This window comes from Varanus komodoensis, unplaced genomic scaffold, assembly GCF_004798865.1.
Source record: "Varanus komodoensis strain SLA01 unplaced genomic scaffold, ASM479886v1 scaffold2, whole genome shotgun sequence".
Classification (NCBI taxonomy): domain Eukaryota; kingdom Metazoa; phylum Chordata; class Lepidosauria; order Squamata; family Varanidae; genus Varanus; species Varanus komodoensis.
The window spans coordinates 67615621-67686578 of NW_025335568.1; the positions used below are offsets into that span (position 1 = coordinate 67615621).

General features: G+C 43.2%; 2 protein-coding genes across 2 annotated transcripts in view; one reads left to right on the forward strand and one right to left on the reverse strand.

The window, feature by feature from the left end:
- Positions 1-8476, forward strand: part of VRK2 (VRK serine/threonine kinase 2) — a 58698-nt gene extending 50222 nt beyond the window's left edge. The window contains exon 10 of the mRNA XM_044429484.1: positions 8305-8476. Coding sequence (XP_044285419.1) covers positions 8305-8342 — 38 coding nt within the window. The 3' untranslated portion in view covers positions 8343-8476. The remainder of the gene's footprint in view (positions 1-8304) is intronic.
- Positions 8477-10029: 1553 nt separating this feature from the next.
- Positions 10030-60681, reverse strand: FANCL (FA complementation group L). Its single transcript, XM_044429483.1, has 14 exons — positions 60586-60681; positions 56742-56800; positions 53459-53519; positions 49190-49246; positions 46139-46236; positions 43769-43865; positions 29300-29368; positions 16996-17146; positions 14486-14569; positions 13525-13570; positions 13366-13447; positions 11871-11987; positions 10998-11069; positions 10030-10256 (listed from the first exon to the last, which is right to left on the reverse strand). The coding sequence occupies exons 1-14, from the start codon at positions 60679-60681 to the stop codon at positions 10224-10226; spliced, it is 1122 nt and encodes a 373-aa protein (XP_044285418.1). The 3' UTR covers positions 10030-10223.
- Between the last annotated feature and the right edge of the window lie 10277 nt (positions 60682-70958).

A 70958-nucleotide genomic window follows, 5' to 3' on the forward strand; every position in this document is an offset into this window, starting at 1 on the left:
TTGCCTTTCAGGCCCTGGGATTCGCATTAATTCCATCACACATTGGGATTCCGTACAGCAAGCAGACTCACAAATCAGGATTCTTAGCCCATCCTACTGAAGTGCAGCATCTGTTTGAAAAGCAGAAATGGACATTTTAGAAAGGAACTTGCGAGTAACAAAAATAACCATGTAGAACCGGGGGTTGTGTCTCCTATAAACTCCTGCTCCATATTCATATCGGTGTCTGAAAAACCTCACCTACGTTACTTTGTAGGGCTTCTTGTTGATTCTGAAGGAATATCAACAATTACGGGGTACCCACCAGCCGTGCATAACCAAGCGGAATACCTGAGTCTGAAGGCTCTGAGAGAGAGAAAATAGTGAAAATGGCGCCATTTGCTGCTTCGGGGAAAATACAGAAAGGTTTCCCCGAATCAGGAACTGCCACCATGGGGAGAAGGCTCAGGGCTGAGACATGTTTTTGGTGGAGCTTCTATTGGGATTAATACTGTAAAGGCACATTTGGACAGGAGCAGTGCCCAAAATGTTCAGTTCCAAGCAGGAGCTTGCATGGCTTCTGTGGGTCACTTTGAGCTGAGGCCAAACTAAACCTGAGGTAGGAAATCTGTGACTCCACTGAGGCAGGCCTTCCTGTGAATTTTGGAAAGGTTGGAAGCAGCCACTGGGGTCAGAGTAAAAGGCAGGAGAATTTTGATCAGGACTCCAGCATTAGGCTTTTTTTAAAGCTGCTTGCAATGCTCTTTTCCTGATTTGTTGCGGAAAGAATCTGCCCTGGGGCCAAACGCATATGGCTGCGCATTACCTTCATCCCTTGTCATATATAGTTAGGTTACTGCAGCATATTGGATGTGGGGATGCCTTCGAAGGTGAGCTGGACTTTTCAGCTGGGTCAAAACGTGGTCAGTCATCACAAGGTTTCTAGGTAACATTCATGGTACAGGGACTTCCTCACTTTTACGTTTCAGGTGCCACATCGTCGTCTTAATTATATGGTATGGTTAAATTCTGAGTATGTTCATCTCACCATTTAAAATTTTCTTTATTATATTTCTGTCCTGCCGTTTTCGCTGCCAAGGAACTGGCTGAGAACCCAGACCGCCTGAGTCCCAGTCCTGTGCTCTTAACCACGACACCACACTGGCTTTTTATGTATTTTGTCTCATTTGATATTTTGTTTTACTTCCGTTTTACGATTTTAGTTTTAATTTCCTGTTTGTAGGAGTTTTTCCTTCCTTGTTTATCCATTTTGGTTTGCTTTAAGCTGGAAGTGTGGCTGCCGTCTTCTTAATTAGCAGCTCAGCCTTTCCTGATTTATCTGCCGCATCTCTGGATGTGTACAGTGAGAACAACATGTAGGCACAGAGCAAATCCCAATAAGACAGATTATGAGAGGGCGATAAACAGCAGAGAGGCTGCGTCTGACTCAAATTATCAGCTTGTGAACTGCAACACTTAGTACGAATTGCAAGCTTTTGTTTCTCTGTTCTTTCCTAAAGACATAAGCCCTCTGTGGTCAGCACTGTCCTGAATTCTCAGTCCTGGGCTGCCATGTCTGTGCCCCTTGTCTTTTTGAAAGCTGCACACTTCACACTTTGGATTTTGCTTCTGGCAGCATCTGTAGGCAAACATACAAGTCTGCAGCACAGTGCGGACGAAACCTGCCCTGTGCTCTGGGTTATTCGCCCAGCTTAGACCTCTCACACGTGTCGATGCCATGCACACAGGCACCATGCACAACGGCAACAGCTGGTGCGGTTGTAGTGCCACGCTGCACCAACACTTTTACAGTCACCCGAAATGCTGAAAGGCGCAGTTCTGCACACGCTCATGAACCGAGTGATTTGGTTCGTGTCGCCTGCATTGCCTAAGTCAGCTGCTTATATGCACTACCATGAATTTTCACAAACGCCTTCCTTGAGGATGACGTAAATCCAAGTTCACTGCCACTGAGTTCCCGCTAGGCGTGTCCATGATCATTGGAATCCCATTGCCCCCACACAACAAGAAGGTACACAACATTCCCTGGTGCCACACCTTCCTTATGAGGCTTGGATTTGGACTCCGGGGAATCCAGAGTTGATGCCAGGAAGGTGAAGGATTGTGCTCTTAAAATGTTAAGACGAGACTGCATTCTCAGTGTGAGTTACCACAAGAATGTTTGGTAAAATGTACATGTCTTCGCATCTAAAAAAAAGGTTGGTGACTTGCTTATTCAAGGCTTCTAGTTGAACATGGAATATTCTTGGTCGGATCTTGCAGGCCTCTTCTTGTGTGTGAAGATGGGAAATTTCTGATCTCAATCATTCAAAACATTGTTTTACAGGCCAAATAGCTGCGTTTTTGAAAAATGCATATAATCTAGCATACAATGAAAAACCCAACTATGAAATTCTGAAGAAAATTCTCTTGAGTGGCCTGGAACACAATGGTGTACTGGATTTTACTGCTACTAAAAGCATTCCGAACAAGCATGCTGCCAAATACTGGAAAGTAAGTAATAGAAAGAGATGTCAAGGCGGGATGAATAGAATATAAATCCAAATCTAATATTTGGGGGTAGGGGAGTAACAACTGGGGCATAGAAGAATTCAAATAATCACATGGTTGCTTTCTTGTTTTGGGAGAACTGCTTGCTTGCTTGGTTTTTGCTTCTGTAAACAGTAAATTCACAGAAGCAAACCCCGTAAGCATGCGTAGAGAGAAGAATGGCCGGCTGGAGAATGCTGGAAGTCGCAAGCCTTTTTGCTGCCTAAATATGTATAGGAGTGCTTTCTTTTTTGGCGTGGTAAAATTAATTACGAGAAAGAAAAACCCCACCCCTGCTTAAAAATTAGACGAACGTCAGGGATAAGGTCATCCGTTAAGCTTTGGCAGTACGTAATTCCAACTCAGTTCAGTAGTTGAGGGTGTTTTCCCCATCTCCCAGTTTCTAGACATGAAAGTAGCTGATGACCTGAGCTGTTAGGTGCAGTTTTGCCTCAGAAGCAGCATCCCCAGTGCTTGTTTTCCTGAAAAGCAAGGATAAGGAATCCTCGCTTCCAGTTGCTTGCTTGCCACAGAGCAGGAAAGTTCTGTAGAGCCGTTTGCTTTTGGCATGAAGAGGAGTGCAGGTTGAGTTCCAAAATGGGACAGGCTTGAATGCCAGCTTTCTTACAGAGCAGGTTAGAAGCAGAGTTACCATCACTGGCGCAACTATTTAAATCTTTTCTTCCCTGCCTCTCACATGGTTCTTCTGTCCTGTTTTTGTTCTTGCTTTCCAAAGGCGGCTTCCTCACAATTCTTGGCTTTCAGTCAATGCCTACGAAGGAGGAAGTTTAACTCCGACAGCCAGAGTCCTCACTTTCTCCCTTCTGAGTCTACCAACAGACAGTTAATAAAAAAACCCCCTTTATTTTAATAAAATTGGACTGATGTGATTAGCAGCATTTACTGGACCCAATAGGAAACAGCAGTTGTGGTTGTCTTCTGCCATATGGATGCGCCTGAAGTCTTTGTGGATGCACATTCAATAAGGCAGGGTCAAGGCGTCATTCATTTTTAATATTCCTGGTGAACTTTGGACCATTGCAATCGTACACAAGCCAAAAAATGCGGGATGCAAACTAATGTGACTGATCGGCTGCGAGATGAATGACGATTCAAATCTCCATGCACAGATGGTTCTGATTTGCCGAATTTTGTAGCCGCCACAACTGAAGACATAAAATAGCCGCCTAGTCATAAATTAGCTCTTTGGAAGCCAAACCCTGGCACCAGAAGCTTTACAACCTTCAATTAGTAGCGAAAGAAGTATTTGAATGACTCTAGTATTGACATCTGTAGGTCTGCATAGTAATCATTCCTAATAGAAGAGAATCTCTGTTTGAGGGGCTTTTGCATGGCTAATTAACTACCAGTGAGAATATGTAATTTTTTCATGATCTCCCGATTGTCACCTTTCTCTCATGATACAATTACATTTTATTGTAGCGAGTGCCTTTGCAAACCCAATTGTCAGCACTATTTACGTTGTGCAGAAAAGCAGAACAAAAGTTCATGTTTAATAAAAAGCCACTGGATTTTGATCTTGGTAATTACCAAGACTTCTTTCCCCCAGTTTTATAGACTTTGGTATTTTTTAATCACTTTTACAACAAAGAAAAAAGCCATTTCTTTGAGAGTAGCTGCTTGCTGTTGTGGTCACCATTTAATCTATGCTAATTTGAGCGGCATCTTTGGTTTCTGCAATTTGTAGAGTTTTTCTAAAGTTAATTGAAATATGTAATTTTTTAAACAAAAAGCATCTGCGCTCACCATTTCTGGTTTTGACCAACTTGATACTTTTGTGCTCTAGAAAGCACAGATTTGGGAACAAAACATAGATGTCAAAGCCAGAACCACTGCTTTCATAAACCTTTCATAAGTTGGTTTATGGGTTGTATACTTTTTTCCCAGAGTTGCAAGACTGAAATGAGAATTCGAGTCAGCCCAAGTTCCCTGCACTGTGTTAGACAGCCATTTAGTAATTATTTACATAAACAGATGACGGCTGTGATCCAAAAAGCTACTTTAGGTGTTTTAGGAGCTTGGGCAAGCCCTGTGGGATTTCAACTTAGTTTTGAACTGCAGACTGCTCCCACATGCTTTATCGTAAACGGCGTTAGACATTTCCGTTGGTTGCACGCCAGAGCAGAGGCTGCAGGTACACAGAATTGCTGGAGCCTTGTAGGTGCCTAGTGAATTCTTCCCTTCAGGCACGTGGCCTCCCAGTGTCCTTTGACTGCTGCTTGTAAAGTGTCCCTTTGTTTCAAAGCAACTTGCCATGCAGTGCTTTGGAGGTGGGGAGGGGGCTGTGCAGATCAAGAGGAACAAGCCGGACCCTTTCCCTGCCGACCCTGAACTTGTAGAACACGCGTGGGCCCTGCCTTGCCACAGGCCTTCGGCTGTGCTCCCCCTTTCCTTGGTAGAGTAAAAGCCGGAGCTGGTGGTGAGGGACACCAGACTCTTAAGAGTATATTCCGTGCAGACATGATGTGCTGGCCACTGCCGTGCGCGCGCGCATGCACGCACCTGCATGCAGGTGCAACACAGTCTGTGTGCTTAAACGAGACTGGAAGCAGGCCTTCGTTGCTCTTCTTTGAGAGGCTGTGCTTAATCCAAAGGTCAGCCAGCAGAGAGCACCCCTCTTACAGAGCAACTAGAGGTGAGGACAGGGTGATAGGAGATGCGGCGAAACGAAGTTCTCAAGGCCAGGCTTCGCAGTTCCAGTGGATCAGGGGGCTGAGGGCTGAGGCTCCATTCACAGAAGGTCGTGCCACCCGAGTTTGGGTGATCCTCCCTCAGCCAGCGCTTGACTCATGGTGTAGTTTTCAGGCAGCTGGAGGGGCTGCTCTGAAATGGAAAGGCCAGCTCCTGCCAGTGGCATTTAAGGATTCCGGACAGGAACAAGTCATGTGGTTTTCCCTGAAAAATCTACTATGCTACTGGACAAGCTTCCCTTCCCATGCTCTCTCTTTCATCTTGAAGTGCCAGAGTGGTGCAGTTTAGAACCTATGTTGGATAGATTTGAGTGCACACAAGTGTGATCTATAGCAAAGGAAAAGCCCTGTTTAAATTCCATGAGCAAGGATTCCATTCCTTAGACAGAGGCAGAATTCTTCAGGTCAGGGAGGGAACTGTGCCGTTTCCAGATGCCCCACATCGAGTCCCCATCACCCTGCCTTTTTATGGGGACTTCAGATAGTCGCCTGTTAGCATGGAATCCATTCCCGCATTTCAAGAGATGAGCAGTTTTTGACTCGAGGGCTGTTCTAAAAACCAAAGCATGTGAACCACTGGTAAATAAAGAATAAAGACAGAGAAGTCAATCTTGTATGAAAAGCTTCAACTGCTTTCAAGTTTGAAAAACATTGTGCTTCACCCTCAATTCTGTAGCAATTGTGCAGGTGAAAATAGACTACCTACTCAGAATATAATGAAGGGGATAATCAGCAATTCAGAGATTCTGGAGCAGAAGTAGGATAAATTATCTTCCATACTGCCATGTGATCAGATATGCTGGGATTGTAATACAGATTAAGTTAGACCTGCCGACTGCCTTGTTTTCGTTGCATTTTGCAATATTGGTTGTTCCAAATTTGCAGCTTCATTTTGGGTAAATGGGAGAGACCACATGCTAATACATTGTTCTGATGTGCCGACTTCCTGTTCTGACTGCATTAGAGCACTAAGAAGTGGGGGGATGATTCACATTCAAAATGTACAGTAGAAAGGTAGTGAAAGATGTGATTATACTGGGCAAAGCTATTTAAAAAGTCATTTTGCCTGCTCGATGTTGAAAAGTCTGACATTTTGGTATTATGGGATTAATCTGCTGATAGAAGATGTGGTGATGGATACTCGCTTTCCCAAAGAGGTAAATTTGGAAACAAGGTTGTATTTTTTTCAGTGTCAAGTTCAAATGCACAGGTGTTTTGAGGAGAAATTTGACATTTTAAACTAGAATTAGCAGAACAGTCCTACAGGTTGGGGCAGGCTATTGTGATGTCAGAGCCTCTGAAGGATCCATAGCCTCGTCTCTGAGGAGGAAAAGGCAATTTTCCCCTCTTCTATTTAAGTATTTTCCCTCCTGTTGATGCCAGGTGCCGGCTCCAGGGCTGGCATAGCTCACTTCCTCCCACTGGGTGTGTTTGGGAATATTGCTGGTGTGTGTGTGTGGGGGGGTAAGAATCCATAGAATCCCTTGCCTCTCTTGCCCCTCCCACAGATGGCACGTGAACCATCTTCTTGCCTGTGGAAATTTCTGCCAGGCCGAGGCATTAAATAGGATGTCACTAGCCAAGGACAGACTGCCCCCGTCCCACATCCCACAAATCCTAGTGTCCATGCCCTTGCAACCCAAATTTACACACTAAACTTACTTTAGTTACATTTGCAGGTGTTACAGCTTGCAATTTTACCTTGATGTTTTTATAATTTAAGTGCCTGAGTGATGAAGACGCAGGATAAAGATGTTAGAAATTAAAAGAGGAGAGTCAGGCAAACTCATACAGCAAACATTCATCATCAATGACGATTCGCCAGCTGTGCTAACAGAACTTCCAGCTCAGAGGCGTTACGGCATGGGGCACCAGCCCCACATTGGCGCAGCAATGGGGGGAGCACCATGCTGACCCCTGCCAGAAGCAGAGCGCTGGACTAAGCAGGCCTTGGGCTGCTCCGGCAGGGCTCTGGACGGCAGCACTCGTTCGGTGTGGCTTGCCACCCGTGCCGACCGCAGCCTCCGAAGAAACGCCATTCCGCACCTTGAGATTTGCATAGCTGAGGCGAGTCCCTAGATCTCAGCAGACATAGGCCAGAGTAATTCAAGAAACAGGCCTCTGATTTAATAGCCTGGTGGTGCACTGGATTTCTTCTGAGTTAGAAGAAATAAACTCAGCATCCATCAACCAGGGTGGCAAAAAGGAGGGAAGGCTTAACCAATTCCCTACCACAACCCTTCGGCCCTACAGTGAGACAACACACTGGGACCATTGCAGCCTGTTGCAACGGACCTGTGTGTGTCAGCCTAGTGAAACTCATGGAGCAGCACAGGAGAACCCTTGCTTCAACAGGGCAGCTCACTGTCCACATCCCAGCCGCTATAATGGGCTGGTGAAAAAGCCCAACAGAAGTAGGATAGGAAGACGGGAATTGCGTTCGTCAGTGCATCTACACAGTTATTGATGTTGCAGAGTCCCAGGCATGGGGCAGGGAGGTAATTGTGCAGCTTCTTAGGGTGCCTGAGAATACGCCGATCGGCATGCTATGGGAAGGAGAGGAAATTGGTCACCCCATTTAGAGGGTTAGATCACTCACTAATGGAATAAGTAGTGATTATTTTCTCATTTCAGGCATTGACATTAATTAGAATCATCACAATAATAAAAAATTATTCAGATATAGCTAATAAGAATTTAATTGACAGAAACGTATTGGTTTCACATCCAGTAAAGGTTAATAACATTCATCTCAAATTCTTCAAGAATTCTTTAACAGTTTGTACAAGTAATGTTGCCTTAGGATAGCTCAACTGCATTATCCAAGTTGAAAGCTTGAGAAAACGGCTGCCCCATATAATTTGAATTCTTTGTAAATTTTGGCCCTTCCCGTGCCAAGTGCAGTCTTAGTGATGCTTTTGCTAGAAGCGGACCTCCTCCTCTTAAAGCATGGCCGTTCATTTCGAGGCTCCACTGAGGCCCCATTCAGTGGAACGGAGGCCGTGCAGCAGCAGCTGCTGCACTTGACGAGCGCCACTCAGGGGGACTTCGCTTGTGCATTCAGCAGGCCGGTTCCGCAAAGCCAGTGCCACAACACGATGAAGGTGCGAAGGAACACGGGGAAGCTGCCTATCGGAGAAAAGCCACTGTGGGAATAAGCAGCAGCCAAGGACGAGGCAAGCAAGTGCCGGCTGGACTGAACAAGCCTCGTTGGATTGAAGTGGTGGGTTTTTATTATTGTTGCTGCATTAAATAGTACTTGACTTGCTGCAACCTTTGCTTCTCTAGCTCTGCTTTTCCCCTCAAAAATATTAAGTGCAGATGAGGAACTTGAAAACAAATAATGGTTACCTTCTTTTAAATGTACGTTTTCCATGAGCAGGGAAGTTATGAGAGGAGGTGCCACGAAACAATTACTGCCTCTCCCGGCAATGCATTTTGAGAAGGTAGAAGCAATTGGGAGAACTTAACGTGTGCATTTGCATGAATACTGGAATCTGTTATCACACAGCCGCCTTCTCAGACTGTAACTGCTTCAGAACTGACTCGCTCTCCTGCAATTTAGAAACCAGGCTGCTTGCTCTCCCCTCCACAACTTCTCTAGATTATTTAACCAGACCCAATTTGCTTTGCCCACCCATTCCACCCATGTCCAGCCACATTTAAGTGCGTTGCTGTCTGCACTGGTTCGTTCATACCCGGCTGCAGCAATGCACACCAGAGAAGATTGGTGAACTGAAGAGGTGGCGTGCTTGCGGAATGCTTACCCTGGTTTGCAGAACCCTGACTTGCCAAGGAGTTTAGCCCCACTCCTCACATGCAGCATTTCTCACCGCGCTTGGGGGAGCGAAGAGCCTTTTTACGGAGCTGCTGCCAATCGTCCATAGGAAATAGACGGGGGAAGAAACCGGGCTGGGCACCAGTAAATGAGCACGGCAGCGGGTGTCAGGCTCACATGCGCCCTGCCACGGAAGGCCTCCCAGCCCTTTGTGGAGCATGCATACTTTCAAACGGCGTGGAGAAGACAAAAGCCCACTCCCCCGATCCAGCAAGAATAAAGGTTTGGAATCAAACTTCCCTACACAGAGGTGGCAGGGAGTACCCGCAGGGATTACATTTTTTTTTTTACTCTGCTTTAGTGCTCAAAATCAGCTGCTCTGTTCCTACTCTTGTCAGCCTGATTTGGTAACAGTGGTAAAAAGGCTCATTCTAGCGTACTGCAACTAGGCTGTGGGGAGGAGAGCAGGGCTGCGTTACTGATGTGCTTTTCAGGGAAAACAAAAAGACTGTCCTGCCACACGGAATTTTAGCTTAACTCTTAACGGAAAAATGAGTGAATGGCGGTGCAAGGCATACATTCTCTGGCCAAACCGTCTAGAGCATAGGACTGAACCTGGCCCTTCATCAAGTCTTTCGTACTCAAACAATAATGCCACCCAAGGGAAAACACACGCAGTGTACCCTTGGAACGCACACTCCCTTGCTTTACACTGAGGCATGCAAATATTCCAATATTCCCTGCAGACAAAAGTAATTCTAAGAAATTGCACAATCTTCTGTGTCCCATACTTCCTTGGCTATGCAATATGAGTTTTGTGAGGCAGAGCATAGGCTTAAATATTTGCTGTTATTCAAATTTCCAATAAAGGGTGGATATATTGTTTTCTCCTTCCTCAGGAAAAGAGAGAGCCACCACACAGGACATATTTCCACAATACCTTCCAGAAAATTGGAGAAAAATCTATAGAAAATGGAATTACATCTTCACCAATTTGTCAACCAGAACCTTTTCAAGCTTTGACTAGTTCTTCTGTATGCGGCACTTCTCAGCTTGTACTGCGTCAAGAACTGTACCAATATATTTTGGCTATTGCAGTCCTCTTCCTCTTAATATTGCTTTCTCTGTATTTCCTTTAAAAGGTCCTTCAATGTATGTTTCTAGATTGCAGATGTATGTAGATACATTTCTCCTGAAATTCCATTTCAGACTTTCTTCGACAGCTTCAATGTGATTTGCTGAAAATTTTTTCAAAGCAGGTTAATAAATTAAAAGTAGTAAATTCCTTGAATCTTGCTTACAACATTCTCCAGTGCATTTAATACAAAAACCCTGAATTTTCCCCTAATTCTTAGTTTACAAATTTGATTCCTCCTGCTTTCATATGCCAAAGCATGTCAGTGGCATTTGAAATATCCAAGTGTGTATACTGAAGTCTTTCAAAGAATGATGACACATATCAATTTTAGTTTGAAACACTGACTGAAACATTTATACACTCCAGGTATTTATTACACTTATAGATAGCATCTGCTACCCTGCCTGGGGCAACACACGGTAAATTTACTAAAACCTCACAAGATTAAAGACACAATACAAATTTGAGTCAGTCATTAAAACTGAAAAACAAAATACAGTTTTAGAGCTGGATGGAATAGACAGCTTTAGACCTGCTATAAAGGTGAATCAGAAAGGAGTTCCAAAATTCAGTAACTACCAAAACTGCCATTTCTCAAGAAGCCACCGGCCTTGAGATAAATAACAGAGGAACATGACCTGCCACAAGAGGACTTCTATATCACCCATATGTTCTGGGGAGACCAGTCAGTGGTTTCTCCAGCGGGCTCTGCAGATGTACTTCCTGGGTAGATGATCCGCCTAGGCTGCTTCCGCCTGAACCCAGATGGGAGGTGAGCAGGATCTGGTTCATACAAGAAAATCTAGAGTTGTTCCTGTGCAACTGCATGACTCTTTCTTACCTTGTTACAATACGGACATTCGCCAAAGATGACATTAAAACTTTGTCGACTAGAAGGGAGTCCACGGAGCCACTGTGGAAAAGTACAAGCTTTAATCATCCGCTGATTTTAAAGATCAGGAGTCCCAAAGTACAGATAAGCCCCATAAAGTAACCCCTAAAGAAACTAGGGTCACAGTTGAACCCATTCAAGGCCTGAAATCAAGAAGAAATTCGATGCAGCTGTTCCCATAACACAACAGCCCACCAAAAGCCAATCCAAGCCCCACCTCCTTAAGCCACATCTGAAAGGATGCGCTTCATGGGAAGAGTGTGAGCACAAATGATGCCTAAATCCATGTGAAGGCACCACCGGAACCCTTTTCGGGCAGTAGGAGCTGGGCTAAATTAAACCCATCAGAAGGGGAAGAGTGCGAGCTGTTTTGTGCTTTAAAAGGGCGTACAGTAAGTATGATTATGAAGACTTTTGTTGAAAGTTGGTATATAAATATATGAAATGAAATGGGCATTGTATTGCATGGCCTTTGGGATAGTGCAGGTTATAACTATGACAGAACTGGCCATTCTAGTCCTGGCTTTGCACAAATGGTTTCTCAGATAGTCTCCACTCTCTTTTTGGGCAGAAACACTGCAAGGATAGCTTTGCCCAATTTGTCCAGGGAGAGGAGGAATTCCCCGATAGGTTCTCACAGGCAGGGCTCGCTCAAGGCAGGAGTCATAGCGCTGCTTTCTTCTGCCTGTGTGTAGGCCTGGCTATGACATACCCTCCATCCATTCGCTTGTGAAAAACACTTTGTAATTATTCCGTTTTCAGTGACATAATCCATGTGTGGACAATCGTACACCTAGAGCGGTCCTGGACACTTGCGAGTACCTCATATAAACAAGCTTCATGGAAAGGCTGACCGCAGCGGGCGTCATCACAGACTTGGTTCGGAATGGCCCCGTCAAGGCGGTAAGCGTAGCAGATCCCACAATCCATAGAGAAGTCCTTAAAAATAACGAATGCATTCTGGTGATGACACAATGTTATCCTTCAGAAAAGTGAAGGACTGTCTCTTGTCCTCAGTGGCCCATCTCTGAAAGTCTCTGGCAACAGAACTGAGGTATGTAGCTACTAAGAAGATCCAGGTGGAGACCTTATTTCCACAGAAATTCTAGTATTTCAAAATTTTGTTGCATGGACACTTAGCCCAGATCTCCAGTTGTTTCATGTAGATGTTAAACAGCATGGGAGGGAGAATAAAGCCACGTAGAACCCCAGAGCACAGCTATCAAGGAACAAAGAAATAATCTTTGTACTGCTCCTAGGTTTTACTTCGGCTCTACTTGTATTTTATATTGTAGTTTTCAGTTTTTATGTTGTCATTTTATTGTATTTTATGGTTTTAATTATTATAAACTGCCCAGAGTTCTTCAGCTATTCAGTATAGATATGCAATTAATGAATAAATAAAATTGTGAGGAAGCAGAATCTTGGAATGTAAACTGAAACAAGCTTTCTGAAATTTTCTTATCTAGTCATAGTTTCAACTGGTCTCAATCTAGTGGCCATTTTGTGGGAAACAGGCCTTATTTGATCTGGACATTCTACAATTATAATGAAATATCACCAGAATATCAGTAATGTACTAGGGTAACATGTTCAGAATATTAATTAATAAATGAATTCACAGCAAACAGTAATTATACAATCATCCTAGCCACATTCTAAGTTATATTTAGCTTTTTTGCTATCTTCTAAGTCATGAGTCCTCAAACTACGGCCCGCAGGACGGATCCGGCCCGCCATGGCCATCCGGCCGGCCAGCACCGCTGTTTGCCGCCCATGCACGCGCTTGCTGCCCAGGTGGGGAGGTGGTGGCTCGCTCGCTTGGAGATGGTTTTGGACTCGCTGGGAGATCTCTAAGCGAGCCACCGCCGCGCGTGCCCGATGCCGCCTCGCGAGTGCCTGACGGCACCTCACTGGCCCGCGCCCCCAGGCACCCCCCCACTGGCATGTGGCGGTCACCGCAGCCTTTCAACTGGCCCCATATTCAAAAAGTTTGAAGACCCCTGTTCTAAGTGATGCCCATATTTCAAAATCACCTAGTGATACTAAGAAGAAACTGATCACATTCACATGATCAGATCACATTCACATGATCAGATATTCACTGATCATGAATATCTTTGAGCTGTCTTTACTGCAAATATTAACTACCACTATTCTTTTCCAGATTTTATCACAGAGTGGCCACTCTAGTCCAATATTTTTAATTTTGTTTCATTTCATTTCAATATTAACCAATAGCAAAAGCTTTCTGGATGGTTGACCATGGTTGAAAATATGGCACTCAAAATATGAACATAAAGAGGCAGGGACTTACAGATTTTTGAAGAGCTTCTCGAGATGGAAAATCAATTTCTAAAACTTCTTTCAAATTTTGTAACAAACTAATTTCTGGATCCCTGAAAAAAAAGGAAAATATTGTTGCTAATTTTCTAACAAAGGAATAAATTTACTAGCAAAGACCAAGCACACTTACCATAGGTGTATGTTACTGTTCAGCTTGATTTTCAAAGGATTTACCACTGTAAACAAGGATTATGTGTGTTAAAACTCTTCAAAAAACTTTATATATATTTGAAAAGAATGCAAGAAGAACAGTAAAAAATGAAAGAATGATTCAGCCTAGAAGTGCAGTGTTACACTAATGTTTTGAACTGGCTGCCCTGTTCAGCAGAGAACAACTTCCTTCAACAACTGGGAATTTATCTATTTTTCCAATCCTACCTAATTTTTTTAGCACATTGACTCAAAAGGCAGCAAGCTATGCAGAACTACACAGCTGCTCAAGCATGTAATGTCTGAGGTACTCACGGTGTTCAAAACTATGATATAGAAAAGTGAATGGACATGTTTGAGATGGCATAACAAGGCTAAAAAGGTGAACCCAAAGTGGATACTGGTCATTAGCATCCTTTTACATCTCCACAAACCTACATTTTATTTATTTATTTATTTATTTATTTATTTATTTATTTATTTATTTATTTATTTATTTATTTATTTATAACATTATTATGCCGCCCCCATCGCAACAAAGCCTCGGGGCGGCTCACAACAAAAACATACAAAATCATCTAGTATTTTGATTTTGTACATTTCTAGTATTTTCTTGGGGTTTGCTACAATGCCGTGAATTTCAACATGCAGGACACTGAAAAAAATGCACTGCACAAATGCATCTTTTGGATCAGTAAGCCATTATTAAGCACTGCAAACCCATCGTGTAATGCACTGCCTCTTGCAATTGCTTTCTCACTGCAAGCATTTGCAATTTCTAAAAATTTCCAAAAGCTAAGTTGATGTGCTTCTAGGTTGGCTGCTTGAAACAAGTACACCTGCTTCACTATAAAGTTAGCCTGCAGAAACATATAATGTAAGTGCAACAGAAAAGTCGTTATGATTGGCAGAATGGGAATTTAAAAAGGTTTAGTCCCTACCATGGTCAGCTCCAAGAAAGTAACACTCGGGAAGCATGGTCGGATGTCTGGGATCTACCTCTATATTAACTGAAACGTTGTTTCCTGAAACATACATGGATATAGACAGACAGATTTAAAAACAACAATGTCTTCATTCTGGACTTCACACATGGAAAATCATCTGCGATAATTATCTCAAGTTCAGGCTTTGAGTCCAGATTTCTGTGCCCATCATTTCTAAAAACAATACAACAATACCCTCTCCACTGCCAGTTTTTGCACTGACTACCTTAGAAGTCACAAACCCACCCATTTTTCTTGTTCTTCCATCCCACTTCTTAGTACTGACAAAATATTTTACACATGTAATTACTAATCGGGCTTGACATGCCTAGCTGACTCCTCGGCTAGTCAATGGAAACATTCTGAAGAAGGATCTTGTGGTCCCCATGGGATTTTTCAGCTCCCCAGATCTGCGATTGGAAAAGTGCACCAACCTCCAAACCAGAGATCCGCACTCAGATCCCAGTTCCTCCCACTTGCAGCCGCCACAGAAAGAACCATGCCATCTGCTTCTCCGAGGTGCTAGGACTGACCTCAAAGAAGAGGCAAAGGAGACACTCCAGGAGTCAGGGGAGGGGAGGAGACTTCCTGAAGATGCTCCAGCCTTCTTCCCTCTTGGTCCAAAGCACAGCAGGGTGAATTGGCAGGATGGAAGGAGCGGGGAGGTGAAGGTCACCTGTCAACTCCTATCCTCTGTAGGATATCCTTAATCCTCTGAGGTTGGGATTAACAATTATCTGTACAGGACTCCAATCTCAATCAACTGAAGTGCCTCTAAATCAGGGGTCTCAAACTCAACTTAACTGGGGGACGCTGGAAGTAGAGTCTGGGTGAGGCTGGGCCGCATCAAGTATTCCACCACCGCGGTGGTGGTGGGCCACTCATCCCGTGGCCGGCCCAGGTGCCGCCGGCGCTTTGAAGGCTGCAGGGCCCCTCCCCAGTGCCCTGCTCGTCCCGGCAATTGGCCCGCGGGCCATGAGTTTGAGACCCCTGCTCTAAATATTACAACAGACTTTTTAAAACGGTTAATTCAAGTCTTTACAAAAATCATGGATGCCAGGTGCCATCTTAGAAGAGACATTTCCTTCTGTGGAAGAGGAGTGTTTTTTCTTCTATGATATTGCCTGCTGTGACATCTATATGCATCCTCCAGAAAGAAACAGTTGAATCCAGAGAAATTCATGGTTCCTCTTTGTGGTCTCTGTGCATCACACACATAAGCATGGCTCCGTCCCCAACACTGATGTCAGAGTTCAAGTCATCACTCTCCAAGGGGATGATAGAGAGAGTCTCTTATTCCGACTTTTCCCAAGGCTTCAGCTCTCGCTATTTCATGTTTCCAAAATGAGATGGAGGAATCAGCCCAATCCTAGACCTCAGCAGCATCGACTGCTTATCACTCCAAGAAAGGTTAGGATGGCCACTTATCAGAACATTCTACCTCTCCTGCAAGAACAGGAGAAGAAGAATTGTTGTTCTTCAAAGGGTCATCAGTGCATGCTCAACAAGCTTCCCACTGGCCCAACTCAGTGTCAAACTGAAGACAACTAGCCCCACTCTGCAGGGGCCACAGGGGTGAGACTGGAGCAGTACAACACCTGGGACCTACAGGCAGTCTCAATGGAACGGAGGGAATGAGTGGGAGTTCCTCGCATGGATGCAGGAAACAGGCAGGGAGGGGCTCCCACCCAAACTAACGCTTAGCTTAGCTTTCCAACAACAGGCTCCACACAGCCGCAGAACCCACATGTGAGAGTGCACAGATGACCATGGAAAGAATGAGTTAGAGACTTTCAGACTGACTTCTTCCATTGCTTTCAGTGGGACTAAAGTGTGACTAAATTCTGGCTCCATCGCCTTGGTCCACATCAGCTGCAACCTTGGACCTTTGCAGATGGATTGGAAGATCTGCAGGACTGGGAGCCCTGCGCAAAGAGCGTTCTCCACGGTGTGGAGGATTCGAAGCCCATTCAGCTCACACTTGCCAATTCTTCCTTCAGTTTGGGCTGCGGCTGCAAGGGCCAGAGAGGAGGGGTGGGGCCAAAGCACAGCTCCTCATACCACCCAGCCTGAGAACACATGGAGGCGAATGCTTGAACAGGCTTTCTTCTTGAGTCAGTCCAGAGGATGCCTCTTTCCTTAATAAACAGTGTCTTATGCAAATTTAATCAACTGAGTGACAGCCCTGTTATTGAAATTTACACACACGGCAGCTGCCTTAGGGAATAATGTACGGGAGAGGGGGGGAAGGTGTCTGCCTCGAGGATCTTACTATCTAAATTGTGAAACATTTGATACTGCACTGTCCAAGAAACCATATGAAGATTTAATAGCAGATACCAGTGAGTCTGTTTAAAAGGATTTTTATATATCAAAACAAACCATTTCAAATGTTTTTCTCTTTTCTGTGCTTTTTATTTACATTAATCTGAAGCCAATAAGGGGTTGCTTTTTAAAATTCTCACCAATGGCAATTCTTCGCATTGTGGCGCTCCGTGTGGGTTTTTCTGGCTCAAGTACCCAGGTCTTCTCATCAATTTCATCTAGAGCATTCCAAAATTCCTTCAATGATTCTAATGCTGCCAAGAACTGACTGTGAATGCTTAATAAGGAGCTCTAAGAGAGAAGGAAAGTGTAACCAATTTCATAGATGGCAATTTACCAACAGAAATAGAGAATAGGTTTTTAATAACAGCCTGTTGCAACTTTTAAGTCTAGCATACATCTAAATGTAAAATATAGGGCAAAAGATTTTTTCTTTTTAGAAAACACTTTTTTCAATTTTGAATGGGCTACATAGATACTGTAATCTTTTTCACTATATAATTCATCTTTAAACACATTTAAATATATATTTATATATATTTTCAACACACAGTATTCCACAATGATTGGAAAAGCTAGACATGTATAAAACTATTTTAAATTCAAAACTGGTATTTTATATATATATTAACTTATTTTACTCTATTGCTCCCAACGTGGTAGTTTCCACCAGTGTCCAATTTTAAGTGAACAACCCTACAAAGACTGATAGCTGCTTATGAGATCATCCTCAGGTTTGCATTGCAACTCATTCCTACACAACATTGTGCATTAAACATTAGGGGCTCTGGAATACCAGGAAGTCTAGAAGAATGCTGCGATTAAAGGAGTTGCAAGGAAGTGGGGTTTATTCCTAACTAAAATGTGTGTTGGGAACCAAATGCTGACTCATGTTTCAAGAAGATGGGAAAGACTTGTGTGGTTATTCTCTATTTACATTTATCACGGCTTTTAAAACAGAGTCTCAGAGACCTCTGGCTCTCCTTTGGGGGGCCTAGCAGAGACATCTGATAAGGCCTTGTGTATCACCCAACTGTATAATCCAAGTTTTTTCTTCCAAATATGGAAATTTAGTTACATCTGAAGGTAGCAAGACATTTGGAATGGGGTATTTTTATGAAGCAAAGTTGTACAGTTCTAAATTCTGAAGTATTAAAAATCGACATTATACTTTCTGAGAGCAATAATAAATATGGGTCTTTTTACCAAGCTTCTTCATAATGCCAAAAGACACATATGAAGTTTTAGATGTTTTAAAAATTGCTTAGATGGCTTTTTTATTTTATATATAGAAAAAAATATTGAAGAGAGGAAGGGAAGCGCTTGAGAAAGAAAATGTTGGATTTTTTCCCCTACTGTTATTAAATTATATTAAAGTGAGAAAGCACTTAAGCAGAAAAGTGTGAATACTGCCAATCTCAAAATGTAACGCTTATTATCTTTAAAAGCATTTTGTTACTTTTATAATACCTGAAGTGATATAATAGTGTCAGTCACTTAACCAGATCTTAGAGCATAATATCTTCATCTTAAGTACTATTATTTCCAGTATTTTAATAATTTTCACACTGTCTTGGAATGTGATCTTTTGTGCTCTGATGACACTTAAATTAATAGCATAATTTTCTGGTACTTGCAACAGTTGCTTTCCATTTTGATTTTTCACATTTCCCTACATCACATACAGATAAATCCTCTAATAATCATTTTTATCTTTATCTTTAGGGAATTCAAAGGATTTTCAGTAGAAATAAAGAAACATCAAGGGATTAGAATCCACAGATACATTTTGAAATCCAATTAATTTTAATACTAATTGCAATTTTTCGATGATGTTCCTTAAAAGGTGGTCAAATCTTTTCTTAAAGTGATCTGCTCATCTGATCTTATTTGCATGCTTCATTGATGCTGCCAACCGACTTTCCATATGCATATCTGAATCTCTATCTTAAAATCAGCCACATTACTTTGTCATGCAAATCATAAGGAATTTATCACCCATTTTACACTTTAACCAGTTTATTTCTTAATACAAGGTTCTTAAGCAACTGGCATGGACTCCGACGGACCTGGTCAAGACATAAAAAGCCAGTCTGATGCTAGATTATTCCTCCACTCAGTGGGTGCCCGTGGTGATGTGCAAACTGTAGTACAAACCAGCACAGATAGTATTAAAAGTGAAAAGGAACAGAGTGGAGGCCAAATAACTGGAGAGACAGCTGCACCACTGCTGCTGTTCTGCGAATACTTGCAAGACAGTCTGTGAACCTCTGGAACCGTTAGGTTCTCCAGCAGTTTTCCTACGCACACAAGAACATTTCCATTTGCTTTTTCTTTTCCACAAAGCACTCAAGCAGAAGGCACAAAGCATCCTTTCATGAACAAAAGAAGGCCTCTGCACACAGAGTGCACCTTTAGTCCCTCTGCATGGTGCTCTGTAGCTGTATTGCTAATCTTGCAAACAAACCCAATGCATAAAAATAAAGGGAACCGGCTGGAATAAGTATTACTGTGATTCGAAAGCAACAACATCAAGTTGGAAAACGAAACACAAGCACGTGGAGATGACAACACCAAGTTTCAGCATTGCCTCCGACCCCTAACAGCAGTGCTCCTTCTCAAGGCTCCAGGCAACCCGGAGCAGAAGCACGGCAGCATTTTCGGGAGTTTGCAGGGAGGGGGTTTCTGGAGAGAGGAAAACGGGGAAGATGCCTGCTCTCTTCCCATACGGTATGGCAAGGCTTTTAACTTCACCATGTGCATCCCTTAATTGCCATCTCCAGGTCAGTATAAGCTTTTAGGGGTTCAAGCAGGCCAACTCTCTTCGCTCCCCGCTCCCATTCTTCAAGTGTCACCGCTGACCTTTCATCTGTGTTAGCCACCCTCACATGATTTGCTATTCTAATCATTTTATGTTTAATGTTTTCCTAGTCACATGCTCCCCAAATCTGGCACCAATTAGGATTCTTAAAATGCCATTTTGTATCTGAAGGATTTTTCACAGGTAACCTCATGTAGAGTGAATGCATTACCATAATCCAGTCCAGGTCTACTTGCTCCAGGAAAGGCGCAGCTGGCATGCCGGACAATCAGTATACAGACCCATATTTATTAAATGCATTTCTGTCCTGCTTTTCCAGCAATTATTGTCTCCCAAAGTGGCTCATACCAATAAAAAAGGGCCAGGCAGTGTCCTTAGGCTTAGGAATTATGATGACAGACACACACGGAAAGGGTGTGGATGAAAAAGAAGAGCGAGGAGAGAGCAGGCCAAGTTGGCGAGTTCTAAGCAGGCTAAATGCACTTCAGGTCAGTCTGGCCTTCCCTGGCTAGTCTTCTTGCCCTAATGAGGGCTCTTGCTCTTTGGCCAATGGATGGGGCTAGATGGATCCTTTCTGGTCCTCCTACAGCTCCAGGATAATGATCAAATGGAGCTGAATAGTAAGCTACAGTTTGGATGAAAGCATTTTGTCCTTATAGCAGCACTTCTGCCACGACAGTGCTTTAGATTTACACATCCAAGTGAAGGGCAGCCGTTGCTTAGGGTGGGGGGAACGGTTTGAGCTTCATTTTTTAGTCAAGCTATCTTGTCTGCAACTGTTGAAATCTGTGTAGCAGCAGGCTGGTAGAGAGACCATGCTTGGGAAATGCCCAGATTAACTTTAAAAACCAGCAGTCCCATTAAGCAGTGATGTTCACTGATACTTGGTAAGTGAGCCTCTCCATGGAGTGAGAAGCTTCTATGCATCGTAACCTCTGAAGACCAAGCAAGTAGCTAGGTGCAATTCATAGTGAGCAGCTGATCTTCATTTCTCACCCTGAAATAAGGACATAATCCAAATTGGGAGTTCCTCGCTTAAGGGGGGAAGGCCTGCATAGTCTGTTGAACTACCTTTAAGCTGGAAAGGTTCAGGGCTGTAGCTGGATGGGTGCCCACATGCGGAAGTGAAGCTTGGGCTTGGACACAACACTCTTAGAGGCCCCTTCCAACTCTACTTCTGTTCTAAACCTTCTCACACAACGACTTCTCTCCCCCAAAAAAGCAAGCACACACACAATCCTTTTCAGGAGTGGATGAGAGGGAAAGTTTACAACCTCCCTACCAGCACACAAGGATCCCAGTACATACTGGTGCCCAGGCGCTCCCTTTAAGGTTAAAAATATTTAACATAGCATCGAGTACAGTGCTCAATAGTTGCTGGGAAACAGGAGCCTTCATTAGGGACTTTGCATCGGTCCCATAATGTATGAAGCAGTTTTCAAGCATAAATGCAGCGTCAGCTCCCCCTGGCATGCCCTGGGACTGGCTCCCACCCTTGAAATACCTGGTACTGCTACAACACTTCCACTCTCCAGGCCTTAATTTGATTTCAGCGAGTGCCACCAGCCCAAGAATGCCCTCTGGACTTCCATCCCCAAACCCTATCATTTTATAGACATGCAAGAGATGGAGGCAGAGCGGTGCGTGGCTCCCAGAAGCAGGAATGGGAGCACGGTTCTTCCTTCCTTCCCTCCTGAAAAGCTGCTGGACAGTGTGGGGGCAAAAGTGTATTGCTGAAGGCTGTGAATGGGGCTCCAGCCTTTTTCTTCCCCACCCCTGTGATACTAAGAGCACGCCGCACCCTCATCTCGCCCTGGCCCCTGCTTGGTTCTGCTTGCAACCGTCTGCCTGACCACTTTGGTCTCCAAACCCGGCCGCCCGTGCGATCGTCAACGTGTCCCGCTTGCTTCCTCTGCAGCACAATTCCTCTGCACCCCTGCTGTGATGAGTCCTCTGCCCCACAGCTGCTTTCATGCCTCGTGCTGACACGCAGATGTCACATCTCCAGAGTGGAGGAGCTACCTTACTTTTTCAGCTGAGATAGCTGAGGGGCTTGTTTATTTTCGGTGATGCTTAAAAAAGCATCCTTGGCTGCTCCTCAAAGCCCATGCTTCTTCTTAGCACAGGCAGTTGCTTGAGGAAGCCCCCCTCCTTTGAGACCATTATGATTTGGAAGGGGGATTCAAGAAATTTCCCCCGTTCATGCCAACATTCAGTCTTCCAACTCCAGAGAATGGTTAAGAAAAGGCAAAAATGCCCTTTCTGACCACCCTCTGTGGGAGGGGAGTTTTCAGCATCAGGGCGGAATAAGGGAAGCTTAAATCCCCGGTCCCGAACTGCTGTCCTCTTGAAGTTGGAGGCTGGAGGGTGGCGGCACAGGCTTATCCAGAGGTAAGTCAAGAACTCATTCGGGCACTTGGCTCACAACAGGTTAAACGCGGTCACTGTCAAAGGGATCACTGGGCGGTGGGTGGGCGGAAGTGAGGAGCAGTCAGGTATTCCACTGCTCTCAAGTTTGCCTCGTGGTTTGTGCATGACAAATACGCTACCCTACACAATCTACCCCCGGTTAAGAAATTGGGTAAGTTTGCATGCCACACCCAGTTAATAAGCCATGATGGGCTGCTTGCTCTGTGAACAATGCGCGGTGGCCCACAGAAGATGGGACTCCCCAAGGCTTGCTCATGCTCTCCCCCCCAAACTCTCCCCCCCACGCCCAGCTGGCCCCTTCTGCAAGCATCTCTACCTCCCACCCTTGCAAGCGGGCCCTCTGCAAGCTCTCCCACCCGGCTGGCCCTTTGCAATTGCAACCACCAGCTGCATTTGGGGCTGTGTGGAAGTGGCGCAGAGCAGGGATAAGCACTGCCCCCAGCCATCAATCCCAAGCAGGAGGCCTCCTCATGCGCAGGACTTACAGGAGCAAGGGCACCCCCAGCTGTGCTCCATTTCAGGCTGGGGCAGGAGAGAAGAGTGCAGTCCCAAAATTTTCTGATGTAGAAACTAATCTCTTATTTTTGGATAGCCCCAGTGCATTTCCATATTGATGATCTGCCTGTGTTGCAAGAAGATTTTTCCTACAATTTCCCTGCTTGTTCAGAACTTTTGAAAATGGTTGCAGGGGGCGTATGGTTGCTATTTCCAGCAACATTCATTTGGAAGTTTGAAAGGCAGCAGAAATCCACTCATTTTAGATGCCCCCAGAATGTGCAAAATCTCTTTTGGTTATACAACCACATAACTTAAATTTCTGCTGTGGACTTTTGCTCTTAAGAGGAAATTAAAATTCCTTCCCAACTAAATAATGGAGGGAAAGACTTGCTAGGCTAGGCAATATCCACTACATTGATTGGAGGATTAAGACAAAAACATGAGAAAAATGCACTGCACTGAACAGGTTCTGACACAGCAGGGGTATGGATTGGATGACCTGCTAGGTCTCTTCTCTTAGTAATTTATGATTCTTTCAGATTTGCCTGGAAAATGGTTTCCATTTGTCATTTACTCAAGCTGAACCCTCTCTTCGGCACCCCTCCCGATTCACATATCCACTAGCAAAAAAAGGAGTGTCAGATCTGAAATCTTTAAAAAACTCCCCTTGTCCAAGCCTTTGTGTGTGTTATTGATTCACTATTCCACAATTCTGTTGCAAGCTTAGCAACAGAAGCTAGAAATACACCAAGCATATTCTGAAGATCCAGCATCACATGCATTACTGGCAATACTTTTAACTAAAAATTCAAAGGTAGAAGCTGAGCTTGACTATCGGGGCCTGTGGATAATTAGATGCACTCACGGCATATTTTTCAAAAATGAAGGAGACCACAAATGCATTTGGCTAATTAGAAAAAATAAAGTATGAAGCTGATGGAAGTCGAAGTAGCGGCACGCGTCACTGGGAAGCTCTCCGTTATTTGGCACGGGGAGTAATGGCAGCAGCCTCGCCCTCGGTTCTGATGCCTGACTATTCTAAAATGTCTCCTCTGAGCCAGAATACACTGGCTGCCACTGATCATGCTGTGAGACACCTGCACTGGCTACTGGGCTTGTCATGACGCACAAAACCCTACCATCTTCAGCTTGACATTGTGCACGTTATAATTATTCATCCAAATGAATATGTCAGAGCAGCAGCAGCAGACCTCTCATCAGAGCACAAGAAAAATACATCAAAACATTATCAACCCAGCAGGAAGACAGGGACCATAAGGAAAATTACCCATTTTTAATACAGATGCCATAAAGCCATGTCTATTATTATATATTAAAAAAAGGGGGGGTCCTATCAAGCTCCCAGTCCAAAAGTACTAGAACATGAAATAGGAAACAGCTGTTAGGGAAAAAAATCAATTATGGTACCTGAAATCTATTTATATTCTCTTTAACAAGAGTGTGCTGGTATTCGAACACTGACATTTGCACTGTTTGAGTTAAGGGTCTTGTCAATGTTTTCATTCAGGTGACCTACAGATGTTAGAATTAAATACCTATCAAGCATTAGAACATGCACGCTGAATACACAAAATATCTAGAACAAAAGAGAATCTGTCTGCACAACGTTCTTTGCACATACGTTTCTCACACAAACATACACACAAATAAGTGAATCCACTGCTAGTCTTGCTTCAAGTAAACCCACTACAACAAATAGGACGTGTCAGTCATAGCTAACGTAAGCCCCATTCATTTCAGCTGGTCTATTCTGAGTAGGATTAATATGCAATGCAACCCAAAATACTGGACTTTCTATTCTTGTTAAAACACAGAACTAAACTACAATGTCAGATGATTCTCACTCTTATTTGTTCCACACACACAAGTACAAAGCACGTGTATCCCATCAAGTGTGAAGGGTATGCTTGTGTACACGTCTCTGAAAACCTTCTCAAGCATAACAGGTCCTCTCCTAATTCTCCATCTACGTACTCATTATACTTGATGAGATGTCCTTGTATTTTCTACTTTGGGTATGCACTTTCTCAAAGGAAACACTGAGAATTGGCCCTTAGTCAATTATAAGGTGGGGGTTTTATGTTTAACATAGAGGATCCCTCCACCCTCAAGATTTACAGCACTGTTTTTCTCAGAAAGGCCGAGGCATGGTGTCCACACGCAAGCACGCAGGGTGGCCCATACCAACAACTGCACCAGCATCGTGTCGCTGGCCGTGGCAGATGCCACCCCCACAGAAGACAATTGCACTTAGCTTTATATATGCCCTTTGTAAAAGGGGAAAAGCACACGTCAGCTGTAGGACAGGATGGAAATGAAATAAGCAAATACCGGATTTGAAGAGTACTATGTTTAAGAAGGTCAGTATGTGCACTGTTTTAACACAGGCCAGAGACTCCCTTGGTTTTTATATAGGTACGATCTGGATAGAAACACTGACCATGATCTTTAACTTGCCAAAGCACTCAGAAGCGGGACCTGCAAGAAAAGGCTAGCGTTTGACTGTTCCTGAGCCATTTTAACGTCAGCCATACGTGACCACACCCCTTCCCTCACCCCCCTACCTTCCTGCCCCTCTGCTCTCCACAGCCAGCCAGTGCTCCAGAACCACTGGCCAAGTTCATTGTGCTGGAGGAATCTGCTCAGTTCTCACTGCCTTCTCAGTTCCTCCCTGCCCCCTCTCCCCCCTGTTGTTATTTACTACGTTTCTGTATGTCTACCAACCTTGGTGTTTCTCTGAATCTTACAATACCCTGTGCATGGATTGTGACAGGTTAGCTGCATAAGCACTCTCTCTAGGGAGAACTGGAATCATTACTGTTATGAATGAGTCCTGCCATTACTTCAATCACAGAGACAGAAGGTACCCCAAAGGTCATCTAGTCCAGCCCCAATCCATGTAGGCAATATATTAACATAACCCACAGCCTTTTTGTTCAGCTTTTAAGATTAATAGCAGCAAATCATTTGATGTGAGCCTTCCCCAGGATATCTGTGAAGATCCTAAGGAAGTTCACAAAACTTTTCAAACTGTCCGTCAAAATACTGCATGAACTTAGTTACACAAATTTTCACTCTGAATTCACCTCTGTCTACTAACAGAGCAGAAACAGCAGATAGAGGTGGATATGCGTTCCCTAGGCAGCAAGTGTAAGACTGGTGGTACCAGAAACACAAAATAAGCAAACACACAAACCTAACACCCGGGGAAGGAGAGTTCTTCAGAAGGAACAGAGCTATTGGCTGAAAATGTAAGACTAACATGGCACAGGAGATTGCAAATTGGACGCTCTACAAGAAGTAGAACAAATTAACCTCACTACCTTAGATTAAAAAGGGATCCCCATTACCTCCCTTGATTAGACATGCTCCATGGAGTCCAACAGGTCCACTGGGGAATTCGCAGGCAGGTAAATGCAAAGTGTAGATGGCAATTTTGGCCCCTGTATTTTTTCTAAACACTTGTGAATCCTTGAACATTTAAAAGCCACACAGCAAAGCCAGACTGAGCTTTCCAAGGTTAGCATGTGTATGGAGTGTTAAGTGGTGTTACGAGATGAGCAGCTTTGCTTTGCTCTGCTCTGTTTGTGCTGCTCCGTAAAGCATGATGTCCTGATAGCTCTATATAAACAATGCATGCAATCATGGTTTCAATAGGAAGGCCCTTTGGAAAATTAAGTATTTTGCATTCTTGCCAGAGGGGGGCATCCCATGAACATCACAAAGTATTATTGGTGTACAAATAATTTATGGTACTCAAGTATCGACACTGAACAGAGATGAAAAGTTCTCTAGCAAGGATGCTTCCCATCAGGTGAGTGGGTGGTATTTCCGGATCTCATAAATACTAGCTTCCTCTCTCTATATATATCCATATGAAAAGCTTCCATTGAACTCAGATTCAAACATTCAGCTACCATTATAGACTTCACAAAATATGCATGAATTCATATTAGGACTTCTTTCATGTTGCTGCTACACAGTGTAATGTAAGTCAACTGTGTTGTCCTTCCATTCAAGCAACCCAATTAGCCAATTAATTATGAGTGAGGCTCTGGCAATTCAGCTCAAAATGATTTGAGTTTATGTTTAAAGTAGCAAAACCTATGCAGTTCTAAACTGAAGGAACTTCCTAGGTGTTGAATATCTAATATAGTATGGAGATGTCACTATCGGGAAGCTGGCATATATTGCGACGGACCACTGGCTGATCTGGCTCAGAATTGTCTACACTAGCTATGCAGAACCTCAGCTCCCCCTTGGGTCCCAATCTGGCCCTCCTAAAGTCCCCAGTTGTCCATGCCTTCTTCCCACAATTCCTCCCAGACACCTCTTGTTCGATGGGTTTTTGGCTTTTGTGTAATGTTTCCCCATTCTAGAAGAAGGAAATGCTTCTCCCAAAGCTTCGGTACTGGCAGCAAGAGCTATAAGCTAAAATATGTTGACCTTTTAAAATATTCTGACCATGCTGCTTTAAGCTTTAGCCCACCCACAGCTGGAATGTGGCCCTTGAGAGTTTTAAGAGGACCTTCAGAATTCCTGGTCTACACTGACTGGCAACAGGTCTTCAGGATCTTTGACAAGCATCTTCTCCAACCAACCAACCAACCAACCAACCAACCAACCAACCAACCAACCTGAAGATGTCAGGGATAGAAACTGAGCATTTTTCAATGCAAAACACACACTCTGTTGCTGAGCTGCAGCCCTTCCCATATTCAAGTTTTCCCATACCACAAATTGTTACATTTTTAAGAATCCTGCTGAAGCAGAGCCAAGACCTATCTAGCACAATGCCCTGCTTCCCATTGTGGCCAACCAAGTATCTATGCAAAGCCCACACAAGTAGAACATGGCAGCAGTAAGCCCTCTCCCACAGTTGTTCCCTAGCATGCTGTCTCTGCTCCTGGAAGTAAAATAGAACCATCATGACTAGTAGCCATAGATAACCTCATCCTCCATGAATTTATCCAAGTTCTTTTATCAATGTATTTATCAAAGCTGCCCAAGTTGGTGCATTTCACATCTTGTGACAGCAAATTTGAACGCTTGATGATGGATACACTGTGAGAAGACAGAATTCCCTTTGCCTTATCTGAATTTCCTATCATTTAGCTTCATCAGATGAGCCTAAGGGTTTAATATTTGAAGAAAGCTAGACCAGTGGTTCTCAACCTGTTGTCCGTGGTCCCCTGGGGGCCTGTGATGTCATCACAGGGGGACTGCAAAGGCTTGAAAAAATGTTATTTTTTGCAGTTAAATCTGAATGAATGAATGAAAGAAAGCAAGAGGGAATGGAAAATAGAACAAAATCTTATTTCCCATGCTTGTTTTGTAAAACTTGACTTTTTAAACCTATTGCCTCAATAAAAAACAGGCAGAGGTAATGTAAAAATTGGCATCAAATTTGGAATTACTATGTCAAAATACTACAAAATGTACCATTTGAGCAAAAGGTGTGTTGATATTATTATTTGAAATTCATATGGAATCATTGCAATAAAGATATAAAAGGAGTGTGTGCATTAACAGATTATTTCCCCTTCTCTCCAAATCTTAAGACCCTTCATGAGAAAATTGAAATAAATATTTGACGCAATCTAGTGCTTTAAATCTTAAGTCTTGTTGGTCTGTGGCCACAAAAGGTATTTAAAGGGGGTCCATGGTAAAGGAAAGGCTGAGAACCACTGTGCTAAACAAATAAGGAAACTATTGTTTCCAAGTGTAGGAAACCCAAGTACGTAAGAAACTTTAAAAAAAAATTAAAGAACAATTCTTTTTAACTTTATCAACATCCCACCTTTCTTCTAACAAATGAAAATTGAGATTGTGTATGTAGGGTTCCTAAACAGTTTCTCATCCAGGCACTGTCCAGCTCTAGATCTCTTTGCCTTGTTAAGATCACTACTGCATTCTTTAGAACTGTGACCTTGGACTTCCTTTCCGAAGAATAGCTAATCTGAGACTGAAGATAATATTGTCACCACAGGAGAAAGCTTGAGAACAATCTTACACTGAAGAGATTGAGAATGCATTAGTAGGTCCATTTACTCAAGAGTAAATCCCACTAAACACAGTTGAATTTACCAGTGTGAGATTGCTGGTAATTTTTCTTCCAATTCCCTTTTGAAAGAGCATTGCACTATGAACAGTATAAGCAGAGTATATGCACTCAGAAATATGGCTGGATGTAACAGAATTCAATACTTCGCATTGTAAAGGCTGCTTAGATTCATGCAAAGACCTTGACCAGCCTTGCACAATCTCAGGTATTTCTAGGAATGACTGATCTCCATGCCACATCTCAAGTTGCTGGGGGCCAACTGAAAAGGAAGTAACGGCTGGGCTCGACCTCAATTTTGTGATCTCCTTAGTATCAATTTGACAGGATAAATTCAAGCTCAAAGTCAAACTTGATCTCAGAGAGGGAAAAAGGAGAGTGCCGGGGTACGGGGCATTGTTGAGGCTGATACCTTACGCCATATCCCAGCTTCCATCCCTCTCCCTCCTCTATGGTGCATTATGTATACCGACAAAAAGGGCTGTCCAGCTGAAATATAGGGCACAAGCTGTGGGGCAGCAGAACAGCCACCAGAGGTTTATGCGCACTGTGGACTTACAGCATTGGAGGACTCCTTCTTCTGTGGGACGGGGCAAAACAAAAGGTTTCTTACCTCTGGATTCCAGGAGGCAGAGAACTGCACTGGCAAGTCCACAAGACATTCTGGTGGTTCTGTGGGATACTAAGAGGGAGAATGGAGAAAGGTAACGCTTTTTACAAACATGTAACTGAGGATGGGTTAAAGAAATGAAAAGTAAAAGGTAGCGGGTAAGTGCACTTGAAGAACAGACTCTTTAAGTTTTCCCTGCATATAGAAATACAGTCATTTGAATTCCATTTGTTTATATGCAAAGACAAAACAGGCCATTTGCCTGTCAGCAAAATCACCTGGCCGCCTGCCAAAGGTGAGCTCGAATGCGAGACTCAACCTTAATACATCTTCTAATACCATTTCATTTCTACTGGTACTGCTCAGCAGTTTTACTTCTATGACCACCACATAAATATGACGTGTTCTATGTAGGGAAGATAGCCCAGGCATAATTAGAATGCTTCAAGCCTATGGAAAAAAGAAACTATGCGACTGATTCAACTTCACAGATTAACGCTCCAATTTCCATAAATTTCAGTGGTCACATGTATAGGCGCAGAATATATCCACTGTTTCTGCAGGTCCAATTGATATAAACAGGACTTGTACATACTGCTGAAAACAAAAGATAAATAAAATTGCATTTTGCTGACAGTGAAACAGAAGCGCCGATGAAAACATTAGGACTTTCCCCTAATCCACCTCAATAAAACTCGCGATTAAAAGGCACAACGCGAACATTTGGGGAGTTAAGAGGAAGCGAGGTTAAATATAAATACAATTTAAACCTCCCCAAATGAATCCACCCAACATTAATCCTGGATACTTGCCACCTACTACTTTGAATGTATTATCCTTCTACTTTGTTTTCTAATGCTATGGTCCCTGCTAAACTTAATTCAGTAGTAGACCACATCCAATTGGCTTTTATGGTAATGAAGTTTAGCTTCTCTATAACTTTATATCCGCTTCTGGTAATCTCTTACTGATTCTCACACCTGCTCCTCACCTAAGTTACACTTCAACTTATTTTTATTTCTCTGGCTACTTGGTATTCAAATTTACACTGATATTTTTATTATGTCTACCATGGTTTATGTTCCCTGCTGTACTTTTCATTTTTAAACGAAACTTTTATGGCTCGCAAAAGCTCTTATGCTTTGTCATTTTATCCTGCTCTTTTCAGTCAGTTATGCTAATGACTTCTGAACAAGTTACAAAATGAAGAGCGAATGAATGGTTAAGGAAATTCATGTGCAACACAGATGGGAAGGCATGCACCATTTTATGTCTCTACACACTATCTTCAGCAGATAGTTTCTTGGTTAAGTCATCCTCGTTCCTGATCCTCTAGAAAGCTGTTTGAACTGGGGTGTGCAAACATAGAGCTTTTCCTCCTTTAACATACCAGAGGAAAGATAAACTAAAACAGCATAGCAATGAGCTGGTCAGTGTGAAAATTAGAAGTAAACTTGACATTTGTTAGTTCTACATTTCAAAAGGCTCATAAATGATGGGGAGGAGGGAAGAACCGGTAATTGTACTGTGCGGTTCAACTCTGAACTTGTGAACTCATTTAGTGGGATGCACTCAATAAGTGTGCTTAGGACTTGAAGTCTGAGTCACTCAGCACAAAGGACTGCTGAGCTCATGTTTATGTACTGTACATTTTCCGAGCAAATACGAGATTTTGATACTTTACGCATGACATCCAATTAAAAGACAATATGCCTTTGCATACCGATTGGTCAGGAATACAAGCAGGAGGATGGGACTGCACCAATGCCCAAATTGCGTTGTCCAGTTTGGGTAGGACATATCCCTGACTGGGCCTTTGCCCGCAGAAATCACCCCATTGCCTTGGTCGGCCCACTCCTTGGGAATTTTAGTCTCACAGTGCCAGTCACTCCTCTTGGATGGGCAAGATCATAAGACGGTTCACTCTCAAAGAGCGATGGAATCAGAGGGATTCGCCAACGCTCTAGGACAGTGGTTTTCGACCACCAGCCCACAGTCCATGGGAGATTCCCTGCCAGTCCATGGGGGAGGGGGGTGCATACTGCTTGCTGCAGGCCAGTTCAGGGGCTGGCTGTGCTCCACCACCTCTTCTTCGGTTGGCGTCATGTCCACAGGGAGTGTGCTGGTGCTGCCAGGGGGGCCAGGGAGGGGAGCCAGCTTGGAGCCACGCTGCGCCTATTTCAGTATTTTGTTCTTTCGTTGGCATTTTTTGTTTCTTGGTTTCTGGTTGTTTTGGATTCCTCCCTCCCTCCCTCCCGCGGGTATTGCGTTTGGAAATTAACACACAGAATACTGTATTCTGTGTATGGTGCTTTTTGTTTCTGCCTCAGAGGTCCCCGTGGTGGTTTTCCTGAGTTCCCAGCTGTGGAAAGGTTGAAAACCATTGCTTTAGGACATGGGTCCTCAAACTACGGCCCGCGGGCTGCATCCGGCCCGCCATGCCCATTTATCCGGCTCACCTCAGAGGTTTCGGACTCCCCGCGCCCGCCACCACTGCCGCCTGCCTCACTGCGCAGGTGCCGAGGCAGCAGCTTGCTCACTCAGAGATGGTTTTGGACTTGCTGGGGGATCTGAGCAAGCAAGTCACTGCCGCACGCGCCCAACACCACCTCAACGGCCCGCGCCTATCGCTGCTGCCTTTCAACTGGCCCCCTGTTGAAGAAGTTTGAGGACCCCTGCTCCAGGAGATTTTTCAGTAGACAGAGCGGGATCTGGCACAATCACTCCTTAGTGCCCTCTTCAGCACTGTATTGCCCAGAAGGCTCCTTGGCTTCAGGGAAGCTCCAGTCAATGAAACGGGTCAGACAATGACCGGAGCATAAGGGGTGGTGAAGAGAACAAAGAACGCTGACTTTGTCATCTTCACTGCAGCCTCAAACTTCAGTGGGACTTGAATAAAAAATAAGGCCCAGTTTGGGGACTGAAAGGGTCATGCTCATCTTCTTAGGGAGACGGACTGGGGGAATGCACCCGTTACTACTTTTGAATCTCTCAAAAGCTTTTGATACCATCAGCCATAGTATTGCCACCCTTTGGAAGTTGGGAGGCCTTGCTTTAAAGTAGTTTGACTCATACTTGCAGGGTTGGGTCCACAGCATAGCAATGCATGACCACCTTGGCCCCATGGCAGCTGAACTATGAGGTGCCACAGGGTACCATCTTGTCCCCAGTGTAGTTATTAGGATGTTTGGGACAAGTGTTACCAGTAAGCTGATGATACCCACTGTAGGATCTGAATTGGGAAGAGGACCATGCATGTTTTGAACCAGAACTGGATGCAGTTACGACTAGGAACAGGGATAATAAACCGAAGCTGAAGCCCAGTAAGACAGAAAACTAAAGTTTGGCATTTCTAAGGTCTAAAAGGGTGTTTATTAGTTCCAAGGTCTAAAAGGGTGTTTATTAGTTCTGTTGGGGTTCCACTCCCTCTGCAGGAGAAAATACCTAGTGTGGGGATAATCTGGGTCCATCCTTGTAACTAGTGGCTCAGGCGACTTTGGGGCCCTGCGCCCACTACCGGTTTCAATTGATATGCAAACTACACCCATTCCTGAACAGGGATAAGCTACCCACAGTGATTCATGTACTGGTAACCTCATGATTAGACTACTATAGTGCATTCTAAATGGGACTGCCCATGGGCCTGGTGCAGAATGCAGCAGCTATGCCCACGCAAGAATGGCACTGGCTGCCTATCAGTTAAAAAGCCGAGGTTATGGCATTGTCAGACAAAGCCCTAACAACTTAGGACCAGGATGCCTAGCCTTGCCTTATATGGTCCTAAGGAACTGTTAAGGTCGCTGAAGAAGGCCTTGCCGGACATTCCAAGATTACTGGAATGTCACTACGTAATCCCTTGATGGCGGGCCCTCTTGGTGGCAGCCCCCTCCTATGAAAAAACTCTCTTGTGCCACTCAAGAGACAGAAGATTTGGTATCTTTTAAACACCTCCCAAAATTACACCAGCTCACTGAGACTTGCCCTGGCCCATAATTAAAGCATGGTGTTTTATTGTACAGTTCCTGTCATGTTCTGTGTTATAATACTCATTATTCTTCTAACTATAATTGTAATATTTATAAGGAAACCACCGAAGGATTTTTAAAATATTTGGCAGGATATAAATAGTACCGATAAATAAATAAAAATAAACAGCATGCTGTTTCAGCATGGCTTTTCTTAGGTTAAGGCCTTGTGTGCCTTTAATGTGAACAAGGCTCTGAAAATGCATCCAGTGCAGGGCATGGGGCACAGTGGTAACTCCGGAAGGTCTTGCACCCTCTATTTTGTCTAGGTAGCCATTTCCGGCTACCTAGATACAGCACAGTGGAGGGGAAGGGGCTGGCATTCCATTTGGATATGTCATAGGCTGGACATGCACATGGTAGGCATGTTATGAGCAGAGCTGGCTGGAGCCAGGGGTCAGACTAGATGGCCCAGGAGACCCCTTCTGACCTGCTCTGTTTCTAAATCACTGGCCCCATCTTCCACTCATTCCTGCCAAGATTTGGATCAAATTATGCAACAAGAGAAATAGGTCATGTATATTGCCTAAAATGGTTGCTGGTTATGGTTGAAGAAACCTCTAGAGGACAAATATGTGTGTAATCCAAATTAACTGTTTGTCAGAAAGAAGATAATAAGCAACGTGACTTATTTGGCTTAAAAACAGAAACATAAATGGTAAGGGTTTTTGTTGCTCAAGTGTTAATTTTATTGTCAACTCTTTTTGTTATTCAAGTGTTAATTTTATTGTCAACTCAACTACTAGAACGAGATAAATTTAAAGGAAAATTGGTAGAAAAAATATCACATATTTCTTAAGTAATTATTGTAGGTTTTAATCTTGACAAACATCTAGGAAACGTTTCAGTTTGGCAAAAGCTTGATTTTGATCGATACAGAAATGTAATTGTTATTAAATTAGATTATTATGACATGACTATGGAAATAAATAATAAAATAATAAATTTTCACTGGCAAGCTTATTCTGAAATGGAGCTAAATAGGTAGATGTAGATTATCTGTAATTCATAATTTATAGATATAATTGGTTATATTCTGTATTACATTATGTATTATATTATTGTACTATGTTTTGATTTTGCATTGCTTCTAGTTAAATATTGTACTGCTTGATTATCTTATTGTATTTGTATGGAATATGTATTTTCTTGTTCTATTGTAAGCCACCCAGAGACCCCTATGCTATGGGTGGCATACAGCTGTAGTAGAAGTAGTAGTAGTAGTAGTAGTAGTAGTAGTAATAATAATAATAATAATAATAATAATAATAGATATTACAAAGTGTAGCTATTGATGGATCTTCACAAATGTATTTAATTCCCATTTAAACATTTTATAAATTACATGTTACACAGAGAAATACTTGTTTTTGTGTGTCCTAAATCTACTGCCATTCAATTTTATTGCATTTCTTTATTGACTTCCAGTACAATGGAAGATGGAGAAAAAACCTGCATGCATAAATTTTGTAGATCTCTATCATATATTTACCTAGTTGTATGCGGTATGAGAGAAAATGGTTGGAACACTTCCCCAGTTTTCTAACCAAGCCAGGCAGGACGAACACAGCCATTTCTTCTCTTTCCGCAGTTTAAGTGAATGTAAGATACTTGGGCTTGCTAGAACACACATTAGAATAAGCTTACTTTTTCTGCAGCATTCAGAATACTATCAAGTAAGATTCAGCCAAATAGAGCACTGTTTATTTCCGTAAGTCCTATTGATTCAAATGAAAGAATCGCACATGCTTAAATCTCTCCCACTGAAATAAATAGGATTCAAATGTGTTTATCATTTTCTGGATCATGCCCATAAACTTACTGCCTTTTTTCATTAAATAAATATAACATGTATGAGCACCACTGTTCAGTGTATTTATTACATATATTACTACAAATCAAATTCCCATGTCACCAAGCACACGTTTTATATATTAATTTTCTCCCATGGCAAGTTTAAATGCCAGACACATTTTTAAAAAGGACAAACACAATTGATCCTTTCATCACTATAATATTGTGAAACAGAGTTGATTGATGACCACAAGTTACAACTGAAAACTTGCATAATCTGGTCATTGCACAGTGAAACTAAAACAATTACTTCCTATCCAGAAATGTATTCCCCTTATAGTGAAATGAAGGAAAAAATAATTGAGAAAATGAATTTACAATAATCTTGGCTTCTGTTTAGCTTGGAAAAAAGACAAGTAATGGGGAAGGGGCATGATAGAGGTGCTTAAAATTACACGTGGTGCGTAGAAAGAAGAGGGAGACATTTTCCCCCCACTCCCAGAGCACTAGATTCTAAGACTACCCAATGGAACTGATGGCTGAGAAGTTTAGCACAGATAAAAGGAAGAGCTTCTTCACAGACTGCGTGGGTTAAACTGTGGAATTCACTGCCACAGGGAGTGGTGATGGTCACCAACCTGGGTGGCTTCAAGAGGGGATGGGACAAGTTCACGGAGGAGGTGGCTCTCAGCGGCTACTTGTCATGCCGGCTATGGGCTGCCTCCCGTACCAGGTGTGGCCGGCCATCCTCCTGGAGAGAAGCTGTGGGCAGGTTTGCCACTGTGTGAACAGAGTGCTGGACTGGTGGACCTTGGGTCTGATCCAGCAGGGCTTTGCTTATGTTCTTAAGCCTCTGCTTCCAAGCTATACCGCCATGTCACTAGACTCCAAAGCTGCTGGGCCATTTACTTCAAAACCAACCCCCCCGTGCAACTCACACAGTGCAGCCTTCCCAAGTAATTCAAGCTATGGAACTGCGCATGGCTATTCATGGACAAGCTGCGAGACGCTAGGTAAATTGAAGAGAATGGCTTTGTTACACTGGAGTGTGTCTGTTCCAGCAGCATAAGTACTGGAAAGATTTCTGCTTGCCTTCTGTGAGGAACTTCTCTGGAACCTGCTTGTTGTGAACATGTCCAAATGGAAGGCAGGAAGTGGGCTGAATGGGAATCCGATTCAGCTTCTGACTGAGCTCACGTTTGGCCTCCCCCAACAGAAGGACTTGTCTTCACTAGCTGCTTGAGGTGTGAGCCAAAGGGCTCTAAGACCATGCCTCTCAAACGGTAGTCATTCTGCTTGGCACTGACGTCATTGTTAGTTGTTTTATGTTTGCATGATTTCTATCCATTTCAATACAAGGGATGACAGTGAAAGACAGGACTGCTCATGCTCTGAACAGGTTTCTCTTCTGAAATGCACAGCACCATTAGTATCACAAAGCCCTCCTTCCCCAGCTTTTCTAACAGATTTGTGGGTATTGGAACACCTATGGATTTGGCTCCAGGTACAACGGAGGGGAATTGTGATAATGTTCACATTCCAGAAAAGAACTAGCCTGATTATATAATACAGTCATCCTGGGGGGGGTTTGAAAACGTTTTGTTTTGAATTTCCCAAACTATTCAGCTATTATGTAGGGATACTAAGGAGTCTATCTGCGCTCTAGTGAGCTGCTGAGCAGGTCAGCTGACAGGATGAAAAGATGGGACAGACAATTTTACCTGGGAAGAGAAGCAAGGGCGAATAGTTTTTGAGTCTTCTTTTAGTTAAGGAGTCAGGTAGCCTTGACATTCTCCATGCAAGTACATGGAGGAAGACACAGTATGTGTTACCTGACTATTTTTAACCACATTTAACCACTTCTAGAACCAAATGTGATTCAGCTGACTTAACTGCCTTCAAGCCAGGATTTTAAAAGAATCTTTTCTCAGCTTTGCTCTCTTATTCTGAGATTTATGGAATTGTTGGCAGTGCTTGGTATTCTGCTTGAAACAGATCTTTAGGCTGTCATTCCTTTACTATGCAATCTCTCTCTCTCTCTCTCTCTCTCTCGCTCTCTCTCTCTTTCTAGGACTTGCATGCCACACCCCCAGCCATACACAGTACATTAGACAACAACAGTTAAAATAATTCAATTCACCCTAATAAAATATATAAAAATAAGTAATAAAAGCAATAAAAGGAGGGACATAAAAGTTAAACATTCAGTGAATAGAACATAGAAACAGAATGAGTCAGAAGGGGCTTCCCGGGCCATCTAGTCTTAACTCTGCCACCAGCCGGCTCTGCTCATGACATGCCCACCATTTGCATGTCCAGCCTATCTTTGAACACCCACACTGATGGGCTTCAACCACCTCTCATGGAAGTCCATTCCACACCCTCGGGGTCCTAACTGTCAGGAAATGCTTCCTGGCATCCAAATTGAACCTTGGTTCCTTGAGCTTTGCTCCGTTGGAGCACGTTCTGCCTTCCTCTGCAGGGGAGAACAGGTCTCCCCTGCAGAGGAACCATCTTTTAAACTAAAGTAGAATAAAATTGTCTGTCAGCTAAGCTTCATAACATGGCGGCAGCTGCAATAAAATGAATATAAGAACCATTAAAACCAAGTCAACTTGCTCACCATAGTAGTTACAAAAAAGTTTTTTTTTCCAATTGGTGTCTAAAAGAGAAGAGAGGAGATGCCAGGCAGATCTCTAATGGAAGTGAATTCCACCAGTGGGGTACTAGTACAGAAAAGGCCCTTCTCCTAGCCATCTCCCCACTTAGGGGGAGGGATCTGGAGAAGGACCTCAGATTAAAACCTAGGTGATCCGTTGGGTCATATGGAGATAGGTGTTCCTTCAGATGTCCTGGCCCCAAGCATTTCTCTGCGGTGGCGCCCAACCTATGGAATTCACTCCCCAAAGAGGTCCGCCTGGCACCGTCGTTACTGGTTTTTCGGCGCCAGGTAAAGACCTTTTTATTTAAACATCATTTCAATTGTTAAAACATATCATCTGGCCTGGGCAACTTCTTCTTCCTTCTCTTTCTCCTCCTATATTTTTATTTTATACTGATAATTTTAATTTTGTATTTGTAAATCAATGTATTTTTTGTATTGTTATATTTAATGGTAATTTATTATGTACTATTGTATTTCAATGTATTTTATCATGTTGTAAGCCGCCCCGAGGTTTCGGCAAGGGGCGGCATAGAAATGCTATAATAATAATAATAATAATAATAATAATAATAATAATAATAATAATAATTTAGGGCTTTATAAGTTATTGTAAGCACTTTGAATTGGGCCTAGAAAGCAACCAGCAATCCATGAAGCCTGCAAAGGACTGACGTCGTATGTTTGAGAAAGCTACTCCTTATCAGCAGGCATGCTGCCTGGTTTCGAACTGTTTCCAAGGCAGCCCCATGTAGCATGCATTACGGTAATCCAGGTGCGAGGTGACCAGTGCGTGGACGACTGTAGGAAGGCCCTGCTCATCCAAGCAGGGACAGAGTTGATAAATCAGCTGAAACAGGTAGAAAGCACTCCTGGCTACTGAGTCCACCGGGCCAACAAGTGACAACTCGGGTTCCAGGAAGTGAACCTTGGTTTTAGGAGGAATTATAGAACAGAAAAGTAGAGTTGGAAGGGGCCATGAAGGCCATCAACTGCAACTCCATCTAGGACAGGTTGAAAAATTCCCAGTTGGACAGACAGACTTCCCACTAATAGTACAGTAACAGGGTCCAGTCTTGCCTGGATTGAGCTTCAGCCATTACTGAGCTCAGGCACTGGTTAAGAAGAGACACTGCCTCACCTGGATTAGATGAAAATGAGAGGTAGAGCTGAGTGTCATCAGCGCACTGATGAGACTTCAGCCCAAGCCTCCAGATGACCTCTCCTGGCAGTTTCATGTAAGATATTCAAAAGCATGGGGGACAAAATAGAGCCCTGTGGAACTCCATGACACAAAGGCCATGGCGCAGAGCAAAAGCCCCCCAGCACCACCATCTGGAGACAGTCAGCCAGATAGGAGCAGAACCACTGTAGAACAGTGCCTCCAACTCCCAATCTGGCTAACCTCTCTAGAAGGATACCATGGTCAATGGTATCGAAAGCCACTAAGAGGTCCAGGAGAATCAACAGGGTTGCACTCCCTCGGTCTCTCTCCCAGCAGAGATCATACTATACGCTGGCCAAGGCAGTTTCTGTGCTAAAGCCAAGCCTGAAGCCCAACTGACATGGATCCAGATGATCCATTTCTTCCAGGAGAGCCTGGAGTTGTCTTGACCACAACGCACTTGATCACCTTGCCTAGGAAGGGGATATTATTGAAGTGATTTGCATCAGCTGGGTCCAGGCTGGGTTTCTTCAGGAGTGGTGGAATCGGGTTTTTTTTTAAGGTGAGTGGCACCAGTTCTTCTCTTAAGGAGGCACTGGCAACCTCCTGGACCCTCTTTAGACTTTTCAATCCACCAGGGTGGGCAAGGATAGAGCAAGCAGGTCATGGGTCAGACTGAGGCAAGTGTGCTATCCACATCCTCAGGCTGCAAAAGCTGGAACTCGTTCAGGAGAATGGAACCGGTTGGTGCACTGAACACCTTCTGTGGATGGAACTGGGATAACTGTGGTGCCCAAGTCGCTATGAATGTGAGCAAATTTAACCTCACGGTGTCATGTATATTCAGCACCACAGGCCTGCAAGGGTTCAATCAAGTCTAGCACTGCAAGAAGCCTTAAGAGAATATTAAGCCACCCATATAGGTTTGGCAGTATAAAAATTAAAATAACAGTGATTATAATAGCAAATATACAGAGTAACATGAAGTGATCTGATGTATGAGTGCATGTTTAGTCTGGTGGAAAGAATCTTTGGATATTACAGAATAAACAACTTCATGAAAAATGACTGAACCATAAAAATACCTATTTGCATTAAGCCTTGTTTACAGTTTCTTCCAGCTAAAAACATTAGTCCCCCTATTTTCTTAATTCTTCTCACTTGTCCAGGAATTGGTTCCTCGAACAGGGTCTCCTTTACTCTCTGACTCATTAGAACCAGTTCTTATGAACACATTACACCAGCCCTCCATCGACTGCACTGGTTGCCTGTTCCAGTCCAAACTGAATTCAGGGTTTTGACTATGACATATAAAGCCCTAAAGGGCTTAGGACTGCACTCTCTTAGGGAGTGCCTTACTCCATAATATATCCCTGCCCATTGTTTCAGATCATCAATGGAGGCCCTCCTATGGGTTCCTCTCCCTAGGAAGGTTAAGGGGAAGGCTGCAAGGAACAGGGCCAATTGTGGAATACAGGTGCTTGCTTTATTGAGTTTTAGGTGCCTGACAAAAACTTCTCTCTCGACACATCTATGGCATTAATTAAACTATTTATAATGACAGCACTGATTTTAATGCTAAACTTATTAATTTTACTAATTTATGGTTTCCCTGATTGGGTATATTGCATTTTATTTTGTTTATTACTATATTTAACTGTATTACTTTTTCAATGTTATGATTGACCTTTTTATGCAATGGCAACCCAGAGAACATAATGATAATGGGTGGCTTTTATAAAAAATTAATACATAAATAAAAATAATTAGCTTGCACCACCAATCAGATTAAGAAGCTAATTAAATCCCCTGTAAAGTTCCAATAGGTAGGCTGGAACAATTTAATGACTGCTGTTAAATTGTGTTGAATTGCATAAATGTTGTCTGCATAATTCCAAATGTGCAAGTAATGGAGCAACTACCCTTGTAAAAAATCTGGAACTGGTAAAGATTGATGGCTATATTTTCTCAGATTTGGAGGAGGTTTCCAGTTGTATCATCTCTAATTTATGACCACTTCATTTCTCGGAATGTGTACAGTAGAGGCAAAGTTTGGCATCATATCACCTGAGTTCTTATCACAGAAATTTCTTCATATTTTAATTCAGTCAACCTCCTACGGTTTACCTTAATTTTACATTACTCCCTCAAATTCATACTTTCAAGTACTATTACTCTTAAGAATCCCTTATCTAGTCTTATTGTTTGGGGTGAGATGATATGAACACTAGGATTGGTAGCTGGTTGCCTAATTTTCATTTTCAGGTTATTTGGACTGGGAAAACTGTTGCCCAGTGGAGAATTTCTCTGGGGATTATTATTTGAATCAGTCAGGGAAATACTAGATCAAACTTGTTTACCATCATAATCTTATCCTATAAAATTTCAGTCCCTGGGATAATTCTAGGGGTAATTTTACATATATTACTAATTTAGAGGCTAGTGTTATTGATTACCTGTTAGTCCTTTCCTGCTTGCTTCTGTAATAGAAAAAATATTTTAAACAGTATGGAAAGTGACTATTACTCATTTAAGCTTGCCTAGGACTTTCATATTCCTTGAGCTCAGCCAACTTGTTTCTGTAACTGGAACTGACAGCTCTTGGGAATGAAGGGATTGTGACAGTCTAAGGAACTTTTACATTCTATAATTCTATAAAATCTGGGGAACTGGCGATACTACATCCCTAGTATCATCTCAAAAAAGTTCTTCCTTTAATCAGATACAAGCAGATCAGATATTTTAAAGCCTGCTTTAACCACACCCTACATTTCACATCAGAAATCCCATGGATGCAACCTTTAAAAAAAAAAAAAACCAGAGCTTGTAGGTAGAACAATCTGGGGGCAAAATAACAACTGTTCCAGGCCTTGTGCTGCCTGGCAAAGCCCATATGTGTGCGATGCACAGAGACCATAAAGAATCAGCTCTGGATTCAGCCCCATGCATAACAATTAGCACAGGCCCTGGCATACGGTTGCCTTTGATTTGGCTGCAACAGAAGGGATTGTAAGAGCTCTGATGACTACCTAGTTAATTGTAAAATAATTTCCCCATAGTTCTCTGGTGATGTTGCTCGGTTGCTCACCCATTTAGTATCAGCTGCTGAGTGATAGTTTCTGAAAGCAGGCAGAAAGAGACTAGTGCTTCTAACATTTATAGGCGGTCCGTATCGCACAAATTCATTTTTGATTGGTTTGGGAAATGTCAGGCTGATGGACTGGAGACTCCAGGTAGTGAGGGACTGGAGTACTGACAGCTGGAAATGACTGTTGGAAAACAATGTCTGTCGAGAAGGGTGGTGAGGTGAAGGCACTCAGCTGGGGCCTGGGTAAGAAGCTATTCCTTCCCTGGATGATAATTATATCCTGCACATAAAGAGCAAAAAAGGGAAGCACCGTTGTGTTATGGTAGAAGGCCAGCCTGTGTTAAGGGTTTCCCAGAGAGGAGTTACTTGCATGGTGGCTTTTAAACCAGATAAAGAAGCCAGTAAAGGAAGAGCTTGGCCTCAGAGAAATGTGGTACCCTTGGTGATAAGTGAATTTGAATGGGATAGCAGTATGGGGAAATTCGCCTGAGGTTAGAAGAAAATTAGAGGAGATGCATGGATCAATGGGTATAATCTACACAGATATAATGATGCAAATATCAGCATATAACTGGACCAAAAAAAGAATTATTTTCCTTAGCCATCAGCACATGTGCGGCCTTGAGATGCAGCTGACACTAACCAGGCACCATTCCAGACACCAAACTGACACACGTAACAGATAACAGCCCCAACAAAGGGCAGTTCTCCCCACCCACTCCTTAGACTCACACCCCATCCTCCTCCGCTCCTCTGAAGAATCTTCTTTCACTTTGGAATGCAGGCTGGAAAGATTACGTAACTTTTGCTTCCATAACCTATTGGAAAATGTTAACTGTGCTGTATGTAATCTTTCAATGCTCCATGTATAAAAGGCTCAACTGAGGACTGCTCAGATGCACCATCTGAGAACACTTCCTTGGTAGCCAGTTATCTCAAGAATCAATCCTTTAACGAAAACCTTCCTGTGTTGTGTATGTTGGGCATATATACCCCATTTGGTCAAGAGAGACTTGTATCAAAGTGTCTCCTGAGCCGTTAGAAACTGTCATTAAGCATTTCCCTAAAATCCCAAAGTAAAAAAACAGTCCTTTGTATACAAAATAACATTTTAGTAAACGACCTTAATTGTGCACACAGTCTCTAGTGTTGATGCCCATCTCACACCTATTCCTATTACACTAAGCTACTACAAGGTTTTAGCGTATTCTGAAAATTGGTGGGTGGCAGCCAAAAAATGGCAATTTGTGGAACATTTGCATTAGTGTGACAGAGAGTTCCTTGGACCCTGACATACAAACCTTTCTAAATATATATATATATATTTTAAATCTGAACATGAATTCCAACTATCAACCCATCCAAGTAATACAAAGTTTATCTTAATGACAGATCCTCAGATGGAAAACTTCAGAATTATTCAATTACAGATTGAAATGGAGAAATTTAATCACTGTATCATGACAGAAAGGTTTGAGTAAGTGAGACAGTTGGATTCCACTGGGATTTTAAATGTTCAATTGTGGCACTAACTGTTTTCTAGCAGAGTTTTACCACAACTCTCTGCTGCATAAATTTAAATTAAAAGCAAAAACAAGTCATTAAAATGAATATTTATTCTTAATTAGCTTAAGCATACATAAACATCATTATTCAACAGATCAATGAAAATCGTATTTAAAGCATAAAAGTTAAGAAAACATAAATTCCCTATTCCCAATATCCTAAAGATATTTACCTTTGGATTTAACTTCAAGGTAATTAGATGATTCCGACTACAAGAATCTTCTGCTTTTAACCTGATGATACTAAATGCAGGATCTACAAACTCAACCCTGGGAAAAGAAAGGGAACAAGCTTCAGCACATTTCCATTTGTAACTTACTCCTATTAATGCACTACAAATATAATATTAATCAGAAACTACCCATAAGACAGCCATTTCTGCTCTTGCAGATTTATTGCTATTAATATACCAGTCAGTTGCTTAATGCAGTCATATATCTCTGGGTTATTTACACTGTGTGTCAGGGCTCACGCTGTGGTCAGTGAGTGCTGTGCTTCAGTTTTCCACCACTGGAACCTTTGGCATACACAGCGTGTTTCTGTCAGTCTTTACTTATGTACACATTAAACTTCCTGTCAACCATTTCATCCAATTCTGCAGTTTCTTAAAGCAGAAGACTTGTGTGCTTTTACTTCCTTTTCAATCAACTTTTTATTATAAACACTGATACTGTACAAACTTTGCTATACTGGGTCATATATTAAGCATGATCTCTGAAAATCTTTATTCTGAACATTAGCAACAAACTCGCATTCAGAGTCTGTAAAATTAAAATCTGAATAGGAGAGTCAGGAAACAGATCGTGCAACACACCTGCCTACACTGAAGTGCACAGACCAGAACTGGGCGCAGCCAGCCATTACTTTAAACTAAGTTTACACAGATGCTCTCAGGGTTCCATCCCATAATGATCGGAATGGCTGCATGTCTGCATTATGCCCAGCTCCAAACTTCTTTCCAATCTGAGGCATCCTCCCTTGGGATGCTGCCGGATGACTTCTGCCCTCTTCCCAGCCTTCACAGCTGAGCAACTTTCTGTTCTATAGGGTTCCTAGAAGCTACCTCCTGACACCCCTTCCAAAAGTAGGACATGCAGAGGTTCCTGCTAATGTAAGCTGGACAAGTGCCCGAATGGAGGCAAACACACTTCACAGGCATGGCAGAGGTGGCATCAACAATACCCCTGGAAGCAGTGCCCTCTCACATGCGGAGTCTGTCTTCGCATACGGAATATTCCAGCCTTTCGGATCCAGCAAAGGGTTCCACGCGCAGTTAAGGCAGAGGCGGGCATGCCTACTTCAGGGCAGCACTTGAACAGGGAAGAAGCAGGACTTCAGAGGGCTCCCCTGGCCTGCATGCCCGAAGGCACCTCTTCCCTGGTGCATCCTGCAACCTGCCATCCTTGCAGCTCCTGGCACTGACACCGCCAACGGAGACACTGGCGGCCACACTGCCCCGCCTCTCTCAGGATGGCGTGCCCGCCCTTGTGTAACTGGGACAAGATTCTGCATGTGATGTCCTTCCTTAACATCCATCCTATAATAATAAGGTAGCACGATTTTCTGACAAGAATAAAGCATAAAGAGATCAGAGCCTAATACTGAGTCTGCTTGGCTGCAGCAGCAGCCCCTGTAAAATAATATACAACCAGGAGGCGGATATGTTGCCCTAGTCCTAACTATTCTGAAGGGAAATCAAAGTTCAACAATAAATAACAAACTATGTGGAATACCCTTTGCTAAGGCAAACAAAATTTTCTTTTATGTGCAGGATCTTCCCAGTCATTCTTTAAAATGCATTAATAACTTCGGTTAAAAGAATAATTAGAAGCAAAAGCTACTTAAAATGCAAGCCATAGTATTAAATCCATTAGAGTACCGTATTTTTCGCTCTATAAGACTCACTTTTTCCCCCCTCTGTGCGTCTTATAGAGCGAATGTGTGTGTGCCCGATGCCCCGGACGCTGCTGGCCCCGCCATGTGGCACCACCTGGCCGGCAAGCGCTCGGCGCGTGCTGCTCCACCCCGCTCCAGCGCAGGTGAGAACTGTGCCGGTCAGGAGGAGCGGTGCAGAGGAGGAGGAGCCGTGGGCTTTAACCCGCCGGCTGCAGGGAGAGACGGACTGCTCACCCCCACCACCCGGGAAGACCTGCCGCCACCACTGCCACCGCGCCGCCCGGAAGACCACTGCCAGCACGCCGCCGGCCCGGCTGCACCTCACCTGGCCGGCACGCACTCGGTGTGCCCTGCTCCGCCCCCCTCCTCCGGTGTAGGTGAGAGCTGTTAATCACAGGTCGGTGTGTGTTTTCAAATGGCAACCGGTCTTTTAATGAAGCCCATGGGGAAGTGATGGGGAATGTGCCTGTGATTATCAGAAAGCTTTCCATGGATTCCTCCTCTAAAAACTAGGTGCGTCTTATGGTCAGGTGTGTCTTATAGAGCAAAAAATACAGTAAATCCAAATTATACAATTTCCTCAGAACAAGGCTTGTTAAATCTAAGCAATGTTTTTAAAAGACCACTATTAATAAACATAACATACTTATTCCATCCCAAAGTTTCTATATCTTTGATAAGGCCAGAATAATATTGCGGAGGTGGTGGCACATGCAGTTCCGCTGTATTTTTCAAAGCAACTTCCTGTTAAAAAAAGAAAGGTAACATGCTGTCATCTAGGGCATTCATTTTTATTAAGCAGATAAACTGATCAGAAGGCATCAATTCATAAGGCTCCTAATTGCTTCAGGTCTCTGAGTAGGCCTGAAGGAGACTTTGCTGAATCAGAATGCACAGGTTCTCCTTGGAGCAAAAGGAACTAAGCATGTGCCCACCCAGAGGTTCTCTGTGAGAGCTGATGAGCCCTGGCAACAACCTCTGGGTGGATGCCTCAATCCCGAGTAAGGACGAAAGGGAGAAGAGCAGAATCCCATGTCCTCCCATCCCAGAAGGGATCAGTCTCTGGATTCTGCACAACATCAGGGCTGGGTGCTGTATCAGGGGGCCAAGGGTGTCAGCTGTGCCCAGACACTGCAGCCACCCCCTCCCCCCGATTCCCTGCAATCTAGACAAACAGTGACAGTTTTCTGCCACTTTTCTGATTTCAGTTTAGACAATTCTAATATGAGTTACTGACCTTTCTTTTTCCTTCCCAGATTTGGAGTTTTTCTTTGTTGTAGCCATTATTAGGTAAAAGAAGAAAAAGTGGGAGAACCAAAGCAAAAGTGCTCTTTTTTTTCACGTGCATAGAACAGAAAAGTTCAAAAGCAGAGAAGACAAAGTTCAAGGTTTGTAAAGACAGAGAATACGAAAGAGAGAAAAAGAGTGAGTGACCCGAGTAGAGAGTTTGCTGACTGAGAAACCAGAACAAGCTGTGACCCAGGCAGAAGCCAGACACTAACTGAATGGGAGGAGCCACTGCAGCCTGGCCAAGGTAAAATGCTTGCTCACATGTTCCCTGCCTCTCCTGTGCAATGGGAGGAGCTGACCCATGACTGTCGTCTCCTCACTCAAGATACACCACGTTTGATTCTTGGTATACAATTCAGAAAAAAACGTGACTATCTCTGAAAATAAGGAGTTATAGGGGTTGTTCTAAAATGAAGAAGGGTATCATCAAATGTTGAGGTAGCTTCCAACTTTATTTTCAAGTTCAGCCTCTAAGGACTCATCAGGTGATTAAGCATGCATTTCCACTACTCTACCCGTTCTTGCCTCCATTTCCTGGCAGTGGCCCAGCATCTCATCTGCAGAACAGAGCCTTGCATCAAAGAACAGGAAGTCTTTTTTAAAGTTATAAAGATAAAAAAAAAAAAAAAAATTCGCCCCAGAGTGCGGTAAGGGGAGGGCACATTTTTAGAAAATAATTAAAATAAATATGGATAAAATGGTAAAAATCTTTACAGGGAGTAAATGAAAGCAGGCAGCATGACTCTTTGTTGGTGATTCCAGTTTTCTTTGTTAAAGGGCTACACGAGCATGTGAGCATCCGCACACAAACACACTTATTTGGTAATCTTGAGGGGGCAATGATCCTCTAAAAAGAACAGTCATAAGATAATGCAGATGAAGAACTATGCGGTACCATGCAAAGGATGCCTTCACGCAGTGTTTTATTTTATTTATTTATTTAAACCATTTTTATGCCGCCCCATTTGCAAAAAGCCTCGGGGCGGCTTACAACAATAATAAATAAACATAAATAGTTTGTACAATTAGAGTTAAAAAAAATGGAAACATCTCAGCATATACCTAAAAACCCCATAAATACAATTCATAAATTAACAATTATATATCGTATATATAATCTTATATCTTATATAGTGTTTCAAACATGTACTAAATAATAGCATTTCCTCACTGAATAATATGATTATCTACATAGTGGAAAAATAAGATAAACTAATTCATTGGGGGGGGGAATCTGGATCATGCACAGTGAGTAACAACTATACATTCAATGTGCTAAAATCTGCAGCATTCAGTGCCCTGAGCACTATTCTGATCAAAGCATTTTATACACCTTGGATAACTATTAAAAAGGAAAGCACACAGAAACAATGACATGTTATTTTAAGATTATTGTATAATAAGGGTCCCCAGACTGTATATGAAGCCTTCATAGAACTAGAAGAAAATTGCTCAAGCTTCCATCATATTCGATGTTCTGGAACTTCACTCTTTAACCTAAATACAACAGCAGTTGCTCTCTGGAAGTCTGAACCAGAGTTCCCCTTACAACGATTACCACTCCATTTCCGCTTGGCAGTTATAAAACAGAAATCATGACCATTGTATGATTGTGTCAGTTATATTTCTTATTACAAGTAATAAAGACACATTCTTACTTGGCTAGTATTATCTATATATGGCATACCCAAAACATTAAATAGCATGGAAGCGAATGGTTCCACACAGCTTCCTATTTCCCCCTTAATGGGCCCCTAATGGGAAAGAAAAATACAGATGCATGCTAACAGACTGTTCCCTAACCATACCATGATGGACATTGTATAAAAAAATCCAAAGAGCCTTTATTGCCAGGAATTAAACAAATTATTTTCCCCATTCCAGCTAATGAAGGAGGATATTCAGCTACATTATATACTGGGCCAGTTTATAAACACAATCAAACAAGCTACCATGGCTTAAATAAATTATGGTAGCTTGTTTTAATCCCTGACCCGTGCCACACATCATTTCTCAAAGACCCACCTGGGCGTGGCTTGCCTTGCTGCCCAAATCCAGAAAGTATGGCTCACCTTGAGCGGGAAACAGCTCATAGGTCATTTGGGGGTAGTTTCCCCTCAAACGAGCCACAAGGCTTTTGGTCGCTGGCTATTCTTCGGAAGTAGCACTAGGAAAACAATTTCTTGCAACAGTTGCATTTGCAGAATTCTATCAAAGTTTCTAACTGTGCATTTGCAAATATTAGATAAGAAATAGCACTGGCTTTAGACAGTAGAGCCAACATATTTTTAGAAGGGTTTCAAGAAAAACTGCCATTATTAAGGAGCAACAGCAGAGAAGGTATCTCTCACCTATTATAGATGCAAATAGACAGGTATCATTACTCCACCACTATACAGTTCCTTACCAGAACAGTCTTTAACTCCACCATGAAACTGACAAGATCCGAAGAATGCTGCAACCTCTGAAAAACACATTCATTTTGTCATCTAATGCACTTCCTTGCTATTATATTGCAATTATTTATTCTGCTAGAAATGGTCTATTTTTTATCAAGTACAGCAAGTTCTTCTGTTTACTATGGGTTATTGGAGGAAGAGACAAAGAACTTCTTGGAAAATATTTTATTTGTAATCTGGTTCCTTTTACCAATATTTATTTCCGATGTATTTTTTTAATGCTGAAAAAAATAGTGTATCGCAACCTCTTTGCTTAACTCAGTTTATCTTCTCTATCGTCTATCAAACCTTCTCTTTCCCATGACTTAGTTTTTCTCTTTTACCTCTTGATTTGGCAGCAATTCTTAACTTGTCAAAAATTTTTTCCTGATTTCATCATCAACTGCTTTTCTGCCTGCTCTGCCACAGGTAGCTGATTTTTCTATATTTTAACCCAATTCTCTCCAGTCAAACACAAATGTCACACATCTGCTCTCCTGTCCCTGAAATTGACTATGTATTCATGGATCACAGATACAAGCTTGCACTATTCTATTTTTCCTTTTACTTTTCCACTTCTGTGATATCAGTTCCGTTGTGGTGCACTACAATTCCAGGTTAAAGAACCTACTTTTAATCTCGTGGTTGTGTATGCTTAATGATACGCATACAGGATGTAAGGTGAAACATGACTGAAGTGATTCTCTGAAAACAGACTCAAAGGAAGATCATCTGTTTCATTCTTGCTTTATTTTGGTAATACAACTTGGCCAATTGCTTGCCCAAAGCCCACGGTGGTGGTGGGTGGAGTTACTTACTCTCCATAGTGCCTGAGTTTATGCTTGGGAGCAAAGAGAGGGCTGTGTGTATGGAACCCAATGAGTTTGGTGATGAGAGAAATACAGCATTAGGAGGAAGGTTAGTCAGATAAAGGGAACACAACCCAGACAGTTAATGGCTGTGCCACAGTCCAGTTCCCAACACACCCACAGGTTTGCTGGTTGCCCCATCGGCCTGTCCTTTGGCCTCCCAATGTCAAGTTGGTCCATCCCTCACCCATCTGGATGAGGCAGCCAATCTGCAGTGCATTTTCAAGAACTAGGCCATACATGGAGAACTTAGTTGCTCCCAATTTTGTCTACTGGGGTACTTGGGTCAGCATAAGTGCCAGGGAAAGCATGGTCTCTAAGAACTCCTTTTCTCCAGTATCCTCCTTCTACTTTTACAGCATTTGCACTTTGTCTGGGGACAGACGGGGGATTCTGCTGCAACCCTTCAGACTCCTTACCTGAGCAGGCTTAAGGCTCAGTTGCTATGCTGAACTTCAACCAGGCTACGTGTCTTGGGTGAAATCAACAGCCTGCCGAGGACACCTAATCTGTGGTGGCTCACAATACCGTAGCCTCCGAAACAACCAAGGGACTGCCCCAGCATGCCATCACCCCAACACAAGCAGGACACACTTCAAATTATGCTTTTTTTGCTCTGAAGGTGGGAGTCTTGGTCATTTTGCTACGGTCAGATCACCACTTGCTAAGTTTCTAGAGGGTAGTGGGGGGGCTTCCTCGCTAATATACCTGGCACACCTATCAGATCCCTGGCCAGCCTCTGGAAGTTGAAGATGACACGGGAGATTCACACGATTATTTCCGAGTGTTCTCTCGGTAGCATAGCTCTATGGCATTGTAGTATACCCCACAAAACAGAAGACTGCTTGAGCAGAGATGTCAAAAAACTCTAGTGTGTGCCTAGAGTGAGTACACAGCTCATTAGACCAGGAAGCCTGTAATACCTGTTTGTAAGAGCAAGTGGTTCATGTTGCCTGAAATAAGCAGTAATGAGACCACTCACAATGAAACCTTGTTTGGACCCAAAAGATCTTAATAAATTTAGGCTTGTGGTCCTTGAGTAGATGGTGGCCAGCCAGCTCTAAACACTTTTGGATGAAACTGATTATCTGGATCTCTTTCAGTCGAGGCTCAGACAGGGTCTTGGCCCTGAAACAGTTTTTATATCATATGTGATGACCTATATCAGGAGTGGGAATGCGACTAGTCCTGGATCTCCTGGAAGCTTTGAGACTACTGACCATGGTGACTTTCTTGGGCAGCTTCAGAAGGTGGGCTGGCCCCATGGATTCATCAAGACGGGTTCCCCAGGGGCAGATTTTGTCTTCTGTCATGCTGCTCAGCATACAAATGAGATCAATGAGTGGAGTCATACAGAGTTTTGGAGTGGAACACCATCATATGTTGATGGCACACGGCTCTACTTCTTCATCTAACTCTATCAGGTGAGGTTTTGGATGTGCTAAATCAGCGCTAGGCTATGACAATTATCTGGATGAGATGCTGTTAGTGGGTAGTTCTCCTGGCCAGATGGAGGATGCTTAATCTGCTCTCAGTGGGGTTGCACTCCCCTTGAAAATGCAGGCTCATAGCCGGGGGGGCGGGGTCTTCCTGAAGCCATCTTTGTCATTTGAGGCCCAGGTTGCCACAGTGCTACCAACTTGACCTAGTGGCCCTGCTACACCCCCATCTGAACAAGGATGGCCTGATTTCGGAAATCTATGCTCTGGTAAATCTATGCTCTGGACTCAGATTACTGAAATGCATTTCACTTGGGGCTGACCTGATAGACTATTCAGAGGCTGTAGGTTCCTTCCAGGTGCAGAAGTCTCATAAATACAATGCTAATTCTAGCTTGCTTATATTGATCACCTGTATTCCTCTGAGCCCAATTGAAGGCCCTGGTTTGAAGTCCCTCCCGTGACCTTAATCTACCAAGGCACTATGCTCAAGTTTGAGGTCTTCCTCTGATGTCCAAAAAAGGCTTGGAAGGTAGAAACAAGAGGGCTTTCTTAATCATGCCCCCCTGATGGAACAAATGCCCCACTTGGTACCAACTCTGTTATCCAGGCAGTGCTATATGAAGATTGCCTTCTCTATCAAGGCGTTTACCAGTTTTTAGAACATTTGGAGGACTTATGTCAGCTGTTTTTTCTTGTCACAGACTTAGCTTATCAACTTGTTTTTTACCATATGGGTTTTTGTACTGTATTTTATTACAGTATATGAATTATGGTACTGGAGAGTTAAAAATGAAATGATAATAACAGCAGCAGCAACAACAAGGTGGTAGCTAGAGGTGAATACAGAATTATAGAATACCATAAAATATCCTATTCAAACTTATTTTTCTAATATTTTTATTAAAATATTAAGATGGATGAAATTCAGGCTTTTTGAAAACACACACACTTATTTCCATATGAGAACATCAATTAAAAATGAAATGGAAAAAACAGCCTTTGTTATCAGAAAACTGGAAGAAAATTGTGATAAAATACTTTCCTTCTAATATAAATTTAAACTCTACTACACTACAAAAAAAGAAACAATGAATATGTAACATCAACAAAGATATTCACATGTTTAAGCTTTTCAAATATACTAAACTTGAATTTATTTTTCAGTATAACTTGGTAAGTATGAAAAAAAGTATTCACCCCAGTGCAGAAAACCTTTAGTACAGGAGAACCATATCCATCTTCTTTCATGTCTGCCTCAGAGGGAAGATTAGCAGCTCTCTCAGGGACTCAGGCCAAGCTCAAATGATTGGGGAAGGGGGAAGGCCACAATGATGCTTTTACCTTGCCCTGAGCATGCAAGTTGCATCTTCATTTCCATGGGTACTCAGAACAGGCATGAGTTGCTTATCATCCAAGCCTAGCAAAAGCAGATGGTGATGCGTCTAACACACCCCAGAAGTCCCAGGAGTGGTGACTGGCAGCACGGACCTTCGGAAGCCATCCCTGCCCCTCTTGCTGTGTTTGGATGGGGCAGGTAATGAAGACAGCAAGCGATGTGAGGCTAGTGGGCACAGGGAGGGAAAAAGGTATCCCTATGACTTCTTCTCCTTCCCTGACTGCACAAATCTGGCCTCCCAGTTACTTACCAGTCCTGGGAAGTTTCTCACCCCCATAGGAAATCCCTCCCAAAACCCCATTTTATTAGATTCCCCCATCTCCCAAGGTGGGATTAGGGCGTTAATCTGGCACATTTTGTAAATGATCCACAATCCAAGTCCACTCAATCTGAATCAGTCCTACAAAAGTCAATAGAACTGTTAATGGTTTACTCATGAGTAAATCAGTTGTGAATGCAACTATCCTCTCCCATGTATAACAATTCAAGCTGTAGAAAATAAAATGTTATATGCACAGTTCACTTGCCTACCTGTTTAAGAATCTTGAGATATCCATTTAGCAATCTTTTCAGTTTCCAGCTACACTGTATCCTATTAAATAGAAAATATTTCAGATCACATAAATGTAGCATTTAAACATTTGAAAACAGAAATGGCTATGTTCTTCATTATTTTGGAAGGAAATAACCCACTCCTTTCCGCTCTTTCCCTGCCCTCCCACATATTCTTTATCAGAGCTAATGACATATTTTGTGTATGTTAAATGTTATTCAGTGTAAGACTTTAATACTTTAGAAGTAGACATAACTAGTATGAACCTATACAATAGTGTTGAAATCAGTAACTCCCATGAAAGAACCCAGCATGTGATTTCTAAGAATATTTACTATTTCTGACTATAATGCATTTGCAATCCTATCCAGTCTTCCCCAGTGTGGAATCCTACGGATATGTTGGGACTGCAACTCCCAAGATTCCTGATCATTAATAAGATTGGCTGGGGATGACCAAAGCTAAGTCCACAACAACTAGGGAGTAAGGCCACAACAGCTAGTTAGTACTAGGCTATGGAAGGCTGTTGTTCAATAGTCCCAGTGAACTTAGTGAGGCTTACTTCAAAACAAATATTATATTTTGAAATTAAGATTGGCAAAGTTATACATCTGAAATTAAAGTATGATGGTTAACAAATTAAAAGCATGAATGACACAAATAGTTATTGTGTGTTCTTTTAATAAACTTTAATTTTACTGTATTAAAACTTCAAAAAATTTGATACCGTCACAATTGGAGAACACATTTCCAAGATTCCATTTTGTTTACTGAAATAAAACTATAGACAGACATTTAACTTTGCTTCCCTAGATAATTTGTTTTCCTTCAGAGAAATTTATCTCTTCATCCTTGCTGGAAAAAAAATGCAGTGTAAAACATAACATCTCTAAACATGTTTTTACAACCTGGGCACTTTTTTCTTTAGAGATACATGAAGGCTTGTGAATGGTAAGCAGTTGAAATTTGGACATAAATTTAAAGCTTGTTAGAAAGGCTCCTATAAAAGTCCTTACCATCATACTGCCAATCTAAAAACAGACAGAAAAAGGTATGTGGAAAGGAAATAGTTATTCTGCAGGTAAAATGACCTATGTGCTATAAGTTGGACTACTTCTGTGTAAATTGTCCAAGGAAAAATCCACCAAGGGTTGTATTTTTGCCCCCAAAGACTGAACTGGGATAGGTATTTAACATCTATCTCCTAATAATATGTGTTAATGTTACACCAATCTTTATGATGCGGGTTCAAAAATGTAAATGTGTAATCTTCTGTATTTTCTACTGCAGTGTGAGGCACTTTTCTCTCCCTCAGTTTGCTGGCCATGGTTTACTCTCTGAATGCTACACTTTCTCCAGTGCCTATAAGGGAGTGATAGCATTCCTCAGCGAGATGACATCTGTTCATGTGGACAGAAAAATGTGCATCAATCATAATCTTATTCTAATTAAATAGCTTCATTAGTAAGGACTATAATTCAAGTTTAAAATGGCTGTTTGCCGTGTTACATACTGTGCCAACAACAATCAGTCATTTAAAAAATGTGCTGGGGCAGAAAGGTTTTCCTCATGTCTTCTCTGAAAGTACCTGCCTTGGCAAGAAGTATTATAGGACCTTTAAACAGGTGTACCTGTGCTTAAACCAGATTAAACCTAGTAGATTCAAAAGTGAACTAAGCTAAGCACAAGTATACTAAGACATGCAGCCTTAATCGATTTGGATATGTCTGATCTGTATTGCAACATTTGGTATCTCAAATCTTCACTGAAACATTCATGAGTATTTCATCTGTATTTAATAGAGTACTGTATCTGTATTCTATTAAAAATAGAAAGGGAACTAGTTTCCACTGACCATTCAGAGTTGCTAAGCCTCCTCTAACCTGTGTAACCAACCATTTCTATCTGTGTTTATACCTATTATGTCCATTGAAATGGAATACAAATTCCAGTCAATCTTTGCATCTCAGAGAACAATGCACTTTTCAGAACATGCACTGCATGGCATAAATTCTGAAACAAGAAACTGATTGCTGATCTACTGCCCCTTATAAACATCTTCATTAGAAGATGCATATAACTGTGTTGTGTTTCTGGAAGCCAAGTTCACTTTCAGAAATTTAAAATGTTGAACAAAGCAGGAGGAATTTCCTTCCACTTAAATTATATTTGTACACTTCAAAGTCTACTTAGGGCTACTACACTGATATTGGGGGTGGGGGGGAGACAGAGTGCATGCCCCACACATTCATATGTGTGAAAACTAGTTGCACATTTGATCTCCTTCAGACTGATACTGATGGCAATCCTTACAGATTGATCCATGTTATGCAAATTACTGTAGAATTAGAAAGCAGAAACAGGCATGTTGCATAACGATAAACTGTTTAAATGTTTCAAAGAAATGAGACAAAACACAAGCTGATGGGAAAGGCAAAAACAATAAACCATACAGTAAGAATTGCCAAGTTATGTTGTACTAGGTATATGTTTCTTCCTGCCATAAAATGCAATCTTTAGCCAAAGTATGATGCAAAATCTGAATGCTCTCATGAGAAACACTTTAATGACGACTTCATCCCAGTCTCCAGATGCAGCTGCAATCCGAGTTGATAGGCACCAGTTCAGGGTACATGGCAGCCACGTGCAATCTGAGTATGCTGTGGTTCTCCGCTTACGTTGTCTAGCTGGTGTACACAGATTCCCAGATTCTCCCGAACAACCCATCTCACAGGAAGGCTGAGATATGAGTGGCATGCAAGATCACCGCCTGAACAAACACTTCAAACAAGTAGTAAATCTGAAACATCCTAAACTTTGAAGCAGCCACATTTCCCTGCATTTTTGTGCATCTCAACCACCCTTCCATGAGTTCCCTCACTCAGCGTTGGAGGGGGAATGGTGTTTGACGAAGTCCCAGTACTGGACTGACTATACCTACAATACTGTTTCCAAAGGTTTGTCCAGGAAAAACATTTTAGTTTTACAAGAGTCATGTGCTAAATGTAACCATAACAGGGTGGATTTGCTCTCAGATCAAAAATATACTTCTAGGCCCATTCTTCTGTTGCTGTTTTCTGGTCTGCTGAATCAGCATGTGTTTGTTAATTCTCATACCCTGCCTTAATCTTACTGGTATCAAGATTAACTATTTACAAGTATACACAGCAAACTAAAATTGCGGATATCCTTGAAATTTCCTCAAACACAGCATGTTAAATAGAAATAGGCTATCCTGCAACATAGGAACCTGCAACTCACCTAGCATTTTTCAGCTGAAGATCTGACGGTAACAATATCCGTATGTGAAAGTCTCTGCCCTGGAAAAATAGTATCTCATTAGGTAGAATATCTGAAAATCTTGAACCAGTTTAAATGTTTAATCTTTTTTATTTATTTCTTCTCACTTAAGTCCTTTGGAAATAAAATCTATTTATTTGATTTATATGCCACCTGATTAGCCATAGGTGGGTGGCTTACATATAATCAAAACCACAGTACAATAAAAATCAACAGATGCATTAAAACCAATAACAACAATAAAATCAGCTACTAATAAATATGCTCAAACACTGTGGTAGCAGCTAAGGTGTCAGCACAGAGCTCTTATCCCCACAGCAACAACCCTGAGAGTTAGATTGGACTGAGAGCCTGCAACTGGCCCAAAGTCACCCAGTTGGCTCCATGGCTGAGCAGGGACTAGAACCCAGATGGTCCGAGTGCCATGCTCTTAACCCCTGCACCACACTGGCTCGCTTTTATTATTTTATGATAAAAATAATCAGTATACAGTCAACACAATAATCCTCATAGACAATTCTCTCTCTAGATATAGTTCGAGTACAATCTCATCCAAGCCTTCTCAGAAATATGCCCCATTGAATGTAATAGGACTTATTCCCAGGTATGTTTGTGTAAGATTGCATCCTCCAGTTCAGCTTCACAGTTTAACCGAACCCTTCCCAGTAATAGCCCCCATTGGCTAAACTTGGAAAACAAATGAAAAGTGTCAGGTTGCCCCAAAGCTTTTCATAAAACTCTGATCAAGAAAGTATTTCAGCTGTTTTGAAACTGTTATCAGTCAGCCAATAATTATTTCAGAATTTGTACAAAGGAATAGATGTTTCAGAAAACTGTCACAATGTAGTTTGATGAATAGAGAAGCACAATTAATGTACCTCATAACCTTTACCTTCATAGTATATTGTTACTTTCACTTCTGTTACATTTAAATGGCCTTTTTTATAAAATAAAAAGCAGATGTAATTCTGACCTTTGTAAAGGTCAAATAACTATGATTCAGTGTTTCATTAAAGTACTGAAAGATTCTTAAAAACACCTTTAAAAAGACATTCCTGTAAAGAAAAACAGTACCTTATGAAGATGTTGTAAAACCTAAGCACGCAATAGATTTGATAAAATGTACTTAAATGGGGAGGGGGGCATTTTGCGTTGCCCCTCCCTTTCTAAACTTTGACAGCATCTTGTATACAACTAGTTACTTCTTTATCTCCTTTGTTTTAAGAGAGAGAGCTAAAGAATTCAGACAGGAAAGTCCAAAGATTGTACTAGAGATAATGCCGCCGGTGGGGGAGGGAAGGTGGCATAAGACAAAGTCTCTGTCTGAAGGGACTTCTAGAAAATTAATGGAAGCAGGGATGAGGAGGAAGGACAGTGTGCGAAGAAAGTTAATTCTTCCCTCCATGCAAGGTACTCTCCCCTGCCCACATTCCTCGCTAGAAGTCCCCTGCAAAGAACACCCACCACCACCACCACTCTTGAAGTATGGAAACATTCAACTCACAGAGGCTTAGAGACAACTCTGCTGCCGCCTGAGCTTGCAGCTGGATCCAAAGATGCAACAGCATAAGGTGATATTGCCTTGGATTGGTAGATGGAGCTGTAATGCTTCAGAATAAATACCAACAATGGAGCAGATACAGTCCGTTCTAGTTCCATAGGATCCCACCTATCCCCCCACCCCCAATTCATCTGAAGATTTCAAGAGAAGGCGGCTGGATTCACACAACACAGCAAGATTGAGTTTGGATTGAATGTGGGTTGCCATCAAACCAGGATTGTTGTTGAAATGTGTGTTGGATGATCACCCACTGTGTTCACCAGAAACCATCCGCAGTTGACAACCCAAAAAAACAAACCATGCATCCTGTGTGGATTGTGATTTATAAGCAATGCTTTGTGGGCTCGCACAGCATACTCAGCCATGGTCCAGCGACAACTCATAATCAACCTGGAGTGTAGATTCTTGTGCTGTAAAGGGAATAGACTGGATTTCCACCACAGCTTCATCCCCTGCCTACAAGGAATAATACAGTGACGAGTGGAGGGCCAGTGTGATGCAGTGGTTAAAAGAGCAGGACTGGGACCCTGGCAAACTGGGCTCTAGTCCCTGCTTAGCCATGGGGCCAACTGGGTGACTTTGGACCAGCCACAGATTGGGCCAAACCTAACTCACAGGGTCGTTGTTGTGAGGATAAGACTGAAAGCAGGAGGAGGAGGATGCAAGCCACTTTGAGTTCTTTGTTAAAAGAAGAAGAAGCGGCATATAGATCTAATAAATAAGCTGGTCTCATCCATAACACAGGAAGCATGGCTTCTCACCTCCCCACAAGAGAAAGCATAAAGTGGCAGTTGCTCTGGGATCAGAGAAGTAAGGGGTAACGGTCCTTCTGCGGCCATCATCTGGCTAGCCAAGGCCTGCTGGGGCAACTGCAGTGCCTGGAACCAAGCAGGGACAGCAGCAACACAAGATCAGTCAAGCCCCAACTGGAAATGTAAATGCTACTGGTCAAGTGCTTCCCCTTGTATCCACTACCTTTCCTCTCCTCTTTAATACAGAAAATAGGATATGAGCAGTTTTGAGGGACATGATTTCCATGGAAAGTAAAATAAAAATGGCTTCCTGGCCAAAACATTCAGCTGCTATCTGATTCTTTTAACTGAGGACGCCAGAGATAGGTCAGCTCTGCATGCAAACTATGTGCTCCGCCATTGGGCTTCTGATCCCTTGCAAACCAGCAACTAGAGAAACATGGGGTGTGGGAGGGACACATTGTCTGGGTTCAGACAACACAATAATTCAACATTTTCCCAACCTGGGGGTCTTCAGAGGCATGTGGACCTCATCTCCCAGAACTCCCAACCAGCAGGACCATTGAGTGGGAATTCTGGGTGTTGGAGCCCAAACATGTCTGGAAGGCACAAGCTTGGGAAGACCACAATAATCCATTGCAAGGGCTGAATGCGGGTTGTTGCTGAGCCATGCATTATCATGTTGCCTGCAGCCAATTAATAAGCCATAGCTTATTAACCATGAACAACTCATGAAGAAAACCCATTTTCCCTTGGCTGTGAATTGTGGGCTATCTCTTTGGTTTATCTCCATTAGATTCGAACAACAAAACACGTTTCCACAGCAATTGGCAGTCTGATGACAAGCTACATTCAATCCTCAACTGGGGGCTATTGTTATTTTAACACAATCATAGAGAATGTCCTCATGCCAGGTTAGCCTATTTCTTCATCCTTCTGGTGCAATGTTATATCCTTCAGGGGAAGTGGAGCGATAGCTCTCCAGATGCTCCAGGATTCAATTCTCAGAAACACTTACCAGGGGTAATATCTCCAGGGATATTAGCAGCTGGAAATCTACAACATCTGGAGATCCGCCTTATTTACCTGGCCTGGAGTAACTCAGCAGTTATGGGGCCAATGCCAAGGAGGCGGTGCTCCCAGGAGCACTAGTCTCACCTCGGAGCTGGAAGGCATCCAGAGCAGAGCCTCCCCCATGAGGAGGATGAACGGGGGTGGGCACACCCCCGGGGCCTTCCGGGCTATCAGCTCCAAGCGGATGGATCAAGACAGGCAGCAGTCAGGATCCTGGAAGTCCAAACCACCTGCAGATCGTCCTACCCAAACAGCAGCAGCTCTCATGAGAAAACGGCGAGAAACAGCCCGCAGCCCTTCTAGCCTACCTCGCAGGGGTGTTGTGAAGAAGGGTAGATATAGGCACCCTTGCGGAAGGGGGAAAGCGGCGTCTGCGCGACCACTGCCCTCGTGCTCGTGAGGGGCCGGGGCCCTGTACCTGGACGGTGACGAAGCCCTCGTAGACGCTCCCGTCCCGGGTCTGCGGGAGCAGCAGCGGGCACTCGCGCAGCAGCGCCCCGGGCCGTGCCGCCATTTCCGCCCGCCCGCGCCGCCGCCACAACGCGGCGCCGAAACCGCAAACTTTCCGCTGCCTCTCCCACCGCACCATCGCCGGGAGTCCCGCCAGAACGACGCATGCGCCGCCTCGCCTCTCTGAGCCCCCCCCCCCAACGACCGGGAGGAAGAATTCGGCACGGCGCATGCGCGTTCCAGACACCCCGTCACGTCCCCCCGCGTTCGGAGTGCGACTGACGCTAGGCGAGGCTCCCGTCAAACAAGGAGGGATCAGCGTGGGGCGGGCGCGCCAACCAACAACGGCAAAGGAGGGGGAGAAGGGAGGATGAGCCACGGGCGCGCGCGCTCTGCTCGCGAGCGGCGACGGGTATTGCCCGTTTCGAACGCTCGCGCCGCTTGCTGTGATTGGGGGAAGCGCCGCGGCGCGCGCGGGAGAAGCCGCGAGGGGGCGTGGCTGCATGGCGGCCCCGCCCCTCTCCTCTTCCCCTCAGTTCCCTTTCGGGCGGCCCTTCGCCGGCGCTTCTTGGCGGGAGCAGCGAAACGGCGCCGGTGTCGCTGGCCCCGAAGCCGCTTTCGCTCCCGGCTCTTACCCAGGAGCGGTTTGCGCGTTGTTCCCTCATTCCCTACGCGGATAGGAGAGCCTTCTCTATTGACCTGGAGTAAATCCTGTGGGATCCATGGGCGTACTTCGGAGGACACGGTCCGCCTTCTCTAAAAGAGCCCCCAGTAAACCTCTCTGTCGACTTAAGAGATCATAATATTCATCAGATAGGTGAATCTGTGATGTGGAGTTACGGCAGGGTGTTAACCAATGTCAAGGACTAAGAAAGTGGCCCACAAGGAAGCTTCAAAGAGAATGTATAAAGATCAAGAAATTAGGCAGAAAATAAGAATGTTATTTGGGGCATAAAATGAGAAAGAACCAAAAAAAGTTGCCCCTGATCTTTTTTTATTCTTATCTCTCAATGTGCTGTACCTGACAGTGACTTTGAGAATGGCTTGGAAACTACCGGAGGTGCAAAACGCAAGTGTCTAGTCCCTGTGGCTGGGCCAGTGGGTTCTTCATGCAACTGCATGGCGTCTCCAAAAAGTGGCAAGAGGAGCAGAGATCGTCAAAGGCGCAAAGGATTTTGTGCCACCAAATCCATCACACTCTTCTTTCCCCACTCCACCCCTTGGGGTAAAAACTTAATAATGTGAATGTTCTTTTGTGGATGGGACAGAAAGCATTCAAATATGATCTGCCTGCCCTTTGAACAATTTTTGACAGTCTCATTCTGTGCAATGGCTGGGATTCCCCTGGCATTTGCCTGCCCTGCGGTTTCCAGGCTTTAGTGTGCTTTCTTTCTCCTGAAAAGTTGGAATACCTCTCTAAAGTTAGTGGCAGTAAGAATTGTAGGGAGCATTACGCATGTTTACACAGCAAAACGCCCCACAGCTCCCAGCATTTGCAGGCAGACATAGCCTTGCACCCCTAAGATACAATATTCTGCTTTGCTCTTTTCCTTTAGTCTTTTCAGACCCATCATCAGACCCACCCCCCTCCATGACACACAGGCAGCAAGCCAGTACAGTAAGAATAGAAGAAAGAAGAGATGTAAGATTTATTATTTTGTCCTATCTTTTCCCAAAGAGGTGACATATATGGTTGCACAGAATGCCACCAGCTAATCTGCAGTCCATGGCAGCCCAGTGAGGTGAATTGGGTTGAGATGTCATTGGTGGTAGGTAAGGAAAAGTCCGGGATTCAGTTCAGCAGAACAACAGCAAAAAGCACACAGTTGTATATGCCAATTTACATAAGCTGGAAAGTCTCTCAATCTCTCTTTGCCCCCTGACACCACCTCTGGTCTGAGAGACAGCGACTGGCCTAAAGTCACCGAATGAACTTAGTGGCTGAGCTCAGCTTTGAATGCTTAACTATAAAGATGCTTCAACTACTGGGTAGCATTGCCTTTCAAAGCCCCCCCCCCCCCGCAAAAAAGTGTACTACTCTACAATGAGCCCTCCTTAGTGTGTGGGTTGCTATATATGCACCTTTCTCTGATTTACAATGCTGGTATTGTTTATAATGAATATGTATGTCACTGCTGATTTGATAATAAGTGTGCGTGTGTGTGTGTGTGTGTGTGTGTTAAGACAAACAACCACATTTTCATTTAATGGGAATCAGAATTAACAGGGACGCTGCATTTTATATCTAGTTCCAATTTCTTTGCTAGAACAGGAATGTGGAGGGCATGCTGGCATGGAAATAGCTGTTCCTTGTGCATGTATATTGCAGCATCCGTGGTCCTTTGTACCTGTTTCTCTAAAAAGCCTTGATTTTTATCTGTGCACATATGCAAAACACGATCTTGGTTCCCCAGAATTATTTCTTCTTGGCAGGTATCCAACAGCAACCATATAAATCAGCTGCCTTCTACACATAAAGTACATAGGTTCTCCAATGCCTCATTTACATCTCCTTGAATTATAAAAATATTCCCTTTGCAGACATTGGCAACACTGGAAGACCAGACCAATCCATATGCTGTACTGATTTGGAAGCCCCACAAGGATACTGTTAATCCTTTTCAAACCTTGAAAATACTTGGAGGTTTTCCAAACTGTCCACTGAACGTTTTCCCCTCAGAAATGGTAGGTGGGGAATCTGACTCTCCAAATAAGACCTTTGGCTATATTCTTTTACACCAATATAATTACTGTTTTCCTGTTGCTTCAAATCCTTCTTCAGCATGAGCTTTTCCAACTATCACAACTGCATATTTCCAGTTTCTTCTGCCCATTTTATGTTCGAACGTAGATACATAGGGAGATAAAAGACACAGGATGTCAGTGAATTAGCTAGGTAGATATGAACATCTCTCAAAAAGTAAATGCATTGCACCTGAGCTATTTCTGCAGGATTGGGATCAATTTCTCTTTTATTGGAATTGGTCTTTACCTAGAAACTTCGTAAATGATACAAGTTTGCATTTGTTTGTTACCTGTTCTTTTCATTCTACACATGCGATACAATTTAAATAATTGTTTTACCATTCCTAATTCATATTTGTGTTATGCAGTCTTATAAATAAAAAAGGCTGAGAAGCAGAAAAAAGAAAGAGGCCCAGAGTCCTTGAGTAAAGAAAGAATCAGAGCTAGAACTGTACAACTGACTGAAAGAATTGGACCAATAAAACCAAGATATCCTTGAATAAGAAACCTGGAAAAAAATAAGGACACTGTTTAATGAAGTTAGAGGAATGTGTTTATCTCTGATTGTTTTATTACTCCATTATGTGCTTTGTGTATTGTGCATTTGTTGAAACGTTTTTTTCCTATTAAGCTTTTTTCAGTAGAATTTTAAACTTCATTATTTGAAACCTTGTGGTCTTTTTCTTTTGAGGTTACCCACCCCACATTTAATTGTCATCCCCTACACTGCCTGAAGCCCAGACAGTTTTAAGACTATTTTGGTGGAAGAAGCCAATAGAAAGAACAGCTTTCTATATGATAGCATCAGAAAAAGGCCATAGGAATAGAAGGACATAAAGGAACATGAACACATGTTTTGCTTGTTTTCTCTTCCACTGACAGAGCAGGACATTGCTGGTCCGCGACATCAGGTATAAACCATATTTTATAGCAAAAGGAACAGCTGATGGAATATGTGGCTTCACAAGGGTAAAAAACAGCAACAACCAGAAAGCTGAGGCATTCCAAGTGTATATTTGAAAAGGAAACATTTTAAGAAATGGCGCCAAACAGTTCTTGCATTGTAATACTCTACGTGAATAAACTAGAGTCTTTGACTGTGAAGATGACAAAAAAGGCAGCACCATTAGCAAAAAGATATTTACAAGTTGTGTCTCTTCCATTTTCAATGTAATTTTAATTAGCTGGACACTGGGGGTGGGGGACGAATATAGAATGCCTGCATCATGTATTTTCTCTTTAAATTGCATTTCATCTTAATTTTATGTTTGTGCTTATTTTTTTCCTCTTTCTTTTGCTTTATATAATCCTGTGATCAGGCTAAAGTGGTTTTCTCTCAACTAATTCAGTGTTCCAAGTTCCAAGTTTTATTATTTTGTTTGCCAGAACTCTGCAGATAACTTTCCGAACCCTTTGGCTGTGTGCTGAAATAGCTTTCCTCACAATTGTCATAAAATGCTCTTCCAGATATTTTAGTTAGCTTCCACTGTACCGCAACGTTTGGCCCATGTGCTTTTCCATGCAGTTGTCACACTTAAAGAATGATCAGGAATTGATATCTGGAAATAGAGTTTCCAGGGATTGAAGAGAGAAAGTGCATCAGCAGAGACAATTCCTTTGCTCACATATACAAACCCTTTCAGGGAGAGGAGGCCGTGAAAGAGTCTGTCTACTGAGCTGTTCCGCAGACTCTGCACTCAGGAAGAGAAAGCTGGTATACCTGAATCGACCCCCTTCTGCTCTGTTGGGTTACCCAACTGAAGCAGGTGGCCCAAGGCAGAAAGCTGTGACAGCACCGTGCAGGACAAATAAGCGCATGCAATGCACTTCAGATCATGGATTAGTTACAGGTATGACCCACCTTTCCTGCAAGGAGTGCAAGATAACCATTTTATCCTCCCAACAACCCAGTAAGGAAACTTGGTCCAAGAGGCTATCCCAAAGTCATCGTCAGAGAAGAGTGGGGAGTAGCACCTGGGTCTTCCTGATCCGTCATGGTGCGATTTCATCTTGCTGGCTCCTGCCATTTCATTTATTAGTATTTATAAATTGCTTATGTCTAAAGTTTCTGGTGTACCCGATTCAGAGAAACATAAAGACAAATACTTAGAATTGTAGCTACATAAAATGGTGAGCTTCACTGCACAGGAAAGGCCTCCGTTATCTGATGGGAATTCAGCATCTACCTAAAAATAAGTATTGTTTCATATCTAATGCCAGGGGCAAGTTTATTCTATGCTGTGAGCTGTGTGCAATGCTCTGCTCTATATGGCTACAGAGTAGATCTCAGAAATGCATGGCATCGCTCCGGTGCCTTCTGCTTCCTTCTCCCCACCCCACCCCACACAAATGTTCTGTTGAGGAAACGCCAGTTGTGTGATGAAGTCCTGTGTCAGTATGGTGGAAAGGACAGTGTTCTGCTAAGATAGGGGAGGCCTGTTTTCCAGGCTCTCTCAGCCATAAGACCTCAGCCAAGCTCTAGAGGGTCAGCCTGTCAGAACAATGGACTGCTAGAAGGCTGATTGTTTCAGAAGACATGGGAAGCTCAGTGGCAGAGAATCTCAAAGTAGCTCAGCAAAGTAGCTCAGTAAAGGCCACTTAGTTCAGTAGTCTTTACTGAGCTCAGGGGCCTGCTGCCCAAAAGGAACTGTACAGCGATCCCCCTGGCTGCACCGCCCCAAAGAAATAACAAACCCAAGCGTGTTTTAGCAAATAACCCATCACATAACATTTTAAGGAGGGTTGTTAAAATGCTGATGAAAGAACATAGTGTAAGATGATGAGTCAGGGGTACTAAAAGGACCAAATGGGAAGGTTCCACAGGACGCCTACTATTAGTATAGAGATGTTTTACTTTATAACCCAGTGTGATTAAACTGCATGAAAATTAAGATGTGATAATGCTACAGTAAAATAAGTCTTAAAAAATAAAGAGGCTTCTAACAAAACCGCATTAAAAAACAACTTGGAAGTAGTAGCGGAAAATATATCTAGAAGGGCATCTTTGCAGATAGAGCCTTGGCTGTAGAAAGGGCTGAACTCTGAATGAGAAGAAGCATTAAATAAAAACTTTGGCTAGTTAGGTCTTTTAGATATATTACTGACTTGCAAGTGGGCCAATTCATACACCCAGTAGGAATACAATGGGAATGTGAGTCGGGTAGACTTCAGTGCATACCAGAGCGGTCCTGTGATGGTCTTAGCACTTGTCCAAGATGCGGCGCAGCTCACTTCTGCAGCTGTCAGCACTCATTCCCAGTCTTGTGCTTTGGCGCATGTCGTTTTGCCAACCAAAGCTGACTGCACAATTTTGGTCTTGGGTTGCTGTTGATTCCAAACAGTCTTTCTAAGGAAGCAGGAAAAGGTGACTGGTAGGTCAGGCGGCATTTGTTCTACGTAGCTCTTTTATTACCGCCCTGCATTGTTATCCTTGGACCGGGACTCTTCCCCAGCTTTGGATTGCTCTTTGTTTTCTTTGGGCATGTGCTTCAGACTGTCCTGATCTACCTGTCAGGGATAGGCTGACACCGTGACTAGCTCTGCCTCGTCCTGGACAGAAGCACCGTATGAGCTGCTCCAAACTGCTGTGCTCCAGATGTTTTTGATCTCATCTCCCTTCAGTCTCAGCCATCAAGGCGAATGGTCAGGAATTTAGGGAGCTGTAGCCCAAGCACAACACCTGTTTGTGCATTCCTGCTCCCAGGAACCTCACTGGGCAAGATCCCAGTTTAAGCTATTAATTTTGATCTCTACCCTCCCTCCCCCCACAAAAAAAAATCCCTGACCTGGTTCTGGACTAAAGTATCTTAGGCATTCTTGATTCAGCAGCTACTCGTCCCTGTTTGGTTGGTTTCTGGTTCTGCAGGGGTTATCATCTTCGGGCCACTTTCTTAATAGCTATCCCTCAGTTCACTTTCAGCAACTCTGGAGTGGTGAAATAAATGTGAATTCAGTTGTGGAAAATGTGTATGTCTGGGGAAGAATAATGCTCTTCAGTGTGTACATGTTAAATTCTGTGCTGATCCATTCTCAGCTTCCCAGTTTCAGTGAGTTGCCCTCATACATATGCCACATCCACATATTATCTATTCTCTGGAGATTCTCTTTTGCATCACCAAAAAAGTTGTTGGAAGGAAACACATATTCCTGTATATTTACTACAGAGTTTAACTTTCCAGAGTTCTTGGTCTGCATCCAAAATGGAAAGGCCTCTTTAACTTTTGGATTCTAGATGTGATCTCCTCAAAGGCATTCTCAAGATGGAGTACTTTTCTTTCATGCACCACTTCTCTTCATGTCTTCTTGGATTTTAAAAATGTTTAACTTGGTTTTACAACGGAGACCAGTCTGTTGTGTCACGTCAGTCAGTAACATCCAATTTTCACCATCTGGTCAAACATAGTTTTTGCTTGCTTGCTTTCTTAGCATCTATGGAATTTTACATGGTACACACATCTTTGCAAGGGTGCTGGGCCCTATAAAATTGTTACAGTTTTTCTTCAGCTGGTATCTTTTGCTAATAAAGCCCATCATTCGGGTTTCTAACACTATGATTTCCAACCTATATAGCAATCTGTTCTTAAGACTGTGTTTCATATACAGTTATTAAAATATCTAATATATAAGCACACCACTGGGGCTTTTATTAGATAAATTCATAGGTTTGGCTCCTATTCTTAGCAGGAACTGGGATCCAGTGGAAGCTTTCCTGTTCAGGAAGGGAGGCATTGATTTTGCCAAATATCCCCTCCATCCGCCAACCCAAGCTCAACACTTTCCAAGTTCTACTAGGGCAATGCTCATGCCGCAGAGCAGGGTTTTAGAGGGCATAGGATGCTGTTGTGGAAATCACAACCCTGCCCCCTTCACGGGAGGAGCTCTGCTAAGTACATTTGGATCCAACCTTATGGTCCTTCTTTTATACCAACTTTCCAACTGGGTTTTGGGGAGCTCTGGGGTGCCATGAAAGCTTATTAATGGGTCTGCAATAAGATTACTGGAATGGTGCACAAACTGGAAAAGGACACTAGGCTGGACTTTTAACAATTCAAACCATTCATTACATTTTCATCCCACCTTTGGTTTTCCTTTTGCAAGGAACTCAAAGCAACTTGCATAGTCATTCTCCTCCCCCTTCCGTCCTCACAACAGCCCTGTGAGGTGCACTGGGTGGAAAATCAGTGGCTGGCCCCGAGTCATGGTTGAATGAGGACCAGAACTGGGATTTCCAGTGTCATGATCCAACACCTCAACTGCGACACCCCACTGGCTCTCATCCCTCCATTGGACTCACTGTTATCTACAGCATCTCTCCAGGGCTTCAAGCGCGTGTAGTCCAGCCCTGCCTAGAGATGCTGGCAGTGCGTGACCTTTTGCACGTAAAGCGTGCACCCAGGCTCTCAGCTACAGCCCTTCCCTGAACCGGGCTGGGTGTTGCACGAGCCACGGGGATGCTGTTAAAGGAGAGAGTCACTGCTGTAATATCTAGCAGTATCTGCCCTGTGCCAAAAATGTCTTCCTGCTGGAAGGTTCACTGTCACATCTCTCTGGGAGTGTTAAAGTTCTCCTTTGCCCACACCCTGACCCAATCCAGCTCCTTCCTGCACCAAACTTTGGAATCAGCAACACAGCTGTGCTCAGGCTAATTAAGAGCTGCAGCCAGAAGAGCAGACTACACTGAACAGGGTGTACTAACAGGCTGAGTCAATGGAAGGCGTTTCTGGTGTTTGTTTTTCCAGTGATTTCTTGCTCTCCAACTTATGGCAGCCCTATGAACGAAAGTCCTCCAAAATATCTTGTCAATGACAGCTCCATTCAGTTCTTCCACGTTGGAGGCTGTGACCTCCTTTACGGAGGAACACATCCCATGGTTGGTTTACCCTTTTCCCTCTATGCAAGGATCCCAAGGCAGTCGACATGGTGGCCCTCTTCCTCTCCATTTTTGTCTGCACAGCAAGCCTGTAAGGTAGGCTAGGCTGAGAGGCTCTGACTGGCCCAAAGATACCCAGTGAGCTTCATGTCTGAGTGGAGAACAGAGCTTGGATCTCCTGGACCCCAGGTCAACATTCTAAGCACGACATCACACTGGCTTCCAAGCATTCCTGGTCATGATGGCTATACACGCACCTCCAAATGCAGAGACAGCAGGCCTCTTCTGAATACCAGTTGTGAGGGAAACAATGGCTGGACAGGAGCATGGCTCTCATGTTCAGTTGGAGCTTCCATGCCCATCTGGTTGGCCACTGCAGGAAACGGGATGCTGGTAACTCTTTGGACTGGCCCAGCTGAGTTCCTCTTATGTTCTTGTGCAACTCAGGAAGAGACCATGAGAAGGCCGTGCTTTACACTTTTGCCAAGGTTGGGAGAATCCGTGATGCACACACAGGTCTTTATGTACATGCAGTTCATCCACCTGTATCATTGTCCATCCTGTAAGAGCTGTGGATTTTATTTATTTAATTTTTTTTCCATATATTTTAAAAATCTCAAGATGGTTGACAAGAAAATTAAGGTGGTTTAATTTTACCAGCTACTATTTTGCCAGCTGTTTTACAATTTCACAAGCTTAATTTTACAAGCTACTAGGTTGTAGCTTGCTGTTGGGCAGCTTCATATCTTCTGTGTGTCAGCCACAGATCCATGCCTCCCTGTAAGTGGTCCTGCAGCGTGTTTTAGGGGGCATACCCAGTTTTATGGAGTCTGAGTCAGGCCGACGGTGAAAACAACTCTTCCCCACAGTTGTCCAGCGCATGGGAAGATCTATAGCAGTGGCCAAACATCTTCACAGGAAGCTGTGTACACATCTGCTAAGTCATTTCTTTGCTTATACTGGGCTAGACTATATGCCAGTCTATCTGTCTAAAATATTTATGTCCTCTCCTTCATTAATATTGATCCCAAGGTGGTTTACAACAAGACAAAAGAATAAAGATGAAATTAAACTATAGCATAGTGGGGAAACAATCCAGCGTAATAGAACAAATGAAGAACAAAATGGACCGTGGCTGAAAGTGGAGGCCCCACCAGTGAGGGTGCTCAAGGAAAGACTGGACAACCATGTGATGGGGATTGCATGAGTGAAGCTGGCTGGAGCCAAAGGCCCGAACAGATGGCCCAGGAGGCCCCTTCGGACTCACTTTGTTTCTGTGAAATATCTTCTAATGCACCTCTTCTGACAGGTAGTGGCTTTCTAGGGCTCTGGGTGGAGGTCCTTCTTATCAGTCTTTTTAACTGAAATGCCAGGCAAGGTCATCTTGGAGATGCAACACCTGAAGCCCTAGAGAGCTGCTGTAGGTAACATGGGAGATGCCAACCAGAGAAGACAGCCAAATGCGGACTTGAAGCCCCCTTCAAAGATGCAGGGAAGGAGTAGTGTGTGTGTGTGCACAAAAACAGCCCAGCAGTACCTTGGCTCACGAACTTAATCCGTTCCATGACTCTGGTCATGACCCAGATTGGTCGTGAGCCAAGTCAAATTTCCCCATAAGGTTCAATGTAAATAAGGTTAATCTGTTCTGTAAATATTTTTTAAATCACAAAAATGTGAAGCAAAGTGACAAAGAACAACAAAGATCGTGGCCATCTCCCCCCCCCCCC

Excerpts from the sequence above, each read along its gene's own strand:
- FANCL (XM_044429483.1), bottom strand. The coding sequence starts at position 60,681 with ATGGCGGCACGGCCCGGGGCGCTGCTGCGCGAGTGCCCGCTGCTGCTC. Across the intron at positions 56,801-60,585 it reads AGGGCTTCGTCACCGTCCAG|GGCAGAGACTTTCACATACG; the intron begins GTACAGGGCCCC and ends CTATTTTTCCAG. Across the intron at positions 11,988-13,365 it reads GAGAAGCTCTTCAAAAATCT|GACTTCTCTATGGATTGTGG; the intron begins GTAAGTCCCTGC and ends GTTATTTTTAAG.